The 72,089-nt window shown below is 37.8% G+C and overlaps 2 protein-coding genes across 2 annotated transcripts; both read left to right on the top strand.

Moving 5' to 3' along the window:
- Positions 1-19,196: 19,196 nt before the first annotated feature.
- Positions 19,197-20,617, top strand: LOC110926794 (F-box protein At3g07870). Its single transcript, XM_022170484.2, has one exon. It carries the CDS (start codon positions 19,293-19,295, stop codon positions 20,463-20,465), a length of 1,173 nt encoding a protein of 390 aa, XP_022026176.2. The 5' UTR covers positions 19,197-19,292; the 3' UTR covers positions 20,466-20,617.
- Positions 20,618-37,842: 17,225 nt separating this feature from the next.
- Positions 37,843-39,170, top strand: LOC118490647 (F-box protein At3g07870-like). The gene has a single exon (XM_035988414.1). The coding sequence runs from the start codon at positions 37,855-37,857 to the stop codon at positions 38,950-38,952; it is 1,098 nt and encodes a 365-aa protein (XP_035844307.1). The 5' UTR covers positions 37,843-37,854; the 3' UTR covers positions 38,953-39,170.
- The last annotated feature ends 32,919 nt before the right edge of the window (positions 39,171-72,089 follow it).

Genomic DNA, 72,089 nt, shown 5'->3' with positions numbered 1-72,089 from the left:
CGTCTTGGTCCAAACAAATCAAATGGTAATCACAGCCGACTTTGTCATCCTTAATGACGCTCCTCTATTGTTGGGACACATTGAGGACAATGTGTAATTTAAGTGTGGGGGGATGCTAAAACCTTGAATTTTGCAAGTCCTAATTACAAGCCTTACACAAAACTCTATTGGAACCGCTAATCACCCCCATTTTTTTTTCAAAAACTTTTCTTTTTTTTACTTGTGTTGGTTTAATTTGGGAATTACAAATTCTAAAAAGGTTATATTTTTACGAATTTACAACCGATAGCGTCGTGATAAAAAAAACCAACATAAGAAAATTATGAAACGACATGACAAGCTTAGTTAAAATTTGATTATATATACTTGATCACATAAAAACCCATTCCCACAAAAAGTGAGTTTTGAGCCTTTATTGAGCATACAAATACATATCTTTACACTAAATGCTCATTTTTCGTTTCTTGTGTGAATAGCCGCTTGGTTCTTACGACTTTAGAACTTGTCACGACAATGCATTCCCGGTCCTTACCAACTTAAACCCGAGTAAGTAAATGATGGAGGCATTAGGACTAACCTTTTTTATTTCTACACCATTATTTTTTTTACCACCTACCCAGAATCCCCCTTGTTAACCCCTTTGAGCCTAAACCTTTTCATTTCTTAACCCAAAATAATCACCCTTTTTACCCACCTAAACCTTTTTTTATTTTTACCCTTTCTTTTAGTAACAAAGCTCGGTTTTGCTTATGACTAAAAAAAATGATGATTAAACCAATTAAACAAACAAGTTTATAAAAAAAAATTAACTTTGTTTGAAAGAAATGGTTCATCGGAAAAAAAAATTGTCAAAAAATAAAAAGTCTTTCAAAAACCGACGCTTTTTACGCTTTTCGCCCTTTTACTAACCACTAACCCAACCACCCACCTTTAGCCCAAACCTAACCCTTCACCCAAAAAGTTCTCTTGATATTTACAAAGGTATATAGTTAAAGAGGAGGAGGACTGATTGCTTCTTATGGTAGGAGTAAGTTACATGCCGCTCTCGAGTGATTCACTAAAAATACACCTTCGGCCGAGTGTTGAGTAATCCCCCGTGAGGTATGTGAACTTGTATATAAGTGGAATTTTAAAAGAGGCATGTTATGCCCTAATAAGCAATTTATCTCATGAAGCGTTTTTAATAAATCATGACGAATAGGATTGTAAATAAATAAAGCGTTTCACCATTCATATCTCCACGGTCTATATGGAGGTATGTTGGCTACCTGGTCGGGGGTTAAGGGAACGGTTTGGTAAGAGTCTTGCCATTGTTCAGTGTATAGATCCTGCAAAGGACCTGGGTTAAATTTAGTAGGACCTCCTTCAATACCCACCGGTATTGGATGGCGGGGGTCCAAACTCTTTGATCCCCTCATAAGTTAAACTACTATTAAAACTTTAACCCGGCTACTTAGGACTGTATGGCTGCTGACTCAGACTACTTAGCCGAGGGTAACGTCGCCTTCAAAAGAGAGGTCTACCACATTATGCATTAATAACTTAATTAATTATCTTTCAATAATCCAACTCTTTAGGATTGTATCCTTGCTGACTCAAACTACTGGGTTGAGGGTAACCTCGCCTTCAAAAGAGGGGCCTATTACAATAACTAAGATAATCTCTTAAACAAGTGCAAAAGTGCGAAAATAATCAAAAGTTACACTACACACGAGTCGGATTCAAGTGATTCATCTTGTCTATCTGTTTTTACTTTTATTTTACTTTTCAGCATTTTAGTTAGTTTTATTTTTCTAGTTTAAAATCTTTTTCTAACTTTTTTGATTTGATTAGACGTTGAGGATAAACCGGTAATAAAAGCTCTTGTGTCCTTGGACGACCTCGGTGTCTTACCAACACTATAGTACGTCCACGATGGGTGCACTTGCCCATATATGTGTTTAGTGTTAGTAAATATCGAGTTTTATAAATTTAAAACTTGGCTAAAAAGTGTAAAAAGGGCTTAAAATATACACCTAAAATATATTACACCTAACGCACATCAGAGGCGATGGTGAGTGACGACGGGAGAAAGGGTGGCGGTCAGTGGCGGAGCCAAATTTGTTTTCTTATGGTGTCATTTTTTATGGATACCCCGGTTTATAGTAACCCAGAGTCGAACTTTTTTGGATCGGTTCGGATATAGTCGGGTCAAATCACGTGATAAAAGCAAATATCACAGTAAAAGTTAAATGTCATTGAATTAAAACACATAATAAAATTACAAAGTCATTTGAAATATATAATAAAACAATGGTGTCGTTTGTAAAAACACAATGGTGTCGCTCGTCAAAAAACAATGGTGCGCTCGAATTTTCCCTATTATACGTTGTATTTGCTACACAAAATTCAATGGTGTCGGACGACACCGTTGTTCAAAGTGTGGCTCTGCCATTGGTGGCGGTGATGGAGAGGTGCGGTGGTAATGTGGTGGCGACAACGTCTGTTTGTAGGGGTGTTAACGATCCGGTTTTGATGGTTTTATTTCAAACCGTGAACCAAACCGTTAGTAACGATTTTTAATTATCGAAAACTGAAACTGAACCGTTGAAAAAAAAAACCCGAACCAAACCAAACTGTTACGAATGGTTTGGTTCCAGTTTGGTTTAACGGTTTAAGCTTTATTGAACCCGTTTATTAAATACACAAAATTCAAAAAAAGTTCAAAAATAAATATACATCTTTTCATATCATTCAACTCATCTTCATTGATTCAAGCAATTCAATTTATTTTACTACACTTATTCATATCATTCAAAGCACAAATATATATAATTGTCGTGGAACTAAGTGATGGCTAATTCAATTCGGAGGGACTTGCACTCTGGGCAACATTTGCATTTCAATTTCAGGCTTGGTTATATTTTTATATTAAACATGCCTATGTGGATTCAACAGGTTTCTCCGCTTGTGAGTTTAGGGGGTAGTGCTTTCATGATGGGTCAGCCTGCTTTAAAGTCTGCTTCGGGTAAAGTGATCAAACACGAGAAAGCGTGCATTGACAACCAGCACGTGTTTATCCCGTTTGCTTTTGATACTTTTGGTTTTCTGACGCCAGAGGCTGTGTACCTACTTAGTCGAGTTCAAAGGATCACGATTCATGCATAGTAATGTTATGACCACGAGATCTATGGACGTAGTTTTTAAAAGACTTAGTTTTGCTATTCAAAAAATGGATAGTGGCGCAGCTTGTTGCCCATTTACCAACTATCTCGATGTAAATTCATAACACGAACATATATCATGATATTTTGAATAAAAAAACCTAATCGAATATGGTATAAACTACAAAATACAAAGAGTTAAATACATGTAACACAAAACATTTAAAAATTAAAAGGTTATAATGTATTTTATAAAAAAAATGCTTTAAGAGTAGTAAGTAGAAGAATTGAGAAAATAATATATGAATTAAGGAAATACGTAATTGACTGATGATATTAGAAAGAGGAAAATATGTATATATTCATTTAATAGTTCATTAAAGGTAAATTGGTAATTCTAAGAGTAATTTTAATAAAAAGGGAAAATATGTAATATATATGGGTTAGGGAGAAGAAATATATATATATTTTTTTGTTTAGGGAAATACGTAATAAGCAAACTTAGTAGGGGGAAATATGTAAAAACCACTTATCAATTTATAAGGCTAAAAAGAGGCTCAAAAGTAGGGGTGCAAATGAGCCGAGCCGAGCCCGAGCTTGACTAGGCTCGAGCTCGATTCGAGCTTTGTTTTCAACGCTCGAGCTCGGCTCGTTGGTATTTTCTCAAACTCGAGCTCGGGCTCGGCTCGTTTATTATCTATTAATTAATATATTAAATAATTTTAACTAGTTTAGTCCAAAAATCTAATTTATAACAAATCCAGCCCTGAAGTTTGCATTTCTTAACGCTTTTCATCCCTACGGGTGCTTTTTCATTTAATTCTTAGGGATGAAAAGCGTTAAGAAATGCAAACCTTAGGGATGAAAAACGTTAAGAAATGCAAAACTTAGGGATGGTTTTGTTATAAATTAGATTTTTGGACTAAACTAGTTAAAATGGACAAACCTGAGGGACGAAAATAGAAATTTACTCTAAATAAAAATAATATAAATAATAGACATTTTAGGCTCGCGAGCTCGATAAGTGAAGCTCGGACTCGAGCTCGTTTACTAAATAAGTTTATTTTTAGGTTCGAGGTCGACTTGTAAACAAGTTTAAATAAGCTCGACTCGACTTGGCTCGTTTACACTAAGGCTCGATAAGGTTCAACGAGCCTAACGAGCTTCACATGTGAGGCTCGAGCTCGGGCTCGATAAACAAAGGAGATTTATTTTAGTCTCAAGCTTGGCTCGTACTCGATAAGGCTTGGCTTGTTTCAAGCTTTTTCTCGAGCCGATCTCAAGTAATTCGCAAGCTGCTCGGCTCGTTTGCAACCCTACTCAAAAGACATTGTTGGGCTTAGTGGAAATACTAGGTTATAACCCCGTGTATTACACGGGTTGAGTAAATAAATTTATATACTAAATAATAAAACATTATATCTTTAAAAACTTCCTTTATTGGATATAATTTTTTTATTATTTGGTAGATTTTTCAACCCGACTATACACGGGTTTTTAAAGATATGACGTTTTTAATATTTAATATACAAAATTACATTTATTTAATATGTGTAATACACATGGTTTTTAAAAATATAACTCTTTTTTAGATCTATTCAACACGTGTAACATACGGGGATTTTAAGGATTTAATTTTTTATTATTTGGTAGATTTATTCAACCCGATTATACACGGGGTTTTTTTTTAAGATACGACGTTTTTAGTATTTAGTTTACAAAATTACATTTATTTAATCTGTGTAATACACATGGTTTTTAAAGATATAACTTTTTTTTGTTATTTGATATATAAAATTACATTTATTTAACCCGTACAATATACGAGTTTCATAAAAATATTACTTTTTATTATTTAATATAATAAATTACATTTATTCAACCCGTGTAATACACGGGGTTCTAATTTAGTTTTATATAAAAAAAGGTCTATCTTTATAAGTATACAGATATAATAATATTCGACACATTTACAAAGTTTATACTTGTAATTGTAAAAAAGTGTTACGTATAACAAAAACCATTTGTTTATCTAAATATAAGTGTGAAGATTTAACTATTTTTTCGTATTATATAGAATAAATTGTAAAAAAGTGTTACGTATAACAAAAACCTATTTGTTTATCTAAATATAAGTGTGAAAATTTAACCATTTTTTTCTAGATTTGATTAAATATTATTGATAATAAAAATTTGTATTAGATTATATTTTAGATTGGATTAAATATTATTAATAATAAGAATTTGTATTAATTTAGATTAAATATTATTATTGTTATTAGTATTATTAATAATTTTAATCAATTAAATGAGAGAATGGTAAGTATGAAGTGTCCCAAAACATGTTTCTTTATCATATAGTATAGATATAGATATAGTTTGGTATCGTATCCCAGCCTAATGATAAAACCTTGTTACGCTCTGCTGCAAACCCTAGATCGACGCCACGGAAGGCTGCGTATTACCTGAAAATCTCATCTTCGAGGTTTTATCCAGACTACCGGTGAAAACAATCACCCGATGCAAGTGCGTATGCAAAAAGTGGCGCGATCTTGTTTCCGACACCTACTTTGTTCATCTTCATCTCTCTAGATCGCCTCCCTGCCTAATGTTTCATTGTTATCTCCCGATATTGAACCCGATATTAGAGTTGGTAGAAGTGGAACATGAAGCTGAATACGACCGTTTAACCCTCCATCATGTCAAAACCCTTAATCTTCAGCTTAGTGCATTTCGCGCTAGTAATGGAATCATTCAAGTGGGCTCTGTCAATGGTTTGATCTGCTTGTGTCACACATTTGATGCCACTTACGTATTTAATCCAGTCCTCGAAGAATATATGACCCTCCCTTGACCACCACGATTGAGAAATATAACGTTGTTAGGTCATGGTTTCGGAGTTTCAATGGCAGGGGAATACAAAGTCATACGGATTTTAGGTAGGAGCATCTCCCAAGTACCAATTGAAGTCTCGGTTGAGATCCAGGTTTACACCCTTGGCACCGACCAATGGAGAAGTTTGGGACCAACCCCTTTTAACATTACGCATACGGGGGAAGTGGGCGGTGTATTTGTGAATAGTCATGTGTATTGGGTTATCTTTGGCCAGATTTTTGATTTGGATTTGGATGCGGAGACATTTGAGTTAATTCCGTCCCCTCCCGGATATGATACAGAATCAAAGCGAATGTTGGGAGTCCTCAAAGGCAGCTGCCTAAGTCTATTTTCCTGGACTTCATTGGGGTTCGCCGTTTGGGTGATGAAGGGGGAATCTTGGTATAAAGCGATAGCCATGATCGAGGAAAATATGGACCCGGTTCTTAAATCGCTAGAGTGGAAACCCGTGTATCTCATTGATGGTTCAGATGGTACTAGTATTTTGATCTTCTGGCCTCAGGGAACGGAAAGTCTGGAGGCGTATTGCCTTGACACGAATAAGATTCTAGATCTGAATTTGCCGGGCAACTTCTGGACGGTAATGAGTACTCATCGTCCTAGTTTTGTTAAGCTCCAAACCTTTGGATCAGCGAGAGTTCATTCCTTGTATGGTAATGGCACCGCCTTTGTGAAGGATAGATATAAGTCCAGTTTGAAGTTCGAGCGAATGCACCAAACATCATTTCATGTTTAATCCATTTGTGTATCTACTATTGCAAGGATTAAGAAATGCTTCAAGAGATATAGAACTTGATCAACTTTGACTTTTGTTTATATCTCACTCAGAAACTTTTTATTTGTCTAATTAGAGAGGTTTTACGTGTATTTTAGTCTATATAAGTATCAATTGGGTGACATTTTGATTCACAATACATAATTTATAAATGTTTTAACCCAAGTGTTAGTATTGTATAATACGGTATGATAAATGTAACATTTTCATAATCTTCCGTTATGAAAAAACCATCATCAATTAAACTTACATGCTTAACTGATTTTCTTGTATCAGTAGAGCTGACTGCCACTATTGTTACATTTGCCATGAGTACAGCATATTCATTCAGCGCAAATGACATCATCGTTCCTGCAGTCTTGCTTTTTTACTTGCAATAACTCGTTTACATATAAAACTCGTCATGGTTTGCCTTCTGTTGCTGAAAGTTTTCAATTGGTCAGCAGTCTCACAGAAACTGACCACCACACATAGGCGTGAGAATCGGTAGGAGTTTTTTTGAGAGGGTAATTAAGCAGTTTGCTGTAACGCTAGATTCGTCCCTTTCAGGTGTCCTTGACCTGACGTTGGTTGATCCCTTACATGTTTCCAAGGGTTAGGCGCAGAGGTCTGGATAAAATCAACTATTATTTTGAATCACACATTCTCTGTTCTACACCTAAATTTGCCAGAATACTTTTTTTTTTTTTCAAACGACCAACGGAAAACACTTCTATTAAAACACCAAACATGACAGCCGACCAACCGTTAGCTATAGAACAACTTACAAACCACCATTACAATCAAATACCTATACATAATACATCTAAATCGCACCACCACTTGCACGTGAACCCGAAGGACTTAGAATGGTTTCTAAGCCATAGAAATCCCAATGTTTTAATATCTCCCATCAGTCTTGTGACATGAGCTTGCTTACGTTTGAACACCATGTCGTTTTTATTTCTCCAAATACACCATATTGCTGTTTGAATAACCGTATAAATCTCCTTTTTCCACTTCCTAGAACCCCATATGTGATGATGTACCATGACCAAGTCTTTAGCCCCATATTCGAACACTACCGTAATTCCTCACCACTACGTGACAGTGTAACAGGACATTGTAACAATGTTTCATGTAACGCGTGCTCTGCTCTGGATATTCTTCATGAGTTTTATGCTCAGGTAAATACTATTAGACTCGCCACAATTGATCTTGTGACAAGACTTTAATGTGAAAATCATTTGGGGTTCTTTGAGAGTGTAAATAGTGCAAAATATTAAGTATTGGATATGGGAAGAATTTGTATTGCGAGTCCTTTCGGATTGTTATGTACTATTGCAGTGCGTTGCAATGCTAGAGAACATCAGGAGATCATGTTGCATGCGATTTGATTATCACTTATGGACGACTGAACTCATAACACTTGATCATACAGACATACACCATCCCCTAACCACTTGTATTTAATTCATATATAGTTCACACAATTACAACTTTCGTATGCTTAGGAAGCCATTACTAGAAAAACACGTAATTAACCTAACCACTATCCCAGAACAAGGTTAATTATGTCCTAAAAACTCGTTTCCATTTAACTCAGACCATATTAGCACCGAAGGCTTGAAATCAGCTTTAGGGTTCAACACACGTTAAATGTTCGCCACCAGTTTCAAAACCGTTTTACTACTCGTACATGAATTGACCCAGAAACTTAAAAACATGGCGCTAGTGGGTGTGCATCTAAGTGACAAAAATTGTAATCTACTATATCTTATGTTTAAGGATGATGTATAACTAGTGTTGTACGCTGGTTCAGAAGATTAGTTTGGATCTCCATGCATGCGACAAAGTTCTTTTTTCCATGTTGTAATTCTTGCTTGTTTTATTTTCTTTTCTTTTTATTTCCATGTTTATTTGTGTTTGATTTTATTTCGGCATGTGTGTATTTTGTATCTTTAAAGTGGGCGGTTATTTCTAGTAAAGAACGCTTGTAGACAGTTCTATGTGTATTTCAAAAGGATATTATTGGGCTCAAAAAATAGTCTTATGATGTTTATCTAAGGGAGGGGCTATGGTGTGGAGCGGTAAAGGTGGGTTGGCACCGATCGGTGACCACCGCCAAGTTTTTTTACTGTTCAACATTACCGATTTTGGGGGAGAAATCGGTGAAAGCTCATCGAATCGGGGAGAGGGAGGGAAAGGGAGAGAGAGGGGTGTGTGTGGTGAGGTCCATGCCTTTTCAACCAATCACACATTTTTCTTTTTAAATAGTTTACCTATTCCAAAGTGTAATCACCGCCAACGTTTTTGAGCATTAGGTAAACATAATAGGTAAAATGACGTGACACTGTTTGATTGGTCGATTTGAAAGTTTACCTATTGAAAGTGTTTAACCACTCCCTATACCCTAATGTTTAACACGCTAAAAAAACAGGCTCAAAAGATATTCTTAGTATTGTTCTTTCTGCATATCTCCAGCCACCAAACCCTATATTGATGCCATGGAAGACTGCGTGTTACCTGAAAATGTCATTCTCGAAGTTTGATCTCGACTTCCAGTGAAAAAAATCACCCGCTTCAAGTGCGTGTGCAAAAAGTGGCGCGATCTTGTTTTCGACACCTACTCTCAAGATCGCCTCCGTGCCTAATGTTTCATCAATACGTATATCCAGGCCCGATACTAGAGTTGGTAGAAGTGGATCACGAAGTTGATTACCACCATTTAACGCTCGATCATGTCAAGACCCTTAATCTTCATCTTACTGCAGTTCGCTTTCATTTCCTGATAATTCAAGTGGGTTCGGTCAATGGTTTGATCTGCTTGCGTAGTCGTCGATTTGATGTCACTTACATATTCAATCCTGTTGTAGAAGAATATGTGATCCTCCTGATGTGTGCCATGAAACGCACGTAACTGGTCCATCATGCATTTACATTATTTTAGTTTAATTATATCTAATGCATTTCTTTTATTTTGTTAGTTTAGTAGTAGATAATAAGTTAGTGGGTGGTTAGATTATTTACTAGTTTCATCAACTTATGTAAAGCCTATATAATGGTTTTAGGGGTCTATTTGACATGGAGTAATGGAATGGATGAGAAAATGGAATGGACGGGGGAATGGAATGGACAAGGTAATGGAATGGATGAGGTAATGGAATTGATCATTACCATTCCATGTCTCGTTTGGTTACCATGTGTGAATGGAATGAACAATTACTTTTTGTTGTTTTGTATGCGAAAAAAGATGAAGGAATAAAATCAGATGGCGGTGGTCAGTGATGGGCGATGATGGGGCGTGGTGGCAGGTGTCAGTTGTAGCGGCGGCGGTGGTTGGCGGTGGTGGTGGATGATGGTGGAGGTAGGTGGCGGCGGTGACGATAGTGGTGGCAGGGGTGGTCGGAGGTGGTAACAGCGACGACGGTGGTCGGAGGTGGTAGCGGTGGTGGCGGTGGGTGGTGGCGGTTGATAGCGGTGGCGGCGGTGGGTGGCGACGGTTGATAGCGGTGGCGGCGGTGGGTGGCGGCGGTTGATAGCGGTGGCAGCGGTGGGTGGCCGCGATGATCGGAGGTGGCAGTGGCAATGGTGGTGGCGATGATCGAAGGTGGGTGGTGGTGATGATCGGAGGTGGCAGTGGCGACGGTGGGTGGCGGCGGTGGCGGGTGGTAAGGGCGGAGGTGGGTGGCGGCGGTAGGTGGTGGCAGCGGTAGGTGGTGGCAGCGCCGGTGGCGGGTGGCAGGGGAGGTGGGTGACGGTGGTGGTGGTGGTGTGTGGTAGTAACGGTGGTGGGTGGTGGTGGTGGTGGTGTGTGGTAGCAACGGTGGTGGGTTGTGGTGTTGTTAATGAAGGGTGAAGAGGGAATGGAATGGAAAAAAAAACAAGGGGGACGGATAGAATGATTTTGAGGAATGGAATGAATTTTGGAATGGAAGATTCCATTCAATCAACCAACCAAACACTCTTTTCTTCATTCCATCACAATGGTTCATTCCATTACACCTCTCATTCCTGCATACTAAACGCTACCTAGGTGTTTTGAGATTATTAGGAATGAAATATATTAAAAGAGAGTTATCTCAAAGTCTTAAGTTAATTGTCATTTTAGTCCCTGAGATTTGTCCAAATTTGCCATTTTAGTCCAAATAGTTTTTTTTTCGCCACTGGGTCTCTGACTTTTCACCTTTGTTGCTATTTTGATCACATACCCTAACTACATCCAAAACCCCATTTTTTTCCAAGGGTATTTTGGGGATTTTCATTTTAAATCTTTTTAATTGCCATTTTGATCTAATTCTAAAAAATAAAAAAAAATTCTAAAAAATCCAAAAAAATTCTAAAAAATCAAAAAAATTCGAAAAGATAAAAAATCATAAAAAAAATCTCAAAATCAAAAAAAATTCTAAAATCAAAAAAATTCTAAAAAATAAAAAAAAATCATAAAAATTGTAAAAATAAAAAAAATTCTAAAAAATCAAAAGAATTCTAAAAAATAAAAAAAATTCTAAAAATACTAAAAAAAAATCTAAAAATCTAAAAAATCTAAAAAAACCTAAAAACTCAAACAAACATATTTTAAAGTTTCAAATTCAAAAAATGACGATACATTCCACGTCTAGACGAATATATTTTCAAGTTTTATCTATTTTGTTAAGGGAATGAGTGGTCATGATGAGATAGAACCACTAAAACCAAAGACAATACAAATCAAAGTCTAGCAAGATGCTGACTGAAAATGAAACTGTATAACTATCATGTTTCACCATCTTACCACTTCCCCAAAGTGAGTGAGTCTAATAATTACATTATGTTACATAATTTACTTTAGTTAATAATTACATTATGTTACATAATTTACTTTAGTGATAATTCACTTTATCATAAAGATGACACGTCCTCACTTAATCAAAATATGAAGAAAAAAATAGCCATTATATAATAGATATATTGATAGAAAAATTACTAAGACGGACATTCACTCAACAAAATAGATAAAACTTGAAAATATATTCGTCTGGACGAGGAATATATAGCCATTTTTTGAATTTGAAACTTATTTTATAATATGTTTGTTTGAGTTTTTAGAATTTTTTTCATATTTTATAACTTTTTTTAGAATTTTTTTGATTCTTTTTGATTTTTTAGGTTTATAATACCAAAATATGTTAATTATAATAACACATCAGTAGGTAACTCATTTTTCAAGTTCATCATTGTTTAAAACCAAGTTTTATACAAAAAGGATATTTTGATCATAAATAGGCATATTATAGGAACTTGTGTAAAAACTCAGAATCTGATTATGATCAAGTAGTATAACCTCAGAGGGTAATCCTACATTACAATGTGATCATAATACAACTTAAATTCAGTAGCTAACTTTGCTAAATCGGGTCAGAATTGAAAGTCAAAGCAGAAGTCAAACTGCTCGACTTTGGTTGCGAACCGACACTAAAACTGGAAATGACGGGCTGAACATGTTCATACATGTTCTAATATTAATAACCAACTGATTTAGTGTAAAAAACATGGGTTATAACATTTATAAGTTTATTTTATAAAGTTTACGAAAATCTGCCCTTTGAATTTTTAATTATCATTACTTTGACCAAGTTAACGTGATTTTCAGGAGGTGCTCTTTTGAGGGACTAAAACCTACCTAATTACGATCATATAGCCATGTTCGATTCGAACAATGGCTAGACCATAATGGTCTAAACCGAAAGTCAAAGCAAAAGTCAATTTTGCTTGACTTTTGGCTAATTAAAGCCTATAAACTGAAAGAGCAAGGATGAAGAACTTACAAGTGGTCCAAGAGAACGATTAGAACTCAGTGGGATGCTCCTTTAGGATTAGGAACCTCCAGAGAGTGAGAAGGAGTGATTTAAAGAATTGGTGCAAGTGAAATGGTTGCAACATACACACCTATTTATACTTGAAGAACATGCATGATTTGAGATGATGACAGGTGTTGGAGGTGATCTAGGATCACTCCAAGTGTTGTTGGACGTTTAAGAAGCAACCAAGAAGCTTAGAAATTCGAATAGGTGGCATACATGCACAAATACTTGGGCTCCAAACAAACAATCTGCCAGCAAGGTCCTTACGGACCGTATACGTTATAAGCTTATGGTCCGTAAGCTAGTCTGCGCACATGGTTTTCCATATCCTTGCGGACCGTATGGTATATGACCTTGCGGTCCGTATACGATGGTCATTCACAAAAAAGGCGCCTGCGGTCCTTAAGCTCTTAAGCTTGCAGTCCGTAAAGAGGTCTCAAATACAAAAGTTTGGCATGTTGACACTTTTAGTTCCTCCACATTCATACTTTCAATAATTGGCAAAAATAGTCACTCTCATCCAATATTTAGGCACTTTTGAGAGTATGGACACCTATCAGTACATGACTAGACACGAGGTGTTACATGTTGCAATGGGAAAAGAGATAGATGCTCTAGCTAGTGAGACTTGGGATGTAGTGCCAAAACCAGAGGGTGTTAGGCCAGTGGGGGTGGTCCGTTATGGACACTCTATCACTTGTGATGGAGTTTAGCACACCGCCGCCACCACAATATATAACGCATGGAAACTTTAACGCGTTGATAATATCACGCGTTGAAGAATTGTTGATTGTATGTGTATGACTCGTACATTGTGTATTAATACTTGTACATTGGAATCCCATCACTAGTGATGACCACCGCCACTAAAGAATGCTTGTGAGTGATAGAATAGTGGTTGCTGACATGACGGAACATGATTGTATGTTTTTGAGTGATGGAATTTCATCACTAGTGACCACCCCCACTCCCCTTAAACTAGTCTCATGGAAGTAGGTACGCTTAGGTGCTCGTGGGTTTACTCAAGAATATGGGCTCGATTACGAAAAGAAATTTAGTCCTATAGCAAAGCTCACCACAGTTCGTGTAATATTAGCCATCGCATTAACAAAAGGTTGGAATATGTGGCAAATGGACGTCGATAACACGTTTTTATACAACGACTTAAACCACTCAATTTTTATGGAGCAACTTATGGGGTATGGGAAAAACATGCAGCTCGGGTATGTTTGCAAACTTAAAAAGGCATTGTATGGATTAAAGCAGTCTCCACGCGCATGGTTTGGAAAAATCAGGGAGTTTCTCGAGCATAATGGGTTTGTAAATACAAGTGCCGATGCTAGCATATTCGTTAAGACTCAACACAATAAGGTGGTGTTAGTGTTGGTGTATGTCGATGATTTAATTATCACGGGTGACCTGGACGACGAGATTGAGTTGTTAAAACAAAATCTCAAAACTCGTTTTAATATTAAAGACTTAGGAAGACTTGGAAGGTTCTTGGGTTTTGAGTATGGCAACGATGGGTTAATTTTACATTAGAGAAGTAATGTCAGAGAACTACTTTTAAAGTTCAGTATGGTGGATGCAAAGGAAGCAGCTACTCCTATTGATGTAAATACAAAGCTAAGGTTGGAAGATGGCAATGGTGTGGAAAACCCAACTGAATATCGACAAATTATTGGAAGTTTAATATATCTTACATTAACCCGACCCAATATAACGTTTGTGGTTGGGGTGTTAAGTCGATTTATAGAACAACCTAAGCGAGCTCATGTATTCGCAGCAAGACGAGTATTACGGTATGTTAAAAGTACTATGGAATACGGTGTTCAATTCAAGAGGGAGTCAAATCTCGAGTTGAGAGGTTTCTGTGATGCCGATTATGTCGGTGACCGGATAGTAGACGATTGACCACATGGTACGTGTTCTTTATTGGTGAAAACGCGGTGTCGTGGTGTAGCAAACGACAACCAACGGTGTCACTTTCAACAACCGAGGCCTAGTATAGGTCTATGGCAGTAGCTACGCATGAGATTGTGTGGTTTGTTAGGCTAGTGCAAGATCAGAATCAACAAGTCAAGAAGAAAGTAAAACTGTTTTTTTTACAATAATTTGGCTATACAATTGGCAGAAAATCCGATGTTTCATGTTCGCACCAAGCATATTGAAGTACATTATCACTTCGTAAGAGAGAAAGTTTTGAAAGGAGAAGTTGAGTTGGTGTATATTGATAGCGAATGACAAGTAGCTGATGTGTTGACCAAAGGGTTAAGCAAGAAGAACTGAAGAAGTTGTTTGAATTTCGATAGTGTCTCGGGTTGAAGAGTGTTGGTATTGAGAGGGAGTGTCGAAGTGCAAACAATACCAACACGGTGAAGACCAGTAAAGTCGTGGAAGGGTGCTAAGGGTGGTACGGGAGACAGTGGCGGAACTAGAACATTAATTCAGGGGTATCCCAAAAAAAAAAATTTTTTTACCGTGCAATCATACAATATTAAAAAAAACAACAATACATAAAATAAAGTAAAACAAATACCTAATAAATTTGTCCTCTTCTTTTTTTCATAGCTTGAAATCATTCCATCACATCGTCGTCTTTTACTTCACTTAAAAAATCTTTTTCGACCGCACAAACCATAGCATTGTTCAAGAATTCTGGACCGATTCGATTGCGTAAATCCGTCTTCACAAGCTTCAGTTTCGAAAAACATCTTTCAACGGTTGCGGTTGCCACCGGTAAAAGCAAAGCGAGCTTAACTACCCGATAAACTGTAGGGCAAGAATTGTGCGTTCCCGTTTCAACCATAACACGCGCAAGATCACTAATTCCATTCAAGTCTTCAAAGTTATCATCATCGCTTATTGTGTGACGAAATGACTCAATATCACCCAAAAGACTCCCAATTTCTTGTGTAGTAAAATCATCCGGGTACATCTTAGCAAACGCTAATATCTTTGATGGGTCAAACTTAGAAAAACCGTTAGAAGGATTTAAACCCGACATATTTTTTATCAAACTAGTTGTTACCTCACTAAATCGATTTCCTAATTCTTGAATTTGCATGTCCAAAACCTCATTAAAAATGTCTACTTCAAAATGATGTCGATTTGTAATGACATTCTTTCGGTTTCTTAGATTACCATAACTTTCCGTCATGTCCAACATTGTAATGTCATATTTTTTTACAAAAGGAAGTCACTTTTTCCAACATCGGCTCAAACCCATTTTGTCTTAAGGCATTTAATGCTCGTTTTGTACCATTTATCAAGTTGGCCGCTTCTAATAAATCTTTACCTTTTTGTTGAAGGTGTTTTGAAAGAGCATTTGTGTAACTTAATATATCTCCCATCAAATGCATATAAAAAACAAACTCGAGTTTTTTAAAATAGGATAGAATACCTTTTGCATTTGTCCGTTGTTGACTGCAATCTCCATCTTCTTTAACGTATTGAAGTACGGTAACAACTTCCGGAAACAATCTAAGCAAACTGATGATGGTTCTATGATGTGAACCCCATCGCGTATCACCGACTCGTGCTAGGGAAACCTCTTGGTTTAATCCTTTACCCGTTTTAATTTCACCTTCAAGTATCTCTTTTTCCACTCTAGCCTTTTTTTCCTCCCTTAACATATCTTTTCGTTTGCAAGAAGCTGAAACCGTAGTGACAACCATGGAAAGGAATTCATAGAAAGTTTTCACACCAGTATGTTTTTTTGCAACAGCGACTATAACCAACTGAAGTTGATGAGCAAAACAATGGATGTAATGTGCAGATGGGTTATCTTTCAAAATCAACGCTTTTAACCCATTATACTCTAACCAACTATACTTTGTCTGCTTTGATGCTATACTCTAACCAACTACAATTATTAAACCAACTAACAACAAAACGTCTTTTTTTTCCATAACAGTCTTTAACAGGAAACTTATGACTACGCGGTTGAAAAGCCCCTTTAACAAGATACGACCTTCTTATGTCATCTATTTGATTTGGGTGATAACTAGCAATAGGTGGCCTATCAAATGGATCCGAAGGAAGATCATTCAAATCAATAATACCTCGTGTTGTTGGAATCGAAGTTGTAGGATCAACGTCATCATTTGGTTGATCAACATTCGGACTTGCATCAACGTCACCATCATTTGCTTGGATATTATCATTATCAACATTCGGACTTGAATCAACGTCAACATTCGGAGGAGTTGTTTCATCATCATTAATTTCTTCGTATTTTCGTTTGAAAAAGTTCCCAATTAAAGCTTGTTTTTTTGGATTTTGGTTTCGTCATCACTTCAAAGAATTCAAACAATCACACATCAATTCAAAGTTCAAACAATCAAAGTCTTTATTAAACAAACTAACAAAATTGATCAAAGAAATAAAAAAACTAAAGAAAGTTATGAAACTGAAACTAAAAAACTATGAATTCAACAATTAAAAAACTAAGAAATCAAGTATTCAACAATAAAAAAACAAAGAATTAAATTCAACAATAAACAATTCAACAATAAAGAATTCAACAATAAAGAAACTTAAAAAAAACAACCTCCTGCTATGTAATTCTTAATCCTCCTGACCTGCGGTGCGGCTGCGAAGTGCGATGTGCGAGATGAAGGAGACAAGTAATTTTTCAAGTCTTTTGCGATGTGATTTTTCAAGTCTTCTGCGATGTAATTTTTAATCCTTCTCCTTCGATTGTAATCCTCAGTTCGTGAGTTCTCCTGGACCTCCTGCGAATTCTGTAATTTTGTTCGACCGACGTTTGATTATCCCTGCAACCGCCCAATGCACTTGGGTTACTATTTGGGCTAACTAGTATTGGGCTATCATTAGGTTATTTGGGCCAATATAATCAGTATTTTTTTGGGCTTAATTTCAGTTTGTAAAATTTTTTGAGGGGTGTCCTAGTTGTTGTTGAGGGGTGTCCTAAGTATAAAAATCGAAAAAATTTTTTTTTTTACACTAACGGATAAAAGTTGAGCCGTAGCCCGGGCTACGCCTCGGACTATATTAGGTCCGCCCCTGACGGGAGATCTCAAGTGATGGTTTGGAGGAGATCAAAGTCGAAGGACTGATTAAGTAAAATTAATAACTAAATGTATATTTAATTATTATTTGAATTATCCTAGTTTTTAGTACATAAGTACTAGGTTAGAACCCCGTGTATTACACGGGTTGATTAAATATATTTTTATATAATAAAAAAGTTACATCTTTAATTACCTGTGTATAATATGAGTTGAATAAGCACGTGTACTACACGGCTTGAATAAATATAATGTAACCAGTTAACACACACAGTCGTCAAAATACGTTTTTGGTAAAAAAAGAACTTTGATATACTATTTACATATTAGAACATTTTACTTTGTTTTTTTATTTTTCTATTATTAGGTTATAAACTTGTGTATTACAAAAATTATAACATTTTACTTTGTTGTTTTTTAATTTATTAACAGGTTAAAAACGTCAATGTTACATGTGATCGACTCAATAAAATATTAAATAGTTATTTATATTAAGTGTAAAAAATAAAAAATAAAAGCCTCAGGCCCTCCCTCGGCCACCACCATTAGAGACTTTTGAGTATGAAATGAATCTATTCACAAAAAGAAACGCAAATTTTGCATCCAAATATACATTCAGTCCATTAAATCCACTTATTTCTTCTTTCCCCGTTCATTACCCGTTACTTTGTACTTAAATATTAGTTTTTATTCTTCCATATTTAATACATGTAATCTCAATCAATTAATCAAAACTAAAGAGGAAAACAATTACAAAAAATGATATGCACTTTTCAATTTGAAATCACATACAGAACTAACGTGAGGCTATCAACCTGTAAATATGGCTTGTTTGGCATTTAGTCAGCGAAACGCGGGTTGGATCTCTCATCCGAGTGGATGTTGATAGCTCGGAATGAAAAGGGGCTTGCTCCATGTGAATGGCCCCATAAATTTAAGAGATCCAATTGTGTTCCATTTTGCGAGTCAGTTGATGTCGGTCATCAAACGATAGTGGGACCCTCACATGTTAGGCATGTGAGGGAAATAAACTGAGATAATTAACTTGGTTAGTCATAAAGGATTAAACCAACAACAAAAATAAACTTAAAGAATGTTTTTAACAAGTTTTAAACATTAAGGCTAGAACCTGCATGTTTGAGGAAACATAAAGGACGTTTTGTGCAATTTACTCGCAAAATAATAAAATAAAGATAAGTACAAAAATTATATTAGAAGATAAATATAAATATAGAGATATAGTTATAGATAAACGTTAACTTAAAATATGGGATAACTTAATAAATTATTTTAAAACTTGTAATTTTTAAGATAAAAATAAACATAGATGTATGGCGGGAAAACTAAAAAATAGATGCCTCTCATATCGACATGTGTCCATCAATTAATTTCTTTTATTATATGTATAGATTAGATTAGTTTGTTTTTGTGTTTATTTTAAAGTGTTACGTATTAAACTAGGATTAGGATTAGTTTGTTTATTTAAAGAAGTTGATTTATGATTGTAATTATTCAGAAAGTAAAATTCGATTTCTGTTTTTACGTATACAAGCTTCTGTTTCTTTTCAAAAAAACGTATAGAAGCTTCTGTACCAAGTTATCAAGCAAACCCTAGATCGACGCCATGGAAGACGCCGTATTACCTGAAAGCCACATCCTCGAAGTTTTATCCAGACTACCGCTGAAAACAATAATCCGCTGCAAGTGCGTGTGCAAAAGGTGGCGTGATCTTGTCTCCGACCCCTACTTTGTAGATCTTCATCTCTCCAGATCGCGTCCGTGCCTAAGTTTTCACCAATACGATTCTCCAAGCTCGATATTAGAGTTGGTAGAAGTGGAACACGAAGTTGATTACGACCGTTTAACCCTCCATCATGTCAAGACCCTTAATCTTCATCTTAGTGCAGTTCCCTACCCTTGTAATTGGACAACTCAAGTGGGCTCGGTTAATGGTTTGATCTGCTTGCACAACCGAGATTTTGATACGACTTACATATTCAATCCTTTGGACGAAGAATACATGATCCTCCCTCAACCACCAAAACCAAATTTGGAGGATGTTCGGTTCCCATTAACTTATGGTTTCGGAGTTTCAATGACAGGGAAATACAAAGTCATATGGATTTACGCGCTTAAAATTGAAGTTTACACCCTTGGAACCAACCAATGGAGATGTTTCGGACCAACCCCTTACCGCATTAGCTATCGTTGGGCTGTGGATCCGCCGGGTGTATTTGTGAATAGTCATGTTTATTGGATTATTCATGGCCAAATTTACAAATTCGATATGGACACTGAGACATTTGAGTCATTTCCGTCCCCTCCGGGGGAACTAGGGGATGATCAAGAATCAATGCAAATGCTGGGAATCCTGAAAGGCAGCTTAAGTCTGTTTTCTTGGACTTCATTAGGGTTTAACCTTTGGGTGAAGAAGGAATCTTGGTATAAAGCGATAGCGGTGATCCAGGAAAACATAGACCCGTTTCTTAAATCGCTAGAGTGGGAACCCAGGTTTCTCATGGATGGTTCAGATGGTACTAGTATTTTGATCTTCTGGCCTTGGCCTGAGGAAAATCCAAGTCTGCTGGGGTATTGTCTTAACACGAATAAGATTCTAGATCTGAATTTGCCTGGCGACATCTTTGCAAGTATGCTTACGTATCGTCCTAGTCTTGTTAAGCTCCAAAACCTTGGATCAGAGAGAGTTCGAGTTGGTTCCTTGTACAGTAATGACACTGTCTCTGCGAAGAATAGATATAAGTCCAGTTTGAAGTTCGAGCAAAGGGCGTCATTCTAGCTGTTGTTAGCTTCGGGCATGTATTACCTTTTCTTGAGTCAGTTATTATGTTTAAACTATTTAGTAGGCCTAATGATGGACGAATGTTTTAGAAAACAATACTCTTCATTTTTATTTTAATTGTAATTTGAGTTAATATTATTTCCTTTGCTAACTCAATTTTGGCAGAATGATATTAGGAACGAAAGTGAAATCATGGTGGTGTAGTTGTATATGGGATCATCAAATACGCACCCTACTGTTCGCTGGTGGTGACTCTGAGCCGACTAGCTGTAGTTTCATCTATCCGTTTACCGAATAATCTTCATGTATTATTATAAGATTATCCACATCTCAATAATAATCAATTCTTTTTAATAGAGTAGTTAACACAAGTATCAAACATGAAAAAGGCTGCCAAAACACGCCTAATCGTGTAAAGCATGTTAGATATGACGTGATTAACAAAAGTATCAAACATGAAAAGGCTCATTTAACTACTTTATATCTCATGTCTAGCAATCGCTTCTTTCTATACAAAATACCCTTTGGGTGACTTCCAAGACGTTTGACCCATTTGTTGAATTCAAATTTTAAAAAGTTCAACAAGATTTGTTGTTGGTGGGTTTCTCTGCTGACATATATAATATGCTATAAACAATTGGGTTTATCTAAAAAGTCTCAGTTGGAAATTTGTTGATTCAGTTGTATAAGTTCCTATAGAATTACAGTTTGCTGCCGATATATTTTCTATAAGTAAATATAATTATCATTGTCTTAATAGTTTTCATAAAAGAAAACCGAGCACCGAACAACTAAATAGAGAGAAGTTAGTGGAAGCTAAGGGGCTGTTTGTTTTTTCAAAGAATAGCTTCCTGGCCTCTTATGTCTGTGCCGCAGACATTTGGGTTTGCAGCTGTTGTTTTCTCGAAGACCTTTCATTAACAAGTCCTCTTTTTGGTGTAGATGTGGGTTCTCCTCTTCTAATCTCTGCCCTAATATCAAAACACGCTTCTTTTTTCTCAGCCGCAAACCCTATAACCTCTTCTAAACCAACCTACGTTTGAGTCTCTAAACCATGTAAAAATCGACCAGAATTTTTATTGTTATGTTATTTTGATTCTTCCTAAGACCCTATTGTTTAATTTTCGGTTGATTTTGTTGTGATTTCTTTGTGTTAACCGTGAAGAATTTGATCTTCTAAATAGATCAATTTGCCTGATCTGTTGCAAACTCAGTTGACCACCTACCTTCAACCATTCTAATTTGATTGTATATGAAATCCTAGATTTTGACTTCATATCCCGTTAACTTGTGGTTCTCGACGCCTGCGGTCAACAAACAACTTGATAGGTAAATGAAGGTTACCTTTACCAGTTTTACAATTCAATAATAAGGAGATGATTTACGTTGTAATTTATACATTTTTTTTTAAATTAATTATATTAAAGCATTGGTTTATCATGAACATACTTCTGCAAATTAAGAAAAATAGCCCTGTGAAAAGATTTTATCTTTCTTCACTATTTTTCAATTAAATATTTTAACTTTGATCACGAAGAGGTGTTCCCTAGTGAGGTTGGTGTAGACTTATTTAAAGAATGTCGTAAGAACAGAGTTATGATCTCTCATGGTACCTAAATTCTAATATGTTTTGAGATAAATTCTTAGTTAAGGGTTTTTCTGTCTTGATGAAATTTAATAATCATAATCTTTATGACATTAGAAATTATAATTCATCAACAATATAAGAAAGAAAAAAAAGTTGATATAATCAAACAATAACAAATAACAAAATATTAAATCTTCATTCATCTTCCTTCAATATCTTGGAGAACAAAGGAGACCCCATTACCACACCTGAATCATCATTAATAAGAATAGGGTGTACCTATTGGCACACCAAACCCTAGTTGAATCAGGGTTTACTTACGCTACGTATAAGTCTATACGCTGTGTATAGATCTATACGATGCGTATAGGGTTACACCTATATGCTGCGTATAGACATATACTCAGCGTAGGTAAAGCATGGATCTCAGTGCCTGACCAGCAATCATTGCATAGAAAACAAGGGTTTATATACGCTGCGTATATATACGCAGCGTATATAAACCCTCTGAACTTTTGGGATCATTTTGGTGGGTTTGAAGCATCATTTTTTCACAAAGTTTAGATACGAGACTTATACTACACTATGTCTATACGATACACGATACGATACGATACTATACGATACAATATAACACCCGTATAGGCCTATATGTGTGGTTTAGGTCCCGTATAGACCTATAGGTGTGGTTTAGGTCCTGTATAGGCCTATATACACATACAAGACCTATAGGAAACCTATACGAGAGTTATACTACACTATACGATACTATATTATACGATACGATATAACACCTGTATAGGCCTATATGTGTGGTTTGGTCCCGTATAAGCCTATAGGAATATACAAGACCTATAGGAAACTTATACGAGGCCGATACGTGACCTATACTACACCGATACGATTCGATATAACTTTTTTTATAAAATTTACTAAAACCAATAATGTATAAATGTTTATAAAAAAACCTTTATATACGATGCGTATAGGTCTATACGCAGCGTATATAAAGGGTCAAAAAGACCATTTACCCCTTCATTTGGGGCTATACGAAGCCAAATGCAAGGGTAAAATTGTCTTTTTGACCCTTTATATACGCTGCGTATGGGTCTATACGCAACGTATAGTGTGGAAGACCATTTTACCCCAGCATTTGGGGCTATACGCAGCCATATGCAAGGGTAAAATTGTCTTTTTGACCCTTTATATACGCTGCGTATAGACCTATACGCAGCTTATATAAAGGGTAATTTTATTTTTAACCCCAAACCTGTAGTAAAAATATATTTTTTTGACCCTTTATATACGCTGCGTATAGGCCTATACGCAGCGTATATAAAGGGTGAATTTAAAAAAAAACATTTTTAAGTATCGTATCGTATAGTATAAGTCTCGTATAAACCTTGTATAAGTCTCATATAGGTCTTGTATCTGCCTATAGGCCTATACGGGACCTATACTATAGTGTCATATCGTATCGTATAGTGTATAGTATAAGTCTCGTATAAGCCGCGTATAAGTCTCATATAGGTCATGTATATGCCTATAGGCCTACACGGGACCTAAACCATACCGATAGGCCTATACGGGACGCAAACCACACCTATAGGCCTATACGGGTGTTATATCGTATCGTATAGTATAGTATAGTATAGGTTTCCTATAGGTCTTGTATATGCGAGGTCAATATACGAGGACATATACGCGGCCTATACAGGACCTATGCTATATCTATAGGCCTATACGGGACATATACTATGTTATACGATACGATATCACACTTATAGGCTTATACGAGGTCAATACGTGACATATACTACGCTATACGATACGATATCACACTTATAGGGTTATACGAGGTCAATACGTGACATATACTGTATAGTATAAGTCTCGTATAGGTTCCATGTAGGCCTTGTATATGCCTATAGGCCTATACGGGACCTAAACCACACCTATAGGCCTATAAGGGACCTATACTACATCTATAGGCTTATACGAGTGTTGTATGGTATCCTATAGTATCGTATCGTGTTGCATTGTATCGTATAGTGTATAGTATAAGTCTTGTATAGGTTACATGTAGGTCTTGTATATGCCTATAGGACTACACGGGACCTAAACCACACCTATAGGCCTATAAGGGACCTATACTACATCTATAGGCTTATACGAGTGTTGTATGGTATCCTATAGTATCGTATCGTGTTGCATCGTATCATATAGTGTATAGTATAAGTCTCGTATAGGTTCCATGTAGGCCTTTTATATGCCTATAGGCCTACACGGGACCTAAACCACACCTATAGGCCTATAAGGGACATATACTACACCTATAGGCCTATACGTGCGTTATATTGTATCGTATCGTATTGTATAGTGTAGTACCGTATATAGGTTTTCCAAAACAATTTAAAAGTATATAATATTATTGGTATAACATTAACGGTTATATATTTTAAGCGATTTAACATTGGAACCGGGTGATAATTTATACCTCAAATACATCAAAATAGCAAAAAAAAAAAAAAAAACTAATGGGTTATATACGCTGAGTATAGCTCTATACGCAGCGTATATAAACCCTTGTTTTTTGTGCAATGATTGCTGATAAGGCTCTGAAATCCATGGTTTTATACGCTGAGTATAGCTCTATACACAACGTATAGGTGTAATGTCACACCCCAACCAATGGCGGAAACATCGGGATGAGACGAAGTGTGAAGATTGCTAGAGTCACCATAACGCTATTTGTGACAATATTTAATAAACCGATTTCATTTCATAATTCTTTTGTCAACATTACAAAGAAATCAAATAACATCAAGTTCAAAGGAAATACAATACAACATAATCAACATTGATACAACGATTAAACCTAAACGTCTATATGTGTATCTAGGCATCAACGCTACTTCATTTCATAGCATCATCGTCCTCAACCTGTAACATGTTTAAAATAAAGTTCAATGCAAAAGCAAAGGCGAGTATACAAGTTTGATACGTACATAGCAAAAGATAAGTTTGAACAATTCCTCGTAGCAAGCATGTGATTCAAGATAAACATTTAAACATGGCATGTGTCTAACATATCAAACCAAGAAAACGCAATATGCTCATGACATAACCGATGATAAAGGGCGGGTCGTTAATCCTATAGCGCTACATATGTCACGGTTTGGCTCGTACGAAGTTAATGATAAGTTCAACACATAAGAATCACCCAAGTTTAAAGTATCAAACCATCACGTATACAAGCATGTTATAGGAATGTTCATGTGTTTAAGCAAAATGTTCATGTGTAAGTTTGTTGATAGATAAAACATGTTACACCCCAAAAGTGATAAAAGTAAAAGGGGAATACGAGTATACTCACAAAGTTTGCATATGTTTTCCGATTATCCAATGTGACAAAGTTGCCGAGGTTGGAAGGTTGAATGCGTAAGGGTTTAAGTTCAAGCATGTTTAGAGTCGAGATTTGGAATGAAAGTGACATGAAAATATTATATCAAAATATTCATCTTCACACATAACACTTGTATGACACTTGGTAACCTCATGGGTTATAATGATTTTATGAGTTGAACACCCATAAGAATCATAACAAGGTTTAGGTCCTTAGATGATAACCTACTACTTTGACAAATGAATATGATTTCAACATCAAAGATTCGAGTGTACATAGATAGTATGTAGGTCGTATATTATACACATATTATTAAGTCCAAATGTTCAAGTATTCAAGTAATAGGTATAAGATTACATCTTCATTTAGGTACCTCAAGTTGAGTCATGGGTGTCATGGATGGGGTAGGAAGACAAGGCTTCCATTTAGGTACCCCTTTGATGTTCACCACTACACTTGATGTAAAAACAACCAAGGAGGGTCATGAACTAAGGTCTTTACATGTATGTAAAGTAAACTAACTAATAGAAATCATCAAATCATGTGAGGATTGTATGTTTGGACAACCCAAGTTGTTCCATAATCACTCATGTATCAAAGACTATGATGACATGATTTGTGGGTTGAAACCCTAGACAAAACACCAAGTTTATGAGGTTTAATCCTCTGATTTCAAATGTCTCAACCTTTTTTTTAAGCTTAACCAACCATGGGATAAGTTGTAAGCATTAGGACATAGGCATGAGATGTGTTAGACACAAGTTGCATAGGTTTAAACAAGTTTTGAAGAACATAAAAATCAAACAGAAAGTTTATGGACTATTTCGGGGCATTTCCAGGTCTGATTTCTCCAAGGAGAAGTCTAGGAATCGAACCCCATGATTATCCAAGCAAGTAGGAAAAAGAATCAAGTGAATCGGATAAGAATTGAGTGAGTTATGCTCATTTTCGTGAAGGGGTGTCAATCTGCTCGAACCTTTGCCTTCAGCTACGGTTTGAAGGATGTTTTGAGAGTTTTTAGTGTTGCAAAAGTGGTAGGGAGGCTGGTTATAAGTGGTATTTATAGGGGGAAGGATTAGGGTTTCAATGGGTTGGGCTTTGGAAGTGTTTAGAAGGGGTTACACCTTGAAACTAGCCCACAAAACCCAACTATATGGGGCTGAATTTTGCTGAACTGGGGCTGCCATATTTCTTTATTTTTTTTTTATTTTTTAAAACATTATAATGAGTAATTTTGTTAATTAAGTTGTGTAATAATATGCAACAATGTTTCCCCTAACTTGTAACAAGGTGAAATATGAAATAAAACATGATTTAACTAGGTAAAAAGTGTAATGTACAAGTATGTAACATGTTTGTAAGTGACAAGTATATGTCACATATTAGATGATTAACCGTTGTATAAATAAGCATATTATTAGGGGTTTTTAGGTATCAACAATATAAGGACAAGCATGGACATGAATCGTGAATAAGTATAAGTATGAATTACAAATAAGGATTCGATGTACAATGAATTCGAACGTATGAACATGTATGAATATGTAGATGGTGAATTTAAAGAAATACGAATTTTATTTATGATCCAAGTCTCGGATTTTACAACGAAAAGACGACTACAATAATACAAGATTTCCAAAAATAGCATTACCAGGCGAGCTTTCTAATTATGGAAAGTATGAAAAAGCAGGGCGTTACATGTAACCCTATACGCAGTGTAGGTAAACCCTAAGTGTGTAGATAGCCAACTAAGATGTGTAGATAGTTTGACCCATACTAACATCACTGTCTTCTTCTTCTTCTTCTTCTTCTTCTTCTTCTTCTTCTTCTTCTTCTTCTTCTTCTTCTTCTTCTTCTTCTTCTTCTTCCTCCTCCTCCTCCTCCTCCTCCTCCTCCTCCTCCTCCTCCTCCTTCTTTTTCTTCTCATCTTTCTTCATGTAGGTCCCGTTTTTCCGGTGGATTGTAGGTCCCGTTTTTCCGGTGGATCGATAACGAAAACCTATCCTTGTTTATCATGAACACGGTAACGGGTGCGGAATCCCCGTGACGGTGCAAACCAAACAAAGTTAACAAGAAGAACACGCGTAACCAAAAGATTCAATATCTATTGATTAGGGATGAGTACAACCCGAAACATATACAAACAATGTTTACAGAGTTTCACTAAGTCTCACAGGTCTCTCATACCTTTCACACAGAAACTGAGAGGGGTATTTATACTAGACACAGACACAGACTGACGAAACGCATAAAGGCACGGCGAAACACTAAAGTCGACGAAACACATTCTGTTTCGTCGACATGCATATATTCTACAATATGTTTCGTCGTTTGTTGTTGAAGCCCAATCCAAGACAAAGCCCAACTTCAAGTCTTCGGCCCATGTGTGAAGAAACGGCCCGGACAGTTTCTGTTTCCAATCTTTGCATTAATTCAACATATGAGACAAATGCTTGACATCATCATGACATCACTAAGGTGATGTCATGGTGATGTGTTAGCGGGAATTTGCTTGCGGCGTTCCGTGCCTCGCGTGTCGAACTCTGGGGCGCACGACGGAGGAATGTCGTGTCTTCGGGCTTGAGCCGGACCTAACCGAGTCGACCCGGACCGAATCGAACCGAGTCGAGTCGCGTCCACATAAAGTGTATCAACAAACTCCCCCTTGGACGCTACTCGTGATGGTTCGTCTTCTGTGATGGTTCGTCTTCTTCTGTGTCTTTCATGTCGGAGGATCTTCAAAGTCTTCACGCGTCATAAGAAGAAAGTGTATCAACAAACTCCCCTTTTCATGTAGGAAGTGTGTTAACAAACTCCCCCTTAGAATGAACTCTCCATTGAGTCATGCTTGTGAATCTTTTGACTTGTCAATTTTTCAGATCCTTGTGGTGTTGATGAAGGGTCAGCGGCAACTCGATCATCTGTATCTTTTGAGTGCCTTCACGTCGTGTCTTCATTCCAAAGCTTGTCATCGAACATGTTCTCCTCGCCTTTAGCATCTGCACATGCAAGAAGTCTAAACGCATAATGAGAACAACCGCTTGGAATATAGTTTCCATAAACAAAAGACACACGTGTGACCATTTTACAATCAACTACCGACCGATAACAGTTTGAAAGTTTAGAAAATGATCAATTTTAATCCTTTAACTTTCAAAATCTGTTAACTTCGACTGTTTATGAAGATGCAATTGTTTTCTGGCTTAAAATCAGGATTTTGGGGTAGGATAGACTCGAGTTCCAACATCGTTCAATCAAAAATAAACTAGAAGCAAAATCTTTTTGGATTTTATAAAGTTTATATTAAAACACACCTAAAATCTTTTTGGAATTTTTCATTTTTTCAAATGTAAAGACGGAAAACAATAAATAAATATTTACAGACATTCTTTTTTGTGAGTTTCGAGGGTAAGAGAATCATATCAGTGTACGGTCATGTCAAAATGCTCTTGTTGTTCCTTTAGTTAACATTTAGAAAAGCATCCTATAACGATTATCGGTATTGTTGTCCACATAAGCTCAACAAATCAGATGTAATCATGGCGAGGGGATACGTTAAGGTATGAGTTATACTTACCGACCGGTGTTCATCCACACACGACACATTCCCGTATCAAGGTATGCACGATGGTTCATCTTACCGGTGAGTATACCGTTTATCATCTGTTTGACCGTATATGATGTGATATGCTCACTTATTTTGATTTGAAAACCAAGCCCTATGTGATAGAATCACTTATTGATGAGGAACTTGATTTTCGATGCATGAGGGCACAGGAGCAAGTCCGTGAACAGGTCAGTACTTTCATACAGCAGAGAGACGAACTTGACTCCCGGATAGATGTGATATTTTATCACTTATTTGTTTGGACATGTGATTGTTTATCACTTATTGAGGTCGGATGCAATATGTACACGTATGTATAGTATCATGGAAGATCTAGACTTGCGTCCCCATTATTTTTCGGTAAAAGATACAACCATGATACCCAGATGATAATCAGCATAAAGACCGAATATTTCAGAACCTCGGCAATCTCTCAAACGAAATTTCGGTACTAAGACCATATGCCAATGAATGGTTCCCACCTGGTCTTCAGTCGATTTAAGGTTTATATCACCCTGCACACTTTAAAATGATTGTGAGCCTACCGATACATCTTATATAGAGTTGCTTATCGTTTTTCATTTTAGGTTTAACGAGGTTTAGACAGACCACTGATGTACTATCATTTTCTCTTTTTCTCGCCAGGAAACTCATTTTTGTTTTTCCAATGTTTTTGCGCTTTTGAAATTTTTCGATGTTTTTGGATTTTCAAATTTTTAGATTTACTCCCCCCTAAAATCAATAAACTAAGACAAATTTAAAAGACACAAAGATATTTACAAAAATGATTTTCCGATGTTGGTTAACTCTTGTTTTACCTCAATGCCGTTTACCAAAAATAAGTTTAATTTGAAATGATTTTATCGAATTTTGGAAAAATCAGTTGGCATGTCGGTAAGCGGTGTGGACCATGACAACATTGACGAGTTTCATGGTGAAACAATCACGTGTGAGGTGATATTTGAGATCAACGTGTTAGGCCAAAGAGTGCTATACAAGATGATAATAATTCATAAAGCAACTTAAAAATCGACAAGTATAGGAGAGATTAGAAATTCAAAACCGTAATCCTGCAACTTCCTCGTGCATTGCCAGGAATTTGAGCACTCTCCCAAACTGGATATCCACCCGGTGTGGATTTCAAGGTCGAATTTGTAGCTACTTCACTTAATCCGAGATAGCTCTACACAGCAACAAGATCAGAAACCTCTGGGTCCGGCTGGACTTCCATATTGCACCAGCGAAGGTCTTTGACTTTCTCTTTAAGAAGTAGTGTGCGGTTGTTCAATCCATGCCAAGGCATCCGCACACCCGGTTGGTTTGTTCAACAAACACATTTTCTTCAATCACACCGCGAAGAAATGTACACTACACGTTCATCTTGTTGATTTTGAACTTCAGACGTGCTGCAGATGCGTACATTTTGATTGAATCTATCCTGGGGACCCGTTCAAAGCCTTTAACAATCACACTTTGAAATGATTTGCATTTTGTCAAAGCTATCAGTTTCTTTCAACAGACAATTTTTGTCTTCTTTTTCTCTCCATCAAAGGCAACAATTTCTTCTGTCGCCTATTTTGTGCAAGGACGTTCCACTATCAACAATCCTATGACTATCGATAGTTCCTCCCGGAACTTCCTGCACCTCACTCAGAAATTAGTTGGAGAGGGGGACCCAAGCCTTCATAGACTTGGGTTGCCCCTGAGAATCAAGAAATGTAATTTCAATTTCTTGATGATTTTCAAACACAGCACCTCCCCATGAACTTTCACCCGATTTAGGTCTCCAAGCTTGTTTTTGTTTACCAGATTGTGTATTATGTACATTTTCTGGTTTTAACGTTTGTGACAAAATTGGTTTCCTTTTAACAGTTTCTAGTTTTAAAGCCTTTTCGATCACCTTCACATTTTGACGCCGTTGTTTTGTTTCTTGTTCTTTAATAGTGCGTTTATCATGTTTTGGAGAAATAGGACGACGTTGTGAGTGACCTTGTTCAGAAGGGGTTCTTTCAACAAAATTTGGTTTGGGCGAGTTTGTGCAGTCTTTAATGATGTGCCCAAACTTCACACATTTAAAACACGTTCTCCTTTCAACAAACTTAGGAGAATTTGATCGACTAGCAGATGTCGAACCTGTAGAACCTGAGGTACTTGCTCTTTCATCACACCCGTTTGTGTGTTGGGTGTAATTGTTATCGCTATTACGTTTTAAAATCTTGACTTGTTGAACAAAATCGGTGTTTGATTTGTTTTCAAAAGTCTTAATTTTATCCGTACCATTTGATGCTACAAATTTAACATCTTTTGCTTTCTTCTTGTAACGAGCTCCTTTTGATCCAACCTTAGCCTTTGGCTTTGGAGCTCGTTGTTGTTGTTTACCCTTAAAAGCAATTGGTTGTTGACTTGTCGGTGTTTTCTGTTTTCCAAATTGTTTTCTAATTTCTGATTTTGGAACAGGATCACATTGTGTTACCACAACTCCGAGAATGGTCTTTCCCAAAAATTTATTCGTGTTGTCTTCAAACACTTTATCAATCAAAGATGGATTGACATTTTTAATTGGAAAATCATTGTCCGAATAAATTTTAGCATCACCGACTAAAGTATACAACACGTTATTGCTCTTAACAGCAAACACACATTCTTTGTCGTCCTTGACATTCTTGACAGGATCTATCACTTGCTTGACAACAGGTTGCACAGTAGGAGTTGGAGGATCACACAGAATATGATTCTCAATTGGAATTTCTACTCCTTTCGTCTCATCAAGTGATTCATCCTGGTCATTCACATCTGATTCATCATCTGAAGAATCATTGTCCTCAATGGTTGGAGGACTTTGATCTGAATCACATGATGACTTTTCTTTGTTATCAGATGAGCCCTCTGATGAATTGTCCAGTTTGAACCCTAGGCCAGTAGTAACTTCCTCATAATCAAGAGGCACACTGGGTTCATACCGAGGCATATCCTCTTCATCGGGCATTTTGGTATAGTTGTGTCTCAAAGGGGGTGGACACGCCTTATACCCAACGCCTTTCACATTACCTTTCAGTTTTTGAACGTCTATGATGTGATCGAGCACAAATCGGGAGTTAGAATAACTCTCCAACTTTTGCTTGATAGCATTATGCTCGCATTTGGCAATGGCTAACTCCTTTTTGGTTTCCTTAACAATGTTAATGTAATCGTTAATATTAACTTGTTTATGATAAACAACTTTGTTCAATTCGGAAACACTTTTCTTTAGGGTTTCAATTACAGATTTAAAATCCTTTTCGTTTCGAGTTAACGCCATGTTTGCGTCTTTGCACTTTGACAGTTCAATAACCAAACTCTGATTGTGACTATGAACCGTTTCAGATTCACGTTTCAATTCAGCACATTTATGTTTCATATCAGCACAATCACTACATATGCTAGGAGTTTCAAATTTTACCTAACTTGTAGAAGCTGTGACATTAGCCATGAAGGCAGTCTGAGAAGAGAAAGATCCATCTTCAGTGAGAATCTTCTCCATTTCGTTCGATGTAGCATCAGCTTTCTTGATCAAGTCAGATTTTTGACTTTTTGTCTCCTTGGCATCATCCGACAAATTATCAGCTTCAGAATCAGTTCTTTCATTCAAATTCGATTCTTCATCCGAACTGCCACTATATCCTGAACTGTCGTCATTTCCCGAAGATTCACCATCATTGACATTCTTGACAATTTCAACGTAAAACGCAGTTCTTGTTTGATCACCGTTTCCCAACTGTATGGCCGGACCACAATCGACACTTGGATTGAATTGAGGTTGTGTTGTGGAAACTTGAGGTTGAGGTTGGGCTTGAGGAATGGAATTCATTAAATATGCGGCCATCGAAGTCTGATGTGGAGGGGGTCGAGGTATGGAATTCGCTAAATATTCGGCCATCGAAGTCTGATTTTGAGCTGGTCGTGGGTCCGTATTCCAATCCCATGGGTTCGTACAACTCATGATTGGTGTATAAAAGTGATAACTTTATCATGAAACTTCGGTTGATTTTTTTTTTTTACTACACTTGAATAAATAAAGAAACCTTTAGTGATGAATGATCTAATCGATGAAAATTAATATTGATGAAACCCCATGTGAATTGTCAGATTTCTTTGGATTTGCCCAATCAGAATTAAATATATACATATAGATGAAGGCCAATTTTTTTTTTTTTTTAGATTGTTAACTTTTAATATATCAAAATATTGTTTATGAATAAACAATTTATCACATGAAATGTCAGAATGATATGATCACTATTAAAAGTAAAAATTAATATGATTGGACCAACACAACACATGGCAATCTGATTGGACCAAATTTGATTCCCACTAACACATGAATGATATGATCACTATTAAAAGTAACAAATTAATATGATTGGACCAACACAACACATGGCAATCTGATTGGACCAAATTTGATTCCCACTAACAATCAAATGATTTTTTTTTTAGAACAAGTTAACTTTCAATATATTAAATTATTGTTTATGAAAAATCAGTTGATCACATGAAATGTCAGAATACATGTGATGACAAAACTTGATTATGATGATGAAAAAGCATATCTAACTTGATTGAACCGATAGAAATTGTTTGTTTTAACTTATTTTTTTTTTAACCAACCAAACTTGTAAGAATTTTGAACGACGAAACTCTTGGATTAACCACTTCGACGAAACTGGATTCTTTACTCTGGTCGACGAAACAGGTGTTGTTTTATTATGTGCGACGAAACACAATATAATTCCTTTTTGCTTATATGTCGACGAAACAAGATGTATATGTGACGAAACTGAATTCTTAATGTTGTCCGACGAAACACATGAATGGATAAGGTTTGGAGTTGGTGTTTGGTGTTTGGTGAGATGGCCTTATCCTTCTTCTGACAAAAGAGACTCTTTTTCAAACTTACACCATCCCATCATTCCTTGAAAACCCTAATTTCAAACAAATATGATTTTAAATTACCAACAACTTGCACAGTAAACTTATTAAAGATCAAAAAGTTGAAATTTTGAACAACACTTTGAAGTTTGGATGAACTCTTATGAAGATTTCAGCCAAAGCATCAACTGACAAACTTTCGGAACATAAATTTTGCATAAACTTTCAATAAAAACCAGTTCCAAACATGCAAACATGCAAATAAACAGGGTTTTTGAACAAACTTTTAGCAAAAACAACAAGATAAACACTGATTTAAGTGACTTTTTCCAGAAAATATATAAACTTTTAAGGAATAAATTTTGAAAAATCACAAACAAACTTGATAAAAACACTAACAATGTTTGGTTTTAAACAAGGATTAGAGCCAAGGCTCTGATACCAATTGTAGGTCCCGTTTTTCCGGTGGATCGATAACGAAAACCTATCCTTGTTTATCACGAACACGGTAACGGGTGCGGAATCCCCGTGACGGTGCAAACCAAACAAAGTTAACAAGAAGAACATGCGTAACCAAAAGATTCAATATCTACTGGTTAGGGATGAGTACAACCCGAAACATATACAAACAATGTTTACAGAGTTTCACTAAGTCTCACAGGTCTCTCATACCTTTCACACAGAAACTGAGAGGGTATTTATACTAGACACAGACATAGACTAACGAAACGCATAAAGGCACGGCGAAACACTAAAGTCGACGAAACACATTCTGTTTCGTCGACATACATATATTCTACAATATGTTTCGTCGTTTGTTGTTGAAGCCCAATCCAAGACAAAGCCCAACTTCAAGTCCTCGGCCCATGTGTGAAGAAACGGCCCGGACAGTTTCTGTTTCCAATCTTTGCATTAATTCAACATATGAGACAAATGCTTGACATCATCATGACATCACTAAGGTGATGCCATGGTGATGTGTTAGCGGGAATTTGCTTGCGGCGTTCCGTGCCTCGCGTGTCGAACTCTGGGGCGCACGACGGAGGAATGTCGTGTCTTCGGGCTTGAGCCGGACCTAACCGAGTCGACCCGAACCGAATCGAACCGAGTCGAGTCGCGTCCACATAAAGTTGCAAAGCAAACTCCAAGTTCCATAACATATCTCCCATTGAAGGTGATATTTTGGATAGATTTAAAAAAATGAAAACCCGTAGAGCGACAACTTAAATATGTTTGTAACGACTTTTGACGATTATATAAATTTTAGCTTGATGTTATATGACCCAACCCGATATGAACCGAATTATATAGTTTTCTTCTGCTCTAGACTTTAGAACCTTTATCTGGTCAATCATATATATGTTTATATCTCTACCATTTTCTGCTTTGCAAGGATTAAGAAATACAACTCCGTTAAGCTATTTTTAACGCAGACTATTATTGGTCAAAAGTCGAGCACTTTGGATTATTATCGGCAAACAACTGAGTTGTGATTGTTATAGGCCAAATTGAAAAAATTAGGATTTTTTAAATCTAATTTGCCTATTTTAAACGATAGTTTATGTTAAAAATTTCAAAAATGATACTTTTTTTTTCCTAATATTGTTTTTGTTGAACTCTAATACTTTGGATCTTCATCCCTTGTACAGTAATGACCATGTCTTTGTGAAGAAAGGATATAATTTCACCAAAGAGGCCGTTAGCAAGGTAGAGGCCTAAGTTAACCACCATCTTATATTATAGACCCTAGAGGTGGCCGAATGGGTACCGATGTTGTAAAGAAAAGCTCAAAGAGAATATGCAAGTCCAATAAAAATACATAAAGTGATGTAGTGCGTGGTACGATAAATGAAGATTACACGTTGATTCTGCAAATACCCGTGTAGTTCTTCCCCAACCCCCAAATTGTAACCCCAAAGGCCACGGAATTTGAAGTGAAAAAACTGTTTTCTCAAAATTCAATTCTGATTGTTCAAATGACTAGGGCAATACATAAATAGAGACAGAAATTCGAAATAGACCTAAAAAAGACAACGGGCCAAACACAAGCCCAAAAAACAAAATGCCCAAAATACTTGAAAAAACATAAAAATGGAAAAAACTAATAGAAATAAACTAATAGAAAGTATCGATTGTACGCATTGGCCATAGCATAATTTCCCGAATGCATGGTGAGATCAACATACAAGTAGTGATCAAGGACATTCCTCAATAATGCAAGTAGTCGTTTGCTCACAAGATCTATGGGTTTGGCATGCCTTTTGTGTAGTTGCAGGTTCAAATAACGATTTAAATGTTCTATTAAGATCTGAGATTTTCGACAACATCATCAAAGATACCGACCCCGATTCTTCGTTCATGCTCAATGGGGTGTCATTTAAGCACGAGTATTATCTAGTTGACGGTATATACCCAAACTTTGCGACTATTGTTAAAAGTATACCAGATCTAGATACATCCCCCTGATGAAGAAAGAAAAAAATATGCGAAGTGCCAAGAAGTAGCAAGAAAATATGTGGAACGGTTGTTTGGCGTGTTAAAGTAACGATGGCATATAATACAAAATCGGGCACGTGCATAGATACCAAAAAGATTGAGATACGTTATGTATTCTTGTACTATATCACATAACATGATTATCGAAGACGAAGGCCGGACGATATACGAATACAATTCAAATGACATTCATGAGAAGGTTGAGCCGATTTGACTAGGGGCAACAAGAATTAAATATGTGGGCATTACACAACTGCATAACCTTTGTGCAGATTTAATCGACCATATTTGTAATAACTTCAATGTCGATCCAGATGATGTTCTCGATCACGTTGATGACGAGTACTGTTGTTCGTAGGTTTAGACAAAATTTATTTTATGCTTTTAGTCTGTATTTTTAGATTAATTTTGTGTGTGTTTTAATTTGTAACTTTCTTAAATTCTATGAAATGTTTAATTTTCTTAACAAATTTTCTTAGTTATTTTTATTTTAACAAATTAAACGAATAAAAAAATATTATTTATAAATAAAATGGATTAAATAAAAAATATAAAAAAATGGAAACGAGAAGAGGAACCACACCCTTAGACAGGACGTGACGTGACGGATCTGGGCACTGAGAATACGATTTCGGACATAACTTCTTCGTTTTAACTCCGTTTTCTTCACCGTTTTCGTCTACGGGTTCGTAATTCAATTCTATATCTTTTCCTCTTTTCAAATATCCATTTTCATTCCATGAGAATCTTTCACTAAGCCCAAACCTCCTCCCGTGTGCTCGTTTCTTCAACATTTCAACTCGTTTTCACTCCCGGGACCCTGCAAAGTACACAAGACACCATAATACACAAAACCAATGATTTAAAATGACACAAAACAACTCAAATATTATACAAACTATATATGAAAACTAATGTAATTTGCATTTTCATTATTTTTTGCAATTTCACCATCGAATGTTAAAATATTTTTTTTTGTTTCAATGTATATTATGTTTTTTATTGACGGTAAATGTATTTTGTTATTCATTTAATTTTAACTTAATATAGTTTTATCTTTTTATGATTTGACTCGATATGGACCGAAATGATAAGAAAAATATATAGTTACAGACAACTGACACTTAAAAGCTTCCGGCCCATGAAAAAAGTTTTATCTTTTTATCATTTGACTCGATACGAATCGGAATGATAAGAAAAATATATTGTTACAGACAACCGACACTTAAAAACTTCCGCCCCAATGAAAAAAATTCTTAGGTCCACCACTATTGGGCCTAGCCCTGAAATACTTTGCTATCCCCGCTATTGAATATTGATAAAACCCTATTACGCTGTTAAGATCGCCAGCTGCCAGAGTAACAGACCCTAGTTTGACGCCATGGAAGACTACGTGTTACCTGAAAGTCTCATCCTCGACGTTTTATCTCGACTTCCGGTCAAAACAATTGTCCGCTGCAAGTGCGTGTGCAAAAAGTGGCGTGATCTTGTTTCCGACACCTATTTTGTTGATCTTCATCTCTCCAGATCGCGTCCCTGCCTAATGTTTCATCAATACAAAAATCCACACCCGATATTAGTGTTCGTAGAAGTGGAACATGAAGTTGATTACGACCGCTTAACCATCGGTCATGTCAAAAGCCTTGACCTTGGTCTTATTGCTTTTCGTTCTCTTAATCAGATATTTGAAGTGGGTTCGATCAATGGTTTGATCTGCTTGCGTCACGAAGGTTATGCCATTTACATATTCAATCCTGTGGTGGTTGAAGAATATATGATCCTCCCTGAACTAACTTTTTTGGATTGTTTTTCGCGTGTAAGTTATGGTTTCGGAGTTTCAATGGGAGGGGAATACAAAGTCATACGGATCATAGGTAGGAGAATACCCGAAGAACGGTTTATGGCCTCGGTTGAAATCGAGGTTTACACCCTTGGCACAGATCAATGGAGAACTTTGGGACAAAGCCCTTACCACATTCAGTATAGGGGGCTGCTGGTTTCAGGTGTATTTGTGAATAGTCATGTGTATTGGTTTGATTATATCCAAATTTACGATTTCGATTTGGATACAGAGACATTTGAGTTAATTCCGCCCCCGGCTGGACTGGGAGATGATCATGAATCTAAGCAAATGTTGGGAGTACTGAAAGGCAGCTTAAGTCTATTTTCTGGGTCTTCGTTAGGGTTCAACGTTTGGGTGATGAAGGAATCTTCTTGGCATAAAGCGATAGCTATCCGGGAAACTATTTACCCTATATTTAGATCACAAGTGTGGAAACCTTTGTGTCTCATTGATGGTTTAAATGGTACTAGTATTTTGATCTTATGTGTTAAGGAAGATAGAGAAAACGTGGTGGGGTATTGTCTTAACACGAATAAGATTCTAGATTTGAATATTCCAGGCAACTACTGGATGGTAATTAGTACTTATCGTCCTAGTTTTATTAAAACTCCAAAACTTTGGATCAGAGAGAGTTGATTCTTGAACGGTAATGACACTCTGCCCGGCCTTGTGAAGTATAGATATATCTCCAGTTTGAAGTTTGAGCAAAGGTAAGAGGGCACCAAGCATCATTCCATGTTGAATCCATTTGATGTCAAAAAGTGAATTATGCAGTTTTTCTTCTGCTCTAGACGTTAGAAGCTCTATCTAGCTAGTTAATTATATATATGTTTATATCTCTACCATTTTCTGCTTTGCAAGGAAATACAACATGATCATGTTTGTCTTTTGAGCTGTGTTTATATCGCATTCAAATAGGTTTTATTTTGATGGCAAATGTCACTGTTAAAGTCAATGTGGACCGTGTTTGGTGACAAATGTCACAACAATCAACTATTCTTAATGGAATGATTCGTGAAACTTTATGCTTACAAAATACCCTTTGGGGTGTTTTTCAAAAAGTTTGACCCATTTGTAGAATTTGCATATTCAGTGGAATTTGGAATTTCAAAACTTTGGGGTGTTAATTGTTGGTATTTAGACTATTTTATGGGTTCTCATTTCATCATGTTATATGTTCTCTTAAAAACATTAGCATCAGAACCATCTTTCTTAACTAAACCACCACACTCGTGTAGAGCCAAACGACCACGATTTCCCGCTTGATTTAACAACAACCAACCTACGTTTGAGTCTCAAAACCAGGTAAAAATCAACCAGGTTTTATTGTTATGTTATTTTGATTCTTCAGAAGACCCTATTGTTTAATTTTCGGTTGATTTTGTTGTGATTGCTTTTTGTTAACTGTCAAGAATTTGATCTACTAAATAGGTCAATCTGCCTGTTCTGTTGCAAACTCAGTTGATCACCTTGGTCCCTTCAAGAAGCAGGTGACCTTCAACCATTCTAATTTGATTGTATATGAAATCCGTAAAATCGAATGTTGGATTTTGACTTCATATACTGTCAACTCGTGGTTCTCGACGCCTGCGATAAGCAAAAGCCACCTTAAACCAATTCAATACTCCGTTGGACATCCTGTTCGTTTCAACTAGTTGTGGTTACCTTTCTCACTCGGTAACAATTCTTGTTACTCGGTTCGAACCCGAACTTGTCAATTCTTTGTTAATGTTTTCAATCTGCTGTCATGTTAACTTATGTCATTTTCGTTAGGATTTTTTAAACAGGGTAAGGTTTTGAGTCAAATATTAAAGAACCAAGTATATAACATAGTTAAAACCATGGTTGCAAAAATCGCTATGCGCTCCCTAGTCGGTCGAGTGAGGAGTTGAGAGTACTCGGTCTAGGCGAAGAGTACTCGGAGAGTACCCGGACATGCTAAATTGTAAAGAAATTAGTTTTTGAAAGTTAAATATACGTCAAATAATATAAATTTACTAATAATTTTAACAAAATACGTGAAAATGATATTCATTCTTTAATATTCTTTAATATGATAGATATAGAAATTATGTTTTATCTTTTTAAGGGGGTATTGGATTTTAATAATCCCAAATTTCACTAGTTGGCCGGTAATAATCCCAACTTCAAAAATTGCATACAACAATCCCAACTTGTAAGATTTTGGCCACCAATTATCCTTGTCTAACTGGGTTAGTTAAATGTGACGTGGTAGCTGACGTGATTAAAAACTTTTAATGTTGGAGGCCTATGTGGATGCCACGTGTATGATATCTGTTTACCACTTAGAACACACAATTAAACACTTCAGTCTTCACAATATGATCACACCTAACCCTAACACTCAAATCACTCCCTCTCAAAACAAAAGCGACGATTCCTTCTTCCATAAAAAAGCTCGATCCTTGAACCCTAAAACTCAAATCACTCCAACTGTTCGTTCCTTCTGAGTTAGATGGCAGAAATCATCAACGTCCGGTTATGGTATGGTGGTACGATTGAAGTGGCTACTCCCCTAGTGAGGTATGTAAGTGGTGATCATGAACTAATAAAGTTAGACATTGATAAGCTTTCTTATTTTGAGTTAGTTGATTATGTGATGGAAACTGGTTCTTATGCATCAAAAGATTTCCATATTTATTGCAATTTACCTAGTAATGGTGGGTTGAGACGTTTGATAAGCGATAGGGATGTTATTGAGGTGGGGAAGACGGTTGCTATGAATTCCAGGGAAGTACTTGATTTATACATCCAACAGGGACCAATGAACAAGCGCACTAACCCCCAAGGCCAACCCAACAAACCAGAAGCCCATAACAGCCAAGTAACAAGCCCAATTAAAAGCCCAGCAAGGTTCTCTAAGTCAACAGCTAGAAGGGTTGCAACACCAGCAGTTGACACAGAAACTTGTTTGAACCCTAATCCAAACACAGAACTAGAAAACTGTGTTAGAGAGGCTGCAATTGCACTTACATCTATTAAGGAGACTTCAATTGAAGGTGAAGATGAGTCTGATAAGGAGGTTGCAGGAACAGATGAGTCTGATAAGGATGGTTTTAGTTTAGATAAATCTGATTCTGAAGATGAGTTATACAATGCTCGATCTGAGGAGGATGATACTAGTTTAGATGGTTATGAAAACAATGTTGAAGAGGTATTTGATTGTGGCTCTGATGAGGAGGATGTTGAGTGGAGGGATTCAGTTGCTGCCATAAGGAAGGTTAACAAGGAAGATGCAGAAAATACAAAAAAATGGTAGAAAATTGTATACGAAATACAGTTGACAAAGAAGGCGGTGTTCCAGTTTTAGGTGGTGGTGGTCATACAGAAGTTTATGAGGACTCAGATGGTGATGTGAAGACACCTGGTGAAAGTGAAGAAGACGACATCCTAGGTAAAAAGTATGTTGTTGATGTTCCAATTGTAGATGACCAAACAAATTGGAAGAAGTTTAACTGGGTTGAAGGAATAAGGTTCCCAACAAGGGAGGCCTTCAAACAGGCTGTTAAGAAATATGCTGTTGCAAATGGTAAGAATCTGTGTGTTTCTGTTAGTGACAAGAATAGACATGGCCGTGTTGGTATAAGCTGTGTTAAAAACTGTCCTTTTCATATCTATTATTCTTTTAATGAGGCTAAGAGTTGTTATATGGTTAAGAAGGTAGTAAACAAACACAACTGTCTAAGGAACATGTGTAAGAACATACATTTGACTGCTGAGTTTATAGCTACAGAGTTCTTGCCAGTTTTTAAAGCTAAGCCAAACTGGTCTGCTAAAGAGATCCAACTAGCAGTAAAGGAGAAGTATAAGATTTTGATAACTAAATGGTTGGCATATAAGGCAAAGAAGTGTGCACAAAGTAAGCTTTATGGATCAATGAGGGATCACTATAGTAAACTTGATTCATATTTGGAGGCTTTAAGGGTAGCAAATCCAACTTCTACATTTGAACTTTTAACTGCCCCACCAGGCTTTATAAATGTTGATCCAAGTTCCACTCGTGAGACATTTTACAGACTCTTTGTGTGTTTTGATGGGCTCAAGAAGGGGTTTCTAACAGGTTGCAGGAAGGCACTGTGTTTAGATGGTTGTTTCCTAAAAACTTTTCTTGGTGGTATGTTGTTGGGTGCAATTGGAAGGGATGCAAATGACCAAATGTACCCTGTGGCCTGGGCAGTAGTTGAAGGTGAAACAAATGACAGCTGAGAGTGGTTTATGAAAGATTTAAGGAAGTGTTTGCTTCGTATACTTATGTTTTGTTACACTTATGTTTTAACTAACATTTATGTTTGTGATAGGGTTTAATTAATGCACTTGCATTAGTGTGGCCTCAAGCTGAACACAGGAATTGTGCTAGACACATTTATGCTAATTGGCATAAAAAATTCAAGGGAGATGAGTTAAAACAAGTTTTCTGGAAAGCTTGTAGAGCATACTGTATTCCTGACTACAAGGCAGCCATTAAAGAGATGGAAGACCTATCACCTGAAGCTGCTGAGGCATTCTTGAAGCAAAACCCACAATGTTTCTCATGGGCATATCTAAAAACTGATACAAAGTGTGATGTTATTGTTAATAACATGGCCGAGTCCTTTAATGGTTACACTATCCAGTCCAGATCCAAACACATCATCAACATGCTTGAAGACATCCGGGTAGCAATAATGACTAGGCTCACAACCCAACAGGCAGAGATGGTTAAATAAGACTTGATTGTGTGTCCAAATATACAAGAGAAACTTGAGAAAGAAAAGTCATGGGCATATATGTGTGAAGTGTATCCATCATCATTGAATGTATTCCAAGTTAGAGAGCTGGATGATGTTTCTATGGATTTGAGCAGGAGAACTTGCAGCTGTAGGAAATAGGATTTGAAGGGTATCCCTTGTAAGCATGTTTGTGCAGTGACTGGTTTCTTAAACAGGAGTGCAGAGGAGTTTGTACATGAATGTTATCACAAGTCAGAATACCTAAAGACTTATGCTTACACCATTCCTCCATTGCCTAGTGAGAAGTATTGGCCAGAAGTTGATTTCCCTCTTGACCCACCTCCAATCAAGGCTGCTCCTGGAAGACCTAAGAAGAATAGAAGGAGAGACCCATACGAGAACCCTAAGAAACCATTCCACTTGTACTTTTCCATCGAAAGCCTCTGTCTCAGCTTTCTATTCTCCTCTTCTAATATCTTGTTTTATAACTTCAAATTTTCCATCTTCAAACCTTCATAACTTGGATTGCTGGCCATAGATGTGTTCTTAAAGACATTCTCCAAATCTTCTTTCCACAAAAAAAAATTTGTAGTCCACTCTCTAATTAGATTACAAAATGAACACACCGTCAATGAAATTAACAAGGTAGAAGGAGAATCTTTAAGGAAAACTTACAGGCCAGAGAGGGCAACCATAAAACTCCTTCCCAATTCGATCTCGTTTATGGCTTACTACTCGAAGAATTGCAAGCATATCATGATTACAGTAGACGTTTCCATCCAGATCGACTTTGAAGAACTTAAGGTTTTTGTTTGGGCAGCTTATTGAAGACGATGATGTCGACATTTCATGGATTGGGTTAAATTAGGGTTAAAATGCTTTTTAAATAGGGGTGAGTGTATGTGCGTTGTACTCTTTAAACACATCAGCATCCACATAGGCCTCCAACATTTAAGTTTTTAAACACGTCACCTGCCACATCACATTTAACTAACCCAGTTAGACAAGGATCATTGGTGGCCAAAATCTTACAAGTTGGGACTGTTGTAGGCAATTTTTGAAGTTGGGATTATTACCGGCCAACTAGTGAAACTTGGGATTATTAAAATCCAATACCCCTTTTTTAAGTCAAACTCGACCTGAATTGACCTACTAGATCCGATTTTGGCTGAAGTTGACCGTGTTTGGTCAATTCCAAGTAATTAGGCGGAGTTGAAGAAAGTCGCCTCGATAACCTACCTTGGAGCGATTACTCGGAGAGTACGCAGACTTGGAAACCTTGTCTTACAACCATGGTTAAAACAAATAACTTTGATAGGTAAATGAAAGTTACCTTTACCGATCTCGGTTGGAAGCCTGTTTTGATAGCCCCTCACACAAAGAAGTTAATTTTGATAGCACCCAACCCAAGCATTCTATTTAAGATGCTCATCCGAGTGCAACAAAGATCGAAAGGCATCAAGCATTCTATTAATGACGAATTTTACTCTACCTGTATTCACCTACAAAATTACACTAATTTATTTGTCTCATTAGAAAAATCACACTTGTCGTATTCTTCTTTTTGAAAATGCATTACTTTTAGAAAAAAAAAATTATTTAAAAATTAATAAATCTAAGTTCATATTAAAGCATTGGTTCATCATGACCATTCTAATTTGATTGTATATGAAATCTGTAAAATCGAATGTTGGATTTTGACTTCATATACTATGAACTCGTGATTCTCGACGCCTGCGATAAGCAAAAGCCACCTAAAACCAATTCAATACTCGGTTGGACATCCGGCTCGTTTCGACTAGTTGTGGTTACCTTTCTCACTTGTTTAAAATTCTTGTTAATAGGTATTGAGTCAAATATTAAAGAAGTATCTAACATAGTTCAAACAAATAGCTTTGATAGGTAAATGAAAGTTACCTTTACCAGTTTTATATTTCAATAATGAGTGAGGATTTACGTTGTAAGTTATTTTTTTAAGTTTATGTTTTTTAACTTATGTAATGTAATGTTTTGTTTTTTAATATTAATGAATTTATTTTTCTATCTTATTTAATAAATGTTAAAAAGTAGATGAATTAAAAAAAAGTAAACTTGGTGGGGTAGGATGATCCTAATTGATAAAACATAAATTTCTTCTTTTATTTAGGTAATCATAGCCACTTTATTTAAGCTTTCAGTGCTTCATAGCAGGCTTCTATTACCTTCACAGTAAGTTACCTACAGTAAGTTACCTGAAACACATTTGGAAAACATTTTATCAGCGAAAATACTGGCGAGTTCATTTGTTTGTATAAAAAGACACTTTTTTATAATGTACAACATCAAGAGTTTTTACATTTGTTTATATCTATCAAATACTTAATCAGTATTTGTCACACAGTGGCAGTTCCGATGTGACGGTGGTCATATCACTCATTGGCTAACTTTCGTCCAATAGTGAAGATTATCAAGTAGTTGATCGAAGTGTCGCGCCCCGGTCAAAGATAAAATTTATAAGCCCAAATTGTCACACCCCCAAAATCCCACCTGCGGAGTACTACCGCTTGGAGGCGTGACTGACCAGGATCCAGCCACCAATCATACTGAACAAGCATATAAGCAGTTACAAAAGTTTAACCAATACAATTGGTGTTTCAAAACAAACAAGTTAAGTTGCAAGCGGAAGCATAAGTTTAAAGTTATAACATAAGTTCAAATGGTTTCAAGTTTAACATAGTACGCAGCAATCCGTGTCCCACAACGACCCCCTCCATGCAAGCTCCAACTGAGTACCTATGGTCCTGCAAAGCATGTAGTAACGAGTCAACAACTAGTTGAGTGAGTTCACAGTTGGGTGTTCGTTTTAGTTGTTCGAAAACAGTTTTCCTTTAACTGGCATCCTGCCGTGGGGGTTACCCCATAGTTTAAAAACGTGACATGTTCATTCCCAGTTACTCCGGCATTCCAGCCGTGGGGGCTACCCCATGATAGTTATCAGGCATTTCGGCCGTGGGGGCTACCCCATGCGTACACTAGACTCGTTACCATATCGACTGCTGACTGTAGTCATGTTTATGTGCCCTGAAAAACATCAATGTCTATCATCATTGACGTGCCCCAGATCCATTAGTTCACGCCCGTCCTCTGCGGCACGGTGTGAGGCTTGTCAGACCTAAATAGCGCTATCTAACTAATGACCCGCTCGCCATTGGCCCGGCGATTAGTCGATACAAAAAGGAGGGACTTCGTGATAGAGTTTTAGTCTAGTACGTTTTATCCGTCCATCCGGACGAGGAATCACGTTCCTGAACCACTGACGTCCTACCCAAGGAGGACGAGGAATCCACGTTCCTTAACCCCGTTCCCAACCCAGGGAATCCCATGCTTTGTAGAGGGTGTGAACTCACCTTGGTTTGCTCGGCAGTTAATCACAGGAAGTCAATTAAGTTGCAGGTAATCAATTAGGTCCTATCACAGGTATTATTCGTATCAGATTCAAGCCAAGCAGTGCACGTATGTTCAACACGTATTGTACACAGGTAATAATCATGGCAACACGTTTAACATAAACAGTTCACAGGTAATAGTCAGATACAAACCCAGAGTCCAAGTGTGAGGCCCAATCAGTTGGGCTCGTGATAACAGGCCCAAACAACAAGTCAACAGTAGCACAGAAGTTCATAAGTCCGGCCCACTAACTTAGGCCCAAAAGTGTGGTCTCGAGTCGCAACCGGACTCGCAAGCATGGTCTCGAGTCATGCTGTTTGTGCTGATCATAAATGGTTGCGAGTCGCAACCGGTGTCGCAACCATGGTTTCGGTTCATCATGCTAAGGTCTCGAGTCGCAACGGGACTCGTAACCTGTGGTCTCGGCTTGTCCGGCTATGGTTGCGAGTCGCAACCGCGTGGTCTCGAGTTGTCATGCTGTGGTTGCGAGTCGCAACCGTGTGATTGCGAGTCGGAATGCTGTCATTTTCATGTTCAGTGTTGATTCAGATATGGTCAGCTTAATGGTACAATGAAATCAGGCCCAAATCAGGAAACAACCAATAGAATTTCACTAACAAGTTTTCCTAATCAGGCTATTAGTAAGAATGGATCAAAATCACAAGGGTTTTCACATCTTCAACCATCATTCAAATTGTTCTTCATATGTTCAAACACATTCATCAAGTTTATTCATAACATAAACAACCCTTGTTCAACCAAATTTATGAACCACAATGTAACATACTTAACATACTCATTTAAACATCTAAAAATCAATTCTACACCTATCCGATTAACATGATACTACACATAAACAAACCGGTTTTCATAATCATCAATAATCAAGGGTTTGTGTCATATTTGGTCACAAGATATCATGAGTTCCTTAGCAACACATCCGACATTAAAGCTTTTTAACATACATAAAACATCATCAAGGCATACATTACACTAGTTGAATCATATCACTCATATTATCATGTAATCAACAACAACATCAATCAATAAACATGATAATTACTAACCGGTTGGTGAAGTGTGTGTGTGCCGATCCAAAGTCCAAATCCGAGAGTTCTTGTGCCAACCGATTGGATCCGAGAGCTTGGAGGTGTGTTTGTGTTCTAGAGTTTTAGTGAGAGGGAAGATAGGAGAGTGTGTGTGTGTATGTGTTGTTCCAAAAATGACAAGGTTAACTAGGGAGTGGTATATATATGCTAGTTCAAGTGGTGCACCCTTAATGGGTTTCGGGTGGGGGTTTACGGCCCAAATGGCCCAACCGGTCACTAGGTTCTCGGCCCAAGGCCCATTTGGTCACTATTCACTCGAGACCTCATGGTCTCGAGTCGGGTTCTTTGTTCTCGGTCGGGTTCTCGGCTCGCATATAACACATACATAATTATATATACACACAAACAAGACACATATCACATAAAAGGTTCACGTTTATCATTAAGTTTAGTCAGTCAACTAATCACATAACGTACAAGCAAGTTACATCGAGACACAACGAAAGGTTCTAGATTTCGAGTTGTCACATCATCCCCAAGTTGAAAGAAATTTCGTCCCGAAATTTGATGGCACTCACTGAGGAAGCTAGTCAAGTTGCATGGTTTTCCTGGTTATCCTGGGGTGTCACATCCACCCCCCGTTGATCTGGAATTTCGTCCCGAAATTCCGTAGCTTCAGCCTCAGTAGCGTTTGTACTGTTCTCAAACAGTTGGGGATACTTTTGTTTCATCCGATCTTCGCGCTCCCAGGTGAACTCTGGGCCGCGACGTGAGTTCCAACGAACTCGAACAAGAGGTATTCTAGTGCTCTTGAGGACCTTAACATCTCGGTCAGTGATTTCGACTGGTTCCTCGACGAATTTCAACTGTTCGTCGATCGTGAGTTCCTTCAGAGGAACTACGTGCGTCTCATCTGACAGACACTTCTTCAGATTCGACACATGGAAAACGTTGTGAACTGCACCGAGTTCTGCTGGTAAGTTCAGTCTGTAGGCCACCTTGCCTATTTTCTCAAGGATTTCGAAAGGTCCAACGTATCGTGGGTTGAGTTTGCCTCGTTTACCAAAACGAACCACACCCTTCCAGGGTGAAACTTTGAGTAGAACCCGCTCCCCAACCTGGAGTTCAAGTGGTTTCCTGCCCTTATCGGCGTAAGCCTTCTGACGGTCACGAGCGGCCGCCATGCGTTGTCGTATTTGAGCAATCCGCTCAGTAGTGTCCACCACATGTTCTGGACCAGTGATTTGACTATCCCCCACCTCTGCCCAACAGAGGGGTGACCGGCATTTACGTCCGTACAATGCTTCAAACGGAGCAGCTTTAATGCTGGTGTGGTAGCTGTTATTGTACGAAAATTCCACAAGTGGCAGATGCCTTTCCCAGCTGTTGCCAAAGTCGATTACACAAGCGCGAAGCATATCTTCTAAGGTCTGAATAGTGCGCTCGGACTGCCCGTCCGTCTGTGGGTGATACGCTGTGCTCATATCAAGACGTGAGCCAAAAGACTTGTGCATTGCCTGCCACAGTTCCGAAGTAAAACGTGCATCTCGATCAGAGATGATAGAGGTGGGCACCCCGTGCCTCGAAACAACTTCCTTGAGGTATACCTCCGCTAGAGTGGAGAATTTATCTGTTTCTTTGATTGCCAAGAAGTGTGCGGATTTCGTGAGTCGATCCACGATCACCCAGATAGTATCGTTTCCGCGCTGTGATCTAGGTAGGCCAGTAACGAAATCCATGGAAATTTGCTCCCATTTCCATTGTGGTATCTCTGGTTGTTGGAGTAGGCCTGAGGGTTTCTGATATTCCGTCTTGACTCGCGCACAGGTCAAACACTTGCTGACGTAAGTTGCTATGTGGGCCTTCATGCTAGGCCACCAATACGTAGTTTTAATGTCGTGGTACATCTTATCCGAACCAGGGTGTACCGAGTAGCGGGATTTGTGCGCTTCATCCATCACAAGTTCTCGTAAGTCGCCTTAGAGTGGGACCCAAATGCGTCCTGTTACGTAGTAAGCACCGTCTTCTTTCTGTTCTAAACGTTGCCTTGACCCGCGTAGGGCTTCAGCTCTAACGTTTTCTGGTTTCAGTGCTTCTATCTGAGTAGCTCGTATTTGCGAAGGTAGACTAGAATGTATCGTGAGTTGTAAAGCTCTTACGCGCTTAGGCGCAGTGTCCTTTCGACTGAGGGCGTCAGCCACCACATTGGCCTTGCCCGGGTGATACCTGATAGAGCACTCGTAGTCATTTAGCAGTTCGACCCATCGTCGCTGCCGCATATTCAGTTCCTTCTGCTTGAATATGTGCTCTAGACTCCTGTGGTCGGTGTAGATGGCGCACTTGGTTCCGTACAGGTAATGCCGCCATAGTTTAAGTGCGAAAACAACAGCTCCCAGTTCTAAATCATGCGTAGTGTAGTTCTTCTCGTGAACTTTGAGTTGTCGTGAGGCGTAAGCTATGACTTTATCTCGTTGCATCAATACACAACCAAGACCTTGAATTGATGCATCACAGTAAACCACAAAATCGTCTGTGCCCTCTGGCAGTGAAAGGATAGGTGCACTACAAAGTCTATCCTTTAGATGCTGAAAAGCTAACTCTTGTGCATTTCCCCAATGATAAACAACGCCTTTCTGCGTTAGTAGGGTGAGAGGCTGCGCGATTTTAGAAAAATCCTTAATGAATCTCCTGTAGTAACCTGCCAATCCCAAGAATTGGCGAATTTCCTTTGGTGTGCGAGGCGCAGGCCAGTTCTTAATAGAGTCCACTTTGGATGGATCAACGTGAATCCCATCCTTGTTCACCACATGCCCTAGGAAATGGACCTCTCGAAGCCAGAAGTCGCATTTCGAGAACTTCGCGTAAAGCTGTTCCTTCCGAAGGAGTTCCAGAATAAGTCGTAGATGCTGTTCGTGCTCCTCTTTGCTCTTAGAATAGATCAGGATGTCGTCAATGAAGACTATAACAAACTTGTCCAGGTACGGCTTGCAAACCCGGTTCATCAAATCCATAAAAACTGCCGGTGCGTTTGTCAGCCCAAACGGCATGACCAAAAACTCATAGTGCCCATAACGAGTTCTAAAGGCTGTCTTAGAGACATCCTCTTCTCGAACTCTCAACTGGTGATATCCCGATCTCAGATCGATCTTTGAATAGTAGCTCGACCCCTGCAACTGGTCGAACAAGTCGTCAATGCGCGGTAGAGGATAACGATTCTTCACAGTCACCTTGTTAAGTTCGCGATAGTCGATACACATTCTGAAGGTACCGTCCTTCTTTTTCACAAAAAGTACCGGAGCTCCCCAAGGCGATGAGCTAGGACGAATAAAACCTTTATCCAGGAGTTCTTGTAGTTGCGTGGAGAGTTCTTCCAATTCTGATGGCGCTAAACGATAAGGTGCACGGGCTACAGGCGCAGCTCCAGGAGCTAGTTCAATCTGAAACTCGACTTGGCGATGGGGCGGAAGACCAGGTAATTCCTCAGGGAATACCTCAGGATAGTCACGTACAACTGGAAAATCTTCTAGCTTCTTCTCCTTTTCTGTGGTATCAGTAACTAGAGCCAAAATCGCAGTGTGGCCCTTTCGTAAGCATTTCTGGGCCTTAAGAAGAGAGATGATGTTCTCAACAGCACTTCTCTTGTCGCCACGAATCATGAGAGGTTCACTACCTAAACCAGGAATACGAACGATCTTCTCGTTGCAAAGAATCTCTGCTCGGTGTTGGGATAACCAATCCATCCCAATGACAACGTCGAAACTACCCAAGACAATAGGAATAAGATCGATAGAGAAGGTCTGGTTAGCGAGAATAAGCTGGCAACCCTTGACTACGTGTGAGGCCTCCAAACTCTTACCATTAGCTAGCTCTACAGTGTGCTTGTCGCTCAGGGGTGTTGGAATACGCTTAAGCATCCTACTAACTTCTAGTGACACATAGCTAGTATCGGCACCCGAATCAAATAAGACTGTAACATAAAAGTCGTCGAGAAGGAACTTACCCGTCACCACGTTGGGATCATTCCTTGCTTCACCTTGACCAATCACGAACACTCGTCCCCTAGCACCATTGTTGTTGTTGTTCCCATTGTTACCATTCCCCTGATTGTTGTTGTTGTTGTTCTGGTTCAGTTGGGGACAATCTTTCTTGAAATGGCCTTCAGTTCCACACTGAAAGCACCCTTTGTTGTTACCCTGCTGCTGTCGCTGGTTCTGCTGAGGTTGCTGACGATTCTGATTGGCGGGATATGCGCTCCTGCAATCCTTTGCAACATGACCAGGCTTGTTGCACCGATGACAGTTGCCCCTGGTGCATGGCCCACTGTGGTGTAGGTTGCAACGATTGCATTTGGGGTGATTCCCCTTGTACCCACCATGACTTTGACCTCCAGACGATTGCTGACTAGGGCTCTTGTGATCGTCCGTCTTTCTCTGCTGAGACTGAGATTGCACAGAAGTTGAACCCTTGCTTGAAGTTCCATCCCATTTCCGTTTATCCCCACTAGAAGCACCAGAAGTAGTTGCAGCACCTATACGCTTCGGTAACTTGTTCTGCTCCACCGCTTGGTCAGTGAGACGGTGAGCCAACTGAACAACCTGCTGGATAGTAGTCAAGTTTGCTGAAGTCACATGACTTTGGATCTCTGGCACCAAGCCCTTGAGATAGAGTTCAATTCGCTTATACGGAGGGTCCACCATAGTAGGACACAACAAGGCAAGCTCATGCGATCTCTTAGTGTATGCCTCAATCTCTGACCCCGACATCTTGAGATTGTAGAACTCATCTTCCAGCTTGTGTATGTCGTCACGACTGCAGTATTCCTCCCTGATCATTTCCTTGAAAGTTTCCCATGGGGTGGCGTTGGCAGCAACCAACCCCAGCATTTGCACTTGAGCATTCCACCACGTGAGGGCCAAACCCTCGAGAGTACCAGTAGCATACTTCACCCTGCGCGCTTCAGGGCATTCGCACATTTCGAACACAGATTCCAGTTTCTCAAACCAGTGTAGGAGACCTACTACTCCTTCAGTTCCGCTAAAAGTAGTGGGTCGACAGTCCATAAAAGTCTTAAAAGTGCACACCGGTGCCTGAGCATATTGACCTAAGGTAGGTGAAAGAAAGACAGAGTTTAACACAAAGGTTGGTTCACTAGAGTAGGATCCAAATGATCCTAGAACAATTTCGGACTGCAGGATATACCTCCTGCGTGTGCAGCTGCAAGCGCTGCGGCAACTCGTTCGTTGATCAAAGCCGTCAACTGGGCTTGTGTCATGTTAACGCGTCCAGACATGGTTCTTCATAATAAGAGTAATACGTGTGAGAGAGGTTCGCGAAGGTACGATAGTAGGACAGAGTAAGCACACACGTGTTCAAACAACAGTAGTTATACTAATCAAGCATACCATGGGCAATGTACCATGTAACTAACAAGTAGGCAATATACACATATCATATTACCTAGAACGTCGAGCCTTGCATGCGGAGAGAAGTGTCGTTGTGGACCGTTGAGCACTAAACCGGTTATAGTTTGGTTTTAACAAAAACGTTTCTCCTTTATTAAAACCATGTTCACTATAACCAATGGCTCTGATACCAATCTGTCACACCCCCAAAATCCCACCTGCGGAGTACTACCGCTTGGAGGCGTGACTGACCGGGATCCAGCCACCAATCATACTGAACAAGCATATAAGCAGTTACAAAAGTTTAACCAATACAATTGGTGTTTCAAAACAAACAAGTTAAGTTGCAAGCGGAAGCATAAGTTTAAAGTTATAACATAAGTTCAAATGGTTTCAAGTTTAACATAGTACGCAGCAATCCGTGTCCCACAACGACCCCCCTCCATGCAAGCTCCAACTGAGTACCTATGGTCCTGCAAAGCATGTAGTAACGAGTCAACAACTAGTTGAGTGAGTTCACAGTTGGGTGTTCGTTTTAGTTGTTCGAAAACAGTTTTCCTTTAACTGGCATCCTGCCGTGGGGGTTACCCCATAGTTTAAAAACGTGACATGTTCATTCCCAGTTACTCCGGCATTCCAGCCGTGGGGGCTACCCCATGATAGTTATCAGGCATTTCGGCCGTGGGGGCTACCCCATGCGTACACTAGACTCGTTACCATATCGACTGCTGACTGTAGTCATGTTTATGTGCCCTGAAAAACATCAATGTCTATCATCATTGACGTGCCCCAGATCCATTAGTTCACGCCCGTCCTCTGCGGCACGGTGTGAGGCTTGTCAGACCTAAATAGCGCTATCTAACTAATGACCTGCTCGCCATTGGCCCGGCGATTAGTCGATACAAAAAGGAGGGACTTCGTGATAGAGTTTTAGTCTAGTACGTTTTATCCGTCCATCCGGACGAGGAATCACGTTCCTGAACCACTGACGTCCTACCCAAGGAGGACGAGGAATCCACATTCCTTAACCCCGTTCCCAACCCAGGGAATCCCATGCTTTGTAGAGGGTGTGAACTCACCTTGGTTTGCTTGGCAGTTAATCACAGGAAGTCAATTAAGTTGCAGGTAATCAATTAGGTCCTATCACAGGTATTATTCGTATCAGATTCAAGCCAAGCAGTGCACGTATGTTCAACACGTATTGTACACAGGTAATAATCATGGCAACACGTTTAACATAAACAGTTCACAGGTAATAGTCAGATACAAACCCAGAGTCCAAGTGTGAGGCCCAATCAGTTGGGCTCGTGATAACAGGCCCAAACAACAAGTCAACAGTAGCACAGAAGTTCATAAGTCCGGCCCACTAACTTAGGCCCAAAAGTGTGGTCTCGAGTCGCAACCGGACTCGCAAGCATGGTCTCGAGTCATGCTGTTTGTGCTGATCATAAATGGTTGCGAGTCGCAACCGGTGTCGCAACCATGGTTTCGGTTCATCATGCTAAGGTCTCGAGTCGCAACGGGACTCGTAACCTGTGGTCTCGGCTTGTCCGGCTATGGTTGCGAGTCGCAACCGCGTGGTCTCGAGTTGTCATGCTGTGGTTGCGAGTCGCAACCGTGTGATTGCGAGTCGGAATGCTGTCATTTTCATGTTCAGTGTTGATTCAGATATGGTCAGCTTAATGGTACAATGAAATCAGGCCCAAATCAGGAAACAACCAATAGAATTTCACTAACAAGTTTTCCTAATCAGGCTATTAGTAAGAATGGATCAAAATCACAAGGGTTTTCACATCTTCAACCATCATTCAAATTGTTCTTCATATGTTCAAACACATTCATCAAGTTTATTCATAACATAAACAACCCTTGTTCAACCAAATTTATGAACCACAATGTAACATACTTAACATACTCATTTAAACATCTAAAAATCAATTCTACACCTATCCGATTAACATGATACTACACATAAACAAACCGGTTTTCATAATCATCAATAATCAAGGGTTTGTGTCATATTTGGTCACAAGATATCATGAGTTCCTTAGCAACACATCCGACATTAAAGCTTTTTAACATACATAAAACATCATCAAGGCATACATTACACTAGTTGAATCATATCACTCATATTATCATGTAATCAACAACAACATCAATCAATAAACATGATAATTACTAACCGGTTGGTGAAGTGTGTGTGTGCCGATCCAAAGTCCAAATCCGAGAGTTCTTGTGCCAACCGATTGGATCCGAGAGCTTGGAGGTGTGTTTGTGTTCTAGAGTTTTAGTGAGAGGGAAGATAGGAGAGTGTGTGTGTGTATGTGTTGTTCCAAAAATGACAAGGTTAACTAGGGAGTGGTATATATATGCTAGTTCAAGTGGTGCACCCTTAATGGGTTTCGGGTGGGGGTTTACGGCCCAAATGGCCCAACCGGTCACTAGGTTCTCGGCCCAAGGCCCATTTGGTCACTATTCACTCGAGACCTCATGGTCTCGAGTCGGGTTCTTTGTTCTCGGTCGGGTTCTCGGCTCGCATATAACACATACATAATTATATATACACACAAACAAGACACATATCACATAAAAGGTTCACGTTTATCATTAAGTTTAGTCAGTCAACTAATCACATAACGTACAAGCAAGTTACATCGAGACACAACGAAAGGTTCTAGATTTCGAGTTGTCACACAAATTACCCTTAACTATGTGTTAGTGGTAGCAAGAGGTCGAACCACGAAGAGTATGTGGTTTGTGTGTGGATTCAATTGAATTAGAACAATTGTCACAATTTATGAAGCTTGCCAGATATTTTTGTATTTTTGTTTAATTGAAAGATATGAATTTAACTAATAAAATTGGTTTGATTGATTAATAACTACTGATTACCGAAAACACGAAAGATTGATTACTAAACAATAATAAGAAAAAGGGTTCACACCCGGTTTCGGTAATTGCCAACCTAGGGTTTCTACGAGTTTTTAGAGTCAACTCAATTGCGTACGATTAGCGGATTTAGTGTACCGTGACTTAGGTGCCAATAACTATCAACGTTTCGAAAAACGGACAATAATGCACTTTGTAATCAACACAAGTAAAACCTAACCACGACAATGCATAACTACACATAACCATTTCGTAAAGTCATAACTTTTAACATCGTTTGACAATTTACGAATACGCAACAAATGTAAACTATTGTCAATGGTTTCAAAAATCAAACACAAATTGTCACAAAGTTGAAACAAGAACAATTCGAAACCCTAAAGTTAATAACTACCTACACCGGGGTGAAACCGAGGTGATTAGCCTCTCATGGATGGAATAATGTGTTGGTTTGAGGAATGTTCGACATCCTCTTTCTTAGGTTCATCTTTCTTAGAGGGTGGTTTACTATGAGCTTCTGAATGAGTCTTAGAAACAGACTTATTAGAGTGGGGGTACCGAAGAAGCTCTACTATGAGTTCCACAAAACTCCTTGAATTGCTCCGCTACAGCTTTAGATACAGCTGTATCAATCAGGCCACGGAGCTCTCCTTTGGTTATATTAACCCTATCATTATCATCGTGGTTTTCCAGAGAATGACTGTTCACTTCCTCCGACCTAGCCATGTAGCTTTAATTGCTACATAAAATTAAACAAGGACAAGGTTTATACGGAAGCTTATACAGTTTTATTGTTTTAAACGATTTATTAACCATGGTTTATAATACCCATTTTGGTTAATTATTCAGGATTTTTATCATAAATTCTAAGTTATAAGTTAATAATGGCACATAAAGGCCTAGTCACGTAGACAAGTTTAATTTATAACCAGGATTTTGTAAGACCCTAATACGTATTTGACCAAAAGTAGCAGCGGAAGTTCAAGCCATAAACTTTCTTTCATTATAAACACCTTAACTTATTTAAAAATTAACTTTAACATAACTCTTTCCCATAAATCCATCAATCGACTTATTTACTAAGTAGAAACATAGCTTATGTTTACTACATTATATACATCAACGTTCCCGTACAATCTCACTAGTGACTCGATCCTCGATCTCTGTTCCTTGGTGATCCTCATGACTCGTACTACCTGCGCTCACCACATTAAATTCATAACATTAGTACGCATTATAAACATACAAGATTTATTCACGTTTACTTTTTGTTCCGTTAATTCTTTACATCCCAGCTTTCCATCTGATCGTACATTCCGTGGTGAGACTTTCTCATTGTACCTGCGTTACACTTCGTTCACAAGGCACACTATTATTATCGTCAATACTCAATTTCATTGAATACATGCGTATATACTTTCATACATACTTACATATGTGCATCCGTTCACACATAACTACTTACAAACCTACGTACCTACATTCATACGTACGTTCCTACATACGTGCATACCTACATACATACATGCATACATGTCTACATACATACCTATTACATGCCTTCTCACAACCCTACATACGTGCACACACTTTCGTACATACTCACTTGGATATATATATACACATACACATACTACCTACATACACACCTACATACATACATACATTCATTCATACATACCACTTATACTCACACATACATACATACATACCTTCATACGTATCTACTTAAGGAAATTCTTAACTTAGAATCCCACATTTAGGTACCATATTACTACATATTCTTTAGGATCCCACCTTTGGGTACCATATTACTACATATTCTTTAGGATCCCACCTTTGGGTACCATATTACTACATATTCTTTAGGATCCCACCTTTGGGTACCATATTACTACATATTCTTTAGGATCCCACCTTTGGGTACCATATTACTACATATTCTTTAGGATCCCACCCTTGGGTACCATATTACTACATATTCTTTAGGATCCCACCTTTGGGTACCAAATTACTACATATTCTTTAGGATCCCACCTTTGGGTACCAAATTACTACATATTCTTTAGGATCCCACCCTTGGGTACCATATTACTACATATTCTTTAGGATCCCACCTTTGGGTACCAAATTACTACATATTCTTTAGGATCCCACCTTTGGGTACCAAATTACTACATATTCTTTAGGATCCCACCTTTGGGTACCATATTACTACATATTCTTTAGGATCCCACCTTTGGGTACCAAATTACTACATATTCTTTAGGATCCCACCTTTGGGTACCAAATTACTACATATTCTTTAGGATCCCACCCTTGGGTACCATATTACTACATATTCTTTAGGATCCCACCTTTGGGTACCAAATTACTACATATTCTTTAGGATCCCACCTTTGGGTACCAAATTACTACATATTCTTTAGGATCCCACCTTTGGGTACCATATTACTACATATTCTTTAGGATCCCACCTTTGGGTACCAAATTACTACATATTCTTTAGGATCCCACCTTTGTGCCCCCTACCCGTCGGCGACGCCCTCTAGTTTTTGCAGTTTTCTGCAGGTTCGTTTCGTCGTCCGTACGCACTAAAACGCACGTAACTTTTAAACCGTTTACCCGTTTAACCTCCCGTTTCTTCCTACATGCTTGTAAATTCACATTCTATCATATGAACTTAAAATCTTACTTCCGGATTACGGAAATCCTTAACTTACATACATTCGACTTAACTATTTTCTAACTATTTGACCCGTTAAGGGTATTCGCGCATTAATTGGTCTATGACTGACCAAACCATCATCCCCACTTCCATACTTGTCCTAAACATTACTCTAATCGAATAACTTGCTTCTAAACCACTTTTAAGTTCGTTTACCCCAAAATACCCATCATGGGCATTTTGGTCAACCTTAAACCCATCATTTACGACGAAAGACTTTAACACATATTTGACCTCAAACATCATATTTAATTCATTACAACACTTTATTACTTACTTGTACTGCGAAGTGATTACGGAAATCACTTACCTCGTGCATCCATGTTCGTAACCGCTTCCTTGCCTCATTTCGACCCGTTAGCCTTTCATGCTTGGTCCATGCTAGTGTGGTTCCTATCCTTTCATGTCGTCATGCCATAATAATGTTAGTACTCATGCTTATTCATATTAATACACATTTTCCAGCTCTTATCTACATTGACTTTCACTAACACGCATACAACATAAATTGTCAACCACATTGTTCAGTTAGACAACCTAACGTAATTCATAACATCATCCTTTACTAGCATGGTCATATATTATATATTTAGTACACATTCACTTCTTGATTGAAATTAAGTGATTAATAAAAACACATGGGGAGCATCGCCCGTTCAAGCACAATGTACAAGCTTCTAATGCATAGTCTTGACCAACACATACATTCAACCCGAATTCTTGTATGAGTTCCATCTAAAGCACATTCCTCAAGTTAGTATACTACTAATTACATCATTATCATGTTTCATTCATATATGTCAAGCCATTTCATACAATCTCACATCCTAACTTCACCTAGACATTTCATCAAACACTTGGCGTGCGTACTACTAGCTATGCACAATGTACAACTAATTTATGCATGATCTTCCAAGTTCATACATAATTCATCAAATGAAACTAGAATAAACTAAATTACATACCATACTCAACCTATCTAGCGATAGTCCATTACATACAACATACACATTGATGATTCAAGCAAGGATTTGACATGGGTGAAACACCTATGTCATCATCTTCACCATAGAAGTGGGTTTCACTTCTAATCATCAAATTACTTAAAATCCTTCCCAACACAAGTTCTATTTGGTGATTCTAATACACAATCATGCTCAATTTCATATAAATTCACGGATTAATCATAACCCACTTCATACAACTTCACCAAATTACAAATTTCAACATACCTTATGTAGAGAACTCTTAGATGATCAAGAATCTAAGTCCATGCATCAGATTAGGGCTTATTTCCCCCTTCAATTTGAAGGTTTTCTTGAATTAGGGTTTCACCCCTTTCTTTCTTTTCTCCTGATCGATCTCACGCACACACACTCCTTGTGTGTGTGTGATTTTTGTTTTAATTAGTTTCAGTTTCAAATTTGGCAAATCTAGTCCCTCAAGTTTATCATACCATCATAGTTGCCACAAGTTTCATTCCTTTACTTATTTTGTTAGGCTTTTAACTAAGTTTAATAACCTAGTTATTGTATTTCATTTAATTAACATGGCAACGTACCTACGTATTAATAATACGAGTTTTGGGGTGTTACAAGTCTACCCCCCTTAAAGAAGGTTTCGTCCCCGAAACCTTTCTCATTTCCATTAAACACAACTATTCTTTCACTTTGCCCCATACGACCTCTAGCCCATCTTAGTGACAATCTTCTGCTTTCAAGAACCCATCTCGGAGTTCTTATTGGTGTCACTTTCACTAATAGCGCTAGTTTTTAACCCATTTCATAGCTAATGGTTCCTTCCCCATTCTAATACTCGTATATCATGTACAATACACCGTTTTGTTTACTTGAAACAATTTCAACATCCTATTAATAACATTCCCTCTTTTTTTTTTTTTTTTATTCATTTCCAATATTCGTATTATTCTTATTGAGGTTACGCTCTTACTTCGTAATTTATACATACACCTCTATGCTTAACTTTGATGGATACATCGTAATACTAAGTAACTATCCATTCCCGCTTCATGACTATTCATACAATTGACTTCTTTCTAACAAGTCCATATTTTTTTTTTTCATACTTTATCTTCAACTTACCTCATTTGTTTCACATTACTAACCTCTTATTTCGGGTCTTACTTATTTTGCATAAGCATACGTTTCGTGCAATTTATTTCATGAGAGTTTAACCAATACTCGAACTTTTCACTCAAAACCTTTGAGATTCGCTTCTTGATGACATAATTTTCTTCTTATGTCAACTAAAAAAAAATCAAACTTCCCATATTATACCATACCCATCCCATCATTCATTTCGTAGGTCGTACCCAATTGACCAATTCATACTCATCTAACATAAGTTAAACTTTTTACTGACCTCATCTCATATCATCAATCGACGATCCGCAACCCGGATCGATCCGCATTCTTCACGAGTACTAGCCATACCAGGCTAGATTTCATTCATCCGCGTAATGCGCTTTCGCTCGTGCACATCCTTCCACCAATTCGTTTGGTTTCATCACATCAAGAGTTCCTAACATTACAATCTACAATTTTAGCGGTTAGCACATTTCATTCAAGCATTCATTATACTAGGTGATTACTCACCTATATTTCCGTTTTCAACGTCGTGCGTACAAACTTTAACACATTCCGCATTTCATTCCTTACCTGCAATTCTTTTATTCTAGTTCCTCATTTCATCAACCTTTGCAGTTGGACCTTTCCAGGTCAGACTGTCATTTCTTACTTACCATAGATGTATTGAGGTACTCTTCGTACTTCTTTCCATTCATGCTTACTTGCAAAGACATTCATTACATCATTTCGGTATTCTTAACAAAACTTACCTGTTCGTATTTAAATCATTGTCCGGGTCGTAGCCCGTCATTCATTATGACTCCTAAGAGTCCATTACTAACACATTTAACACATAACTTGTTCGAACTTCTTTCTTTCGCTTTAAAATTTAGGTTTGCATGCCCATTACGATCATTCTTTTGTTTATTACTTTACATTTACCCGTATGACTCGTTTGACACAACCATGGTCAAACTGTCGACACATTGTGATGTGGATTAATTTCATCCCTTTTTATATTTTAAATCCGTCCCGCGAACTCAAACGTCACATTCATGCCTTTCATTGCTTTCATGTTTTGAATCCGTCTAGCGGTTCCAAACATACTATTCATACATTTTCTTCCTTTCGTGCTTTGAATCCTTTTCGCGGATTCAAACATTTCATTTACATTACCCATTCACATCTTTCATTCATTACATGTGCTGAATCCGTCTCACATATTCAAACATATCATTTTCTGCATTTCATTCCTACATAGTACTCTTAATTTCCCGAGAGCCTTACTACCCACTTCACCCGCACGCCCACCTGCTACCCAATTCTACAGATATACCTGCGATAATTACCACGGTCTCACGAACGTCATATGCTTCTTGCGTACTGGCCAGGTGCGCAATTCACATACTAATTCCGTGCCTTCAGGTAATCATCGCCTTATGTCCGCATTAGTGGGTCTCAGTTCGTGCTACATTTTTACAATTTTACCAAGACAATATCGTTGTCTTCCGTTTAGTACTTACCCTCCCAAGGAGACTTCTTCCTTTTTCTTTTAACAACGGTACCCATACATGTCAACATTGTGTACCTGGGGTCCGTCTGTCCATTCGCATCCTTGCCTGCCTTAGCATCCACCTTAGACTGCATTCACGGATCATCCTCTCCAAACTTTTAAGCTTACCTTGCACATAGCAAACCGTTAGCTTCTTCATATGAATACATACATACACGTTTTCATTCCATTTCTACCTTTGGATCTTGATCGAGTCATGGATTGTACAGGTTCCTTATCACAAGAGCACATAGGTTTGAGTTCAAGTACCTACCTTCTCGTACTTGATTCCCTCAAACCAGGGCTCTGATACCAACTTGTAAGACCCTAATACGTATTTGACCAAAAGTAGCAGCGGAAGTTCAAGCCATAAACTTTCTTTCATTATAAACACCTTAACTTATTTAAAAATTAACTTTAACATAACTCTTTCCCATAAATCCATCAATCGACTTATTTACTAAGTAGAAACATAGCTTATGTTTACTACATTATATACATCAACGTTCCCGTACAATCTCACTAGTGACTCGATCCTCGATCTCTGTTCCTTGGTGATCCTCATGACTCGTACTACCTGCGCTCACCACATTAAATTCATAACATTAGTACGCATTATAAACATACAAGATTTATTCACGTTTACTTTTTGTTCCGTTAATTCTTTACATCCCAGCTTTCCATCTGATCGTACATTCCGTGGTGAGACTTTCTCATTGTACCTGCGTTACACTTCGTTCACAAGGCACACTATTATTATCGTCAATACTCAATTTCATTGAATACATGCGTATATACTTTCATACATACTTACATATGTGCATCCGTTCACACATAACTACTTACAAACCTACGTACCTACATTCATACGTACGTTCCTACATACGTGCATACCTACATACATACATGCATACATGTCTACATACATACCTATTACATGCCTTCTCACAACCCTACATACGTGCACACACTTTCGTACATACTCACTTGGATATATATATACACATACACATACTACCTACATACACACCTACATACATACATACATTCATTCATACATACCACTTATACTCACACATACATACATACATACCTTCATACGTATCTACTTAAGGAAATTCTTAACTTAGAATCCCACATTTAGGTACCATATTACTACATATTCTTTAGGATCCCACCTTTGGGTACCATATTACTACATATTCTTTAGGATCCCACCTTTGGGTACCATATTACTACATATTCTTTAGGATCCCACCTTTGGGTACCATATTACTACATATTCTTTAGGATCCCACCTTTGGGTACCATATTACTACATATTCTTTAGGATCCCACCCTTGGGTACCATATTACTACATATTCTTTAGGATCCCACCTTTGGGTACCAAATTACTACATATTCTTTAGGATCCCACCTTTGGGTACCAAATTACTACATATTCTTTAGGATCCCACCCTTGGGTACCATATTACTACATATTCTTTAGGATCCCACCTTTGGGTACCAAATTACTACATATTCTTTAGGATCCCACCTTTGGGTACCAAATTACTACATATTCTTTAGGATCCCACCTTTGGGTACCATATTACTACATATTCTTTAGGATCCCACCTTTGGGTACCAAATTACTACATATTCTTTAGGATCCCACCTTTGGGTACCAAATTACTACATATTCTTTAGGATCCCACCCTTGGGTACCATATTACTACATATTCTTTAGGATCCCACCTTTGGGTACCAAATTACTACATATTCTTTAGGATCCCACCTTTGGGTACCAAATTACTACATATTCTTTAGGATCCCACCTTTGGGTACCATATTACTACATATTCTTTAGGATCCCACCTTTGGGTACCAAATTACTACATATTCTTTAGGATCCCACCTTTGGGCCCCCTACCCGTCGGCGACGCCCTCTAGTTTTTGCAGTTTTCTGCAGGTTCGTTTCGTCGTCCGTACGCACTAAAACGCACGTAACTTTTAAACCGTTTACCCGTTTAACCTCCCGTTTCTTCCTACATGCTTGTAAATTCACATTCTATCATATGAACTTAAAATCTTACTTCCGGATTACGGAAATCCTTAACTTACATACATTCGACTTAACTATTTTCTAACTATTTGACCCGTTAAGGGTATTCGCGCATTAATTGGTCTATGACTGACCAAACCATCATCCCCACTTCCATACTTGTCCTAAACATTACTCTAATCGAATAACTTGCTTCTAAACCACTTTTAAGTTCGTTTACCCCAAAATACCCATCATGGGCATTTTGGTCAACCTTAAACCCATCATTTACGACGAAAGACTTTAACACATATTTGACCTCAAACATCATATTTAATTCATTACAACACTTTATTACTTACTTGTACTGCGAAGTGATTACGGAAATCACTTACCTCGTGCATCCATGTTCGTAACCGCTTCCTTGCCTCATTTCGACCCGTTAGCCTTTCATGCTTGGTCCATGCTAGTGTGGTTCCTATCCTTTCATGTCGTCATGCCATAATAATGTTAGTACTCATGCTTATTCATATTAATACACATTTTCCAGCTCTTATCTACATTGACTTTCACTAACACGCATACAACATAAATTGTCAACCACATTGTTCAGTTAGACAACCTAACGTAATTCATAACATCATCCTTTACTAGCATGGTCATATATTATATATTTAGTACACATTCACTTCTTGATTGAAATTAAGTGATTAATAAAAACACATGGGGAGCATCGCCCGTTCAAGCACAATGTACAAGCTTCTAATGCATAGTCTTGACCAACACATACATTCAACCCGAATTCTTGTATGAGTTCCATCTAAAGCACATTCCTCAAGTTAGTATACTACTAATTACATCATTATCATGTTTCATTCATATATGTCAAGCCATTTCATACAATCTCACATCCTAACTTCACCTAGACATTTCATCAAACACTTGGCGTGCGTACTACTAGCTATACACAATGTACAACTAATTTATGCATGATCTTCCAAGTTCATACATAATTCATCAAATGAAACTAGAATAAACTAAATTACATACCATACTCAACCTATCTAGCGATAGTCCATTACATACAACATACACATTGATGATTCAAGCAAGGATTTGACATGGGTGAAACACCTATGTCATCATCTTCACCATAGAAGTGGGTTTCACTTCTAATCATCAAATTACTTAAAATCCTTCCCAACACAAGTTCTATTTGGTGATTCTAATACACAATCATGCTCAATTTCATATAAATTCACGGATTAATCATAACCCACTTCATACAACTTCACCAAATTACAAATTTCAACATACCTTATGTAGAGAACTCTTAGATGATCAAGAATCTAAGTCCATGCATCAGATTAGGGCTTATTTCCCCCTTCAATTTGAAGGTTTTCTTGAATTAGGGTTTCACCCCTTTCTTTCTTTTCTCCTGATCGATCTCACGCACACACACTCCTTGTGTGTGTGTGATTTTTGTTTTAATTAGTTTCAGTTTCAAATTTGGCAAATCTAGTCCCTCAAGTTTATCATACCATCATAGTTGCCACAAGTTTCATTCCTTTACTTATTTTGTTAGGCTTTTAACTAAGTTTAATAACCTAGTTATTGTATTTCATTTAATTAACATGGCAACGTACCTACGTATTAATAATACGAGTTTTGGGGTGTTACAGATTTCACAGAATCGAGGTATTTAAGGCCTGAATCAAAGTTCATTCCCTTTTCTAGACAGGGAGTTGTAGGCTACCACTGTCTTTTAGTCCCAGAGAACGTTAATTATAGCCCATAGGCATTTCATCCTTAAGGGATGAATATTTTAAATAAGGGAATTTAGATTAACCCTTTTAAAGATGGCCTGTGTGACTTTAACGGTTCACAGTTTGCCAAATGTTAACATACTTACAGATGTTAACAAGGATTGGAATCTTTTAGACAAGTTTTACGGTTTTGGCCATGTCTGCAGTGACAACTAGGCTAGGTTTTACCTTTAAGATTCTTTATATATATTAAACGCAGAGCAATCCTAAATTGAAAGGTTAACAATGATCTGAATCTAATTGAGGAACTACCATCTTGGCCTTGTTTTCAAATGACACACGAGCTAGGTCTTGTCCTTTTTAGATTTTGCCATTTTATTATAATGGTAGATCTTATAATGGGAATGTTATTTTAAATCTAACTGTTCCCTTAAATTTAAACAAGTACATGGTTGCCCTAAACGGGACTGCTACAAAAATGACTTGCCCATGCAGGGGCAAATAAGAAAAATAAGAAAGAAAACAAATAAAAAACAAAACAAATTAGGATTAATCCTAAGTTCTTGTCTAGACTCGAGATTGTGCAATTTGTGTAACTGAGATTAAACACAAAAGGTTAGTGTTTAATTCACTCAGTGTTGGCTCTGATACCAACCTGTCACACCCCTATTTTACCACATGTCACCGGTGGGCCCGGTGGGGAGTATCGTGACGTAGTTGATATCATCATAGACAAACAACGCAGTTTATAAATGCACAGCGGAAGCAAAGAGATAGATTTATTTCAACTGAATAAATTGTAATATTAAGTATCACAAAACAGTCGTAACAGATCCACAGGCGGATCGAATAAAAAGGAAAATTGCTCAACAGACTTTGGCATCTAAAGCTTGCGAGACTCGAGTAATGATGCCTGGAGTAGCCAGCCTATTTCGTTTAGTACCTGCACTTAGCCTTTTTGGAAAATACGTCAGTTTACACTGGTAAATACAACTTAACTGACTCATTTTGAAAAGAGTTTGAAAATTGATTTGAATTCACTTCGGCAAAATATCTTTTATAACTTGGGACAATTATTTAAAAATAATCTTGTATACAGATTTACTTATTTGCCGTCCATCAGGGCCGGTTTGTAGGGCCGGACTTAAGTTAACTGACACGCCACAGGTATAATGCCCACACGGTTGATTCCTTTAAGTGGGATACCAGTTTTTACATAAGGCAGCTGTCAGGTGTACGCCTACACCCCGTGCTTAGGTTGTGGCCATTTCATAAATGATGCCAAGGATATCCCGGACATGGTCATTTAACCCCCAAAGGCCATACACCAAATAATACATATCAAACGGGTCATGCAAATACATTAATCACAATCCAATTTAAATGACTACACAAACCCGGCCAAGCGGTACTTTTATAGTACCGTATCCCAAGCCCGTATAGGGAAAATAAGTTAAGGGTATTTACCTTGCAAAGTATCATTCAAATACAGCAAGTGCACGTAGCTTTTACTGGGCTCCTAATCTGGAATGAAGGTTTTAATAACCTATTAGAATCCTAACGGGTCTTTAATTTAGCCTAAGCTTTAGACCAGTTAGTTTTCAAAGGAAGGCACGGTTCAAACGCATGATAAAGCGAAGGCTGGCTTAGAATGTGGTTTTGACCCGACAAGCTTTTTTACTTGTTTAATATGGGTAACTTAAACACATTCTGAATTTTGAGACAAAAATGATATGGTTTGCCTCGTTTCGGCTAATATATGTAAACTAGTTACATAGACCGATCCGAACGCAAAACATGCGTAACGGGTAACCATCAGAGTCATGAACATGTTCCACAAGTTAATATGCCTTAAATATGTTGTGACATCAGTAGGATGTCTTCTATTATGCCCAAAATGATTTTAAACTCAAATTATGCCTCGTAAGGGTATTTTGGTCATTTAAAAGGTTATAAAAGGGTTTAAATACGTTTTTTAGTTTCGGGTCTGATGTAATCTGTAAAAATACTCAATTTACTAAGTTATATCAGTAGGGTATAACTTATATGTGAATTTATCACTTATAACCAAACTATGCATCTTAAGGGCATTTTGGTAATTTCACATAGGCTTAAAAGGTCAAAACTGGAATTCTGAGTTTAACACTTTTGCTTACTACTAAAGTATGCAAATTTACTTAAAACATCAGTAGGTATCAAGTCTTATATTCCTAATAATGGTTTTATTACATACTATGCGTTAAAAACGCTTAAAAAGGCGATTTAGAGCCATTTCCGGGTTTTCAAAGGAAAGCTGATATTTTCATTATTGCAGAAGGCTCAAAATACTTTATTTATCATATTAGATCAGTAGAAAAAGGTTTGGGGTCAAAAGGATTTGTAAAACTCATTTTATAGCCTAAAAGGGCAAAACCGGCAATTACCGAATCAAGCTTAGAACTCTAAGTTATGCTCAGCCTAAAAATAAATAAAAATCTTCAAAAATACCAAAATATTATATAACATCAGTGAACAATAAGTTTGGTATCAAAATTTGGGTTTAGATAGGCTATATGCTAATTATGCGGTTTATTTACTTAAAAGCTTCTTAATTACGCTAATGAGCATAACTCTTAATCTAGACCTCAAACTGATGTCAAATTCTAGGGACAAGTTTATAAATCAGTAGTGAAGGTTTCTATCCTTTCACTTTTTCAAAAATCACATTTTAAGGTGATAAGGGCATAATAGTCAACATTTAAGCATTTAACGGAATCTTGCATATGAATTGGATAACCAATGAACCAAGTTGTATAATTACAGAGGGTTATACTTATAGGTAACTTGGTCTTATTAAAGCTCTAAGGCATTCCTAATTCATGCTCAAACGGGTCAGAACTGAAAGTCAATGCATAGGTCAAACTACGTGACTTTCGGTCCCGAACCGAGCCTAAGCCGAAAATTGTCGAGTTGAACATGTTTAGACATGTTCTTATATTAATTACCAAGTTATATGAGTGTCAGAACAGGTTTCATAGCTTACACATTGATAATTATGTGTTTATTTACAAAATAGCTTCCTGTTGACTTTTGTTAACTAAGTTTGACTCGACAATTGACCTAGTTAGAGTGGGAATCAGAGAGTGCCCTTTTAAGGGTTTAATGCCCAAATAATTACCAACTCATAGGTACTTTCATAATGAAAATTGACTGGAGCAATTAAGATTAATGACGAAGTCAAATCTTAATTACGACGGTTTGACTTTTAGGAATATAAGCTAATTAAAATGACTAAGCAGGGATTAAGGCTCTTACTTAGGGTCCTTGCTATCTTTTCTACACTTCCAAGTCTTCTCCTAAAGCCAGGTAGCTCCAGAATTGAGTTTAGAAGTTGTTGTGAGCAAATGAACAAAGCATGGCCAACCTATTTATACTTGAGGTGAAGATACAAGATCAAGACAAGTGTTTGTTTGGCCACCAAGGAAGAAATCACAGTCATACATGTGTCAATAGCCAACTAATATGCCTTGGAGAGGTGTTAACTTGGCCATCACACAAAAATCTTGCAAGAACAGCCCCTGAAGTTGCAAACAGTTGCTGAAATTCAATTTTCTGTTACTGGGCATTCCCAGGCGGCCCGCGTAAGACATATGGGGGGTCTTACGCGGCCGGTATGGCTCCCCTGTCTGATTTCCAAGTTTGCTGTATTTACACTTTCGGCCCCTGGTCCTTCCAAACTTGATTTTAACTTCATATCTTGCACTTTTAACCTCCAAACTTGACTTTTAAGGACCCCAAGTCATAAACCAACTTTGTTAGGTCCCCGGTAATTCAAACGTTCACCGAAAAGTCTTGAATTTCAACGTTGACGCTTTTAACCCCTCGTATACGAATATTGTCATAACTTTCTCATACTTTATCGAAACCTTGTGAAATTTTTATCACACATTCTTGTGAGTATAATTTATCATTACAAAGCTTCGGGTCTGCTAAAAGATCACTCAGAGGTATACTTTAAACATGTTGACACATTTAGCCCTTGTAGTTTGTAATCCCTCACTTTCTTTCACAATTAGCTTCGTATGATCCAAGACTTATTCGTTTGAAGGTATAAACATCTTGTAGGGCTATTTTAAAATATATTTATTCATTGTTGACATTCTGGACCCTTATTTTCACACAGTTTCCTTGTTTGTCAACTTTAGCCCTTCTAATTCAGTCCCTTATACGTTTAAAGTCCATGACACGTGTCGATATAATATTGGACATGAATTTTCAAGGTGTTACATCCTCACCCCCTTAAAAGAAATCTCGCCCTTGAGATTTACTGAAATAAATGAGGGTACTTTTCTTTCATCGTGGATTCTACCTCCCACGTGGATCCTCAATCGACAAAGGTTTTTCCACAAATTTTAAGCTCTCATCTATGTGCACATCTGTATGCGGTATGACTAGCGATTCATCAGCTAGACATTTTTTCAGATTGCAGATGTGGAATACATTATGAATACCACTGAGCTCTTCAGGTAAGTTTAACTTATAAGCCACTGATCCTACACATTCGATGATCTCGAATGGTCCTATATATCTCGGGCTTAACTTACCTTTCTTACCAAATCGCATCACCCCTTTCCAAGGCGACACTTTAAGTAAAACTTTATCACCAACCTCGAACTTGAGGGGTTTTCGCCTTTTATCAGCATAGCTTTTCTGCCTATCCCTGGCAGTTTTCAGGCGATCACGAATCTGGACAATCTTGTCCGTCGTCTCGAAGACTATTTTAGGTCCTGATAATTGAGTGTCTCCTACTTCTGCCCAACAGATGGGCGTTCTGCATTTCCTACCATATAATGCCTCAAAAGGCGCAGCCTGAATGCTTGTATGGTAGCTATTATTGTAAGAGAACTCGACCAATGGTAGGTGCTTATCCCAGCTACCGCCTAAATCAATTACACATGCACGTAGCATGTCTTCCAAAGTTTGGATAGTACGCTCACTCTGCCCATCCGTCTGAGGATGGTAAGCCGTACTAAAGTTCAATTGCGTGCCCAAAGACTTTTGGAAACTTTTCCAAAAATGAGATGTATATCTAGTATCCCTGTCAGAGATAATAGATACTGGTATGCCATGCAAGGATACAATCTTGTCTACGTACAATTGGGCTAACATATCAGAGTTGTAAGTCTCCTTAATGGGCAGGAAATGTGCTGACTTAGTCAATCTATCTACTATCACCCAAATAGTATCATTTCCTTTCTTAGTCTTTGGCAACTTGGTGATGAAATCCATCGTCACCATTTCCCATTTCCAAGTGGGAATTTCAGGCTGTTGTAGCAAACCTGACGGCTTTTGATGTTCAGCTTTGACTTGAGCACACATCAAGCATTTAGCTACATAGGCAGCTATAGACTTCTTCAAGCCTATCCACCAATAATTTGCCTTTAAATCCTGGTACATCTTATCAGCTCTAGGTTGAACGGAATATTTGGAACCGTGGGCTTCCTGGAGGATAACATCCCGAAGTCCTCCATAAATAGGAACCCATATTCGTCCATTTAACCTTAGGATTCCGTCCTTACCATAAGATAACTGCTCTTCAGTTACTCCTAACTTTTCCTCAGGATAGTTAGCTTCTAGCACAGCTTCCTTCTGCGCAGCTAACAACCTTTCATTCAAATTATTCTTTATCTCAATGCTCTTGGCATTGATCTTTAGAGGCTTCACTCTCTCTTTTCTACTTAAGGCATCAGCGACTACGTTTGCCTTTCCTGGATGGTATCTTATTTCACAATCATAATCGTTTAAAGTTTCCATCCATCGTCGCTGCCTCATATTCAAGTCCTTCTGATTAAACAAATGTTGAAGGCCCTTGTGATCAGAATAGATCACACACTTGGTTCCATACAGGTAATGCCTCCACAGTTTTAGTGCGAATACAACGGCACCCAACTCCAAATCATGGGTGGTGTAATTCTTCTCGTGCACCTTTAACTGGCGTGAAGCATAGGCAATAACCTTGCCTTTTTGCATTAACACACAACCCATACCAGTGTGTGATGCATCACAATATACCACAAACTCCTCAATCCCATCTGGCAATGTCAACACAGGAGCATTGCTCAACTTCTTCTTCAAAAT

This window comes from Helianthus annuus, chromosome 3, assembly GCF_002127325.2.
Source record: "Helianthus annuus cultivar XRQ/B chromosome 3, HanXRQr2.0-SUNRISE, whole genome shotgun sequence".
In the NCBI taxonomy this organism is placed as follows: domain Eukaryota; kingdom Viridiplantae; phylum Streptophyta; class Magnoliopsida; order Asterales; family Asteraceae; genus Helianthus; species Helianthus annuus.
The sequence above is the reverse complement of the archived record's forward strand: the minus strand, read 5'-3'. Positions and strand labels throughout refer to the sequence as shown.

What these genes read in the sequence shown, in the direction of transcription:
- LOC110926794 (XM_022170484.2), top strand. Translation starts at nt 19,293, where the DNA reads ATGGAAGACGCCGTATTACCTGAAAGCCACATCCTCGAAGTTTTATCC.
- LOC118490647 (XM_035988414.1), top strand. Translation starts at nt 37,855, where the DNA reads ATGGAAGACTACGTGTTACCTGAAAGTCTCATCCTCGACGTTTTATCT.